Source organism: Rutilus rutilus (genome assembly GCF_951802725.1).
Source record: "Rutilus rutilus genome assembly, chromosome: 4".
In the NCBI taxonomy this organism is placed as follows: Eukaryota; Metazoa; Chordata; class Actinopteri; order Cypriniformes; family Leuciscidae; genus Rutilus; species Rutilus rutilus.
Window position 1 is genome coordinate 47,332,836 of NC_140212.1, and position 58,285 is coordinate 47,391,120.

The following is a 58,285-nucleotide window of genomic DNA, read 5'->3' on the forward strand; positions in this document are numbered from 1 at the left end:
GACATTGTTAATGTATGGAAGAGAGCAAAATAAGGGTGATTGTACTCAGAGGCTGCTTTTATTTGTTTTACATCAGATCTCAGAGAGTAAAACCCAGTGAAACCGCCGCCTGTTGTCCCGTGTCTGTCTTCACAACGCAGAAAAGTGATTTTATAACTGGTGTCGCGAGCCACCGGTTACATATAGTGTTATGTTAACAACGTGGCTAAACATTTGTATCATTTTATGAACTATGACACAAGGACTTGTCATTGTGATGGCACTGATATGTTCATTGACAAATACTTTTGAGATTACCTAAGGCTTTTGCAGTAATCCATTGTGTACTGCTGTTTGTATGAATTGTTTTGAGAAATGCAGTTTCTGGTAGGCATATACAGTCGTGGCCAAAAGTTTTGAGAATGACACAAATATTAGTTTTCACAAAGTTTGCTGCTAAACTACTTTTAGATATTTTTTTCAGTTGTTTCTGTGATGTACTGAAATATAATTACAAGCACTTTATACGTTTCAAAGGCTTTTATTGACAATTACATGACATTTATGCAAAGAGTCAGTATTTGCAGTGTTGGCCCTTCTTTTTCAGGACCTCTGCAATTCGACTGGGCATGCTCTCAATCAACTTCTGGGCCAAATCCTGACTGATAGCAACCCATTCTTTCATAATCACTTCTTGGAGTTTGTCAGAATTAGTGGGTTTTTGTTTGTCCACCCGCCTCTTGAGGATTGACCACAAGTTCTCAATGGGATTAAAATCTGGGGAGTTTCCAGGCCATGGACCCAAAATTTCAACGTTTTGGTCCTCAAGCCACTTAGTTATCACTTTTGCCTTATGGCACGGTGCTCCATCGTGCTGGAAAATGCATTGTTCTTCACCAAACTGTTGTTGGATTGTTGGAAGAAGTTGCTGTTGGAGGGTGTTTTGGTACCATTCTTTATTTCATGGCTGTGTTTTTGGGCAAAATTGTAAGTGAGCCCACTCCCTTAGATGAGAAGCAACCCCACACATGAATGGTCTCAGGATGCTTTACTGTTGGCATGACACAGGACTGATGGTAGCGCTCACCTTTTCTTCTCCGGACAAGCCTTTTTCCAGATGCCCCAAACAATCGGAAACAGGCTTCATCTGAGAATATGACTTTGCCCCAGTCCTCAGCAGTCCATTCACCATACTTTCTGCAGAAGATCAATCTGTCCCTGATGTTTTTTTTGGAGAGAAGTGGCTTCTTTGCTGCCCTTCTTGACACCAGGCCATCTTCCAAAAGTCTTCGCCTCACTGTGCGTGCAGATGCGCTCACACCTGCCTGCTGCCATTCCTGAGCAAGCTCTGCACTGGTGGCACTCCGATCCCGCAGCTGAATCCTCTTTAGGAGACGATCCTGGCGCTTGCTGGACTTTCTTGGACGCCCTGAAGCCTTCTTAACAAGAATTGAACCTCTTTCCTGGAAGTTCTTGATAATCCTATAAATTGTTGATTTAGGTGCAATCTTAGTAGCCACAATATCCTTGCCTGTGAAGCCATTTTTATGCAACGCAATGATGGCTGCACGCGTTTCTTTGCAGGTCACCATGGTTAACAATGGAAGAACAATGATTTCAAGCATCACCCTCCTTTTAACATGTCAAGTCTGCCATTCTAACCCAATCAGCCTGACATAATGATCTCCAGCCTTGTGCTCGTCAACATTCTCACCTGAGTTAACAAGACGATTACTGAAATGATCTCAGCAGGCAGCAATAAAATAATGACATAATGATGAATAATGACAGCAATAAAATGCAGTGGAATTTTCATGGCAAAGAAGGACTATGCAATTCATCTGATCACTGTTCATAACATTCTGGAGTATATGCAAATTGCTATTATAAAAACTTAAGCAGCAACTTTTCCAATTTCCAATATTTATGTAATTCTCAAAACTTTTGGCCACGACTGTACTAAGGATGATTTGTGAAATGTAACTGAGAAAAACGAAGTACAAGGTACATTCAGTAGTTCAACGTGTCATAAAAAACTTGTAATGCATTCGGTTAAATTTAAAAACATTAACTTTATATTTTAGAACAATTTCAGAACGTATTTAATTTAGTAATGCTCTCATGACAACAAAATAATTGTACATGATTCCCTGTTTATCCTGCAGGTACTAAAACACTATGGTTTCCCCTCATCTCCACAAATGACAACGGACTTTCGCAAAAAACACGCCTCTTTAAGTAGCCTACTGTTGCTATGTCCGACAAGCCACACACAATTCCTCATTTTTAAGGAATTCAAATAATAAATAGACACACCGTTTTGTGACTCTTTACTGTCCAAGCAGGACGTGAACTGATCGATTATCTCTTCTAGTTACAGCACATGAATGAATATCAGGATATGTTGTTTAAGTGTGATGTTAAAAACCATGGGAGAATTGAAAGAGAAACTCTGGCTCTGTTAATTCCCTTCCGGCATTTATGACTATTGTGCCAAAATATTTCTGTACCTGTTGATACAAATCTAAATGTTTTTATGCACAAGCAAAGACATTTAGGCTAAATAATAATAATAGCTTAATAATAATAAACTGTGCTCGCCTTTCTCTTTTGAGATGTAGGCCTAACTGTTTTTAAGTATAATTCTGTTAAAGTCCCTGTAAAGTCAAAATTAAAGGCAGGGTAGGTAGAAATGGTCTAAAAATTTTATTTTTCAAATTTGTTTAAACTTTATGTACATAACAATACATAATTAAAATGTAAGTACTCAAAATCGAGTGTCTGTAGACCTCTCACGACTGTTTTAAAGACATCTCATTATTTCCATTCACTCCACCCCCTCATTTCTGTGCTTCTTCCAAAGCCACGCCCCCAAAACACATGAACGCGCGACTCCGACCGCTGAGCTAGAGGACGCATTATTTACCTGAGACAAGCGGAGGGGAAGGGGCATTTTTTTGCCTGGTTTGCCTTCACTAACTGCATATGCCGGTACTGTAAATTTAGATTGCTCTTTCTCTGCCATTGTTTTGGTATTCCTAGGTTCAGTGCCTTCTTCTTCTTCTTCGATAGATTTTATTGGCAGCTTGCAAACATAGTGCATTACCGCCATCTACTGGACGGAGGTGTGATCAGGTTCCGTGCCTCTCGCACTCCTCAAATCAAACGGTCGCGCGCAAGTGGGCAGGTGCTGTGTGGCAAAAGGGTGGTTGCCATGGTTGCGAGAGAGTGACAGTCGCCTAAGCCAATCCTTTGATTCGTCCCGAATCGAAATAATGAGCTGTGTTTAATACAGATTAAACGGTCTAGAGTCACTTGATTTTTATACTCTTTTTTTCAGAGTTCTTACATTTTAATTATGTATTGATATATATAGAAAGTTTTAACAAATTTGGATCTTTAATTTTTAATAAATCCTACCTACCCTGCCTTTAAGTATGTGTTCTGAGTTTGTCACACCACAGAAACATGTGTTATTAGCCACCCAGCCAAATTTGAATGATAAAAAAAGCCGGCAAGTCCATAAAATAAGCTATCAAAATCTTGAAAAAATGAGCAGTAGTCTCTGCTCTCAAACGCTGGGGGCGTGTCCGCTGGCTGCACTGAAACCACGCCCACTCGCGGGAAAGCTGCAGTCGCCACACTCAACTGTCACCGCTACAGCCGGAATGGATGCTCCTAAGGTTTTACAAAGCCATACATGTTCGAGCCTGGACTAACGTTACCTACTATAATTATAACATAAGCACACAAGGCAACTTACACTCATTGGTGGGCTCGCATTGCCGACGATGGCACCAGTTGTCGGCGCGACGGGAGGATGAAGGCCGAGGCGGGAGATAATCGGTTCGGCCCCATTCACCAGTAACAGCGGATTATCTGTGAATCCCAGTTGTCTCCGACGAAAGTTTATAAAACTATCCCGTGTAAAATGATCATCACTACAGAGGCGGGTTTTGGCGGTGATCCTCAGCTGTCCATCAAGGTGGCTCTTCACAAAATTAATCCACCTCTTCTTGATGTGATCGTTTTTCGTAAATTTAAATAAGGACACCGATCTGTTTTGTACATGATCGCATCCAGGTAGTACTCATTTCCGTGACGAAGGCATAGCTAGCTAGCAAACTGTAGGCTGTAGTAACTAATAGTACTGACAGTAACTCGCGAACGGCAAACTGATGTGAATGAATGTGCTATATTGTTAGGGGAGGGGCAGCGTCAGGGGCTCCAGTGCGTCATCAAGTAGGGGCGTGTCCAGAAGCTCAGGGGCTTCAGTGCGTCATCGAGCCCCCGTTTTAGCCCCGCCCAAAAAATCCGGAACACAGCAATGGTGAAAAACTGTTTAACGGTCTAACTCCACAATTCAGTACTTCACAGTTCACAGTCTTTGTAATATGTTTTAGTAATACATTTCTAACATTTATAATGTGTTTAGAATTTTTTTTTAGAATTGCCTTTACAGGGACTTTAACTGTCAGATCGGCTGTCAATCAAACTTCGGTGAAACTCTAAAACGAAATATTACAACTCTAAAATTAAACATTACATATTACAAATTACAAATATTATTTATGTTAGTTAAATCAGCCCAAATGTTTACAACTATGTTCTTTTGTGTTGGTCAAGAGACTCCTAGTGGTGAATAGTACATGATTTCTTCAGGCTATCTGTGGATATGTTGACAAGAAACAATGGTAAACACAAATTTTAACATGATCATTTGTGTAAATTAATATTTACTATTTGGAATAAAAAGCTATACATAAGCAAGGTAAAATCACTTAATTGCTAATAAAATACAATTGACCATTCGCAAAACCCCGCCCTCAAACACTCCTCGTCCAATCCTAGCTCAGCAACTGTAACTAAGGAGAAGGACCTCCGTTAAACATTGTGATTTCAGCACATGGTGAAACGATGCGCCTATGGCACCTGCAAGTCTGACACCAGGTACTCCAAAAGTTTAGAGGGATTGGTCGTTTTTTTCGCCTTTCCAAAACCCAAGTCCGACCCAAGCGGAAAGATGCCGACAATGGATTAAGCAGTGTGGGAGACCTCACTCACAGCCTCAAAGATTAATAAGCATACATATGTCAGCGTATATAATATATAAGCATCAGTCACGCCCGTTACACATATACTCCGTAGTCCGTTTACAGTGCGTTTGCAGTGCTTTTTTTTTTTCGCACCCATGTTAACAGGTAAAGCTTTCACACTGCACGCGGATGCTGCAATCGTTTCCGCACCGAGTCTATTTTTGCTGTGCTGCACGCGCTGAATTAAAGTGACAGCGCATGGTTCTTGGTCAAAACGAACAAAGATTGACATGTAAATATAATAATCTCACCATGCATTTAATAAACTAAAATGTAGTAAACTCACCATAGCCTAAATTTATTTTTGGACTTGCAGACTTGGAGGAGTTCCGTTTGCACACAAGCACACACACACACACATGACTTGTTTAAATACATTTATATTGTTAATAAATAACAATAAATTGTTGTTGTACCAGCAATATCTTCAAGTTTTGTTTTTCACTGTATTAATCTCAAATGTCATGATTTGCCAATGCAAGAGAGTAACACCGGTGTTGTGCCGAATTTCGACCCCCTGCCAAATTATTACCCCCCTCGTTGAAGTCAGTACCTGATTGCCTAATCCTAACCCCACCCCTAATCCTACCCCCTCCCCCACAACTAATCCTAAACCTACCAATACTAGGGGGGTAATAATTTGGCGGGGGTCGAAATTCGGCACAACACCGGCACCTTTTTTTCCCCCACTTCAAGCACTGGCCTTGATTGTTGTAATATTCCCGTCTTTGCTTATTTTAACATTTTGAACATATCCCTCCACTGCATATTGCAGCCCTTTCTGTCGTGCCCTGGAGGATATGTCTGCTGCATTACTCCAAAACCAATCACTTATACCGGTATGGAGCTCAACCCAGCCATGTGTCTGTTTCTCAATTGTTTGACGGGCGTAGTAACAATAACTAGGGGGCGTGGCTTTTGCAAATGGTCAATTGAAGATCAGTGGGGAAAAATAATAAAGAACGAATAAGTGTGTGGAATGTGCTGGAAACCCCCTTGTAGCAGACGCAGACGAGACGTTCTGCAGACGAACAAGTGATGTGGCAGACGCAGACGAGACGTTCGGCAGACGCAGACGTCACGTTCGACAGACGAACGAGTGATGTGGCAAACGCAGACAAGTTCTGCAGACGCAGACGTCACATTCGGGAGACGCAGACGTCACGTTCATTGAGACGAGTTCGTGCTGCAAAGTCATATTAAAGAGCCTATCGGAACGCCATATGTGTGTGTGTGAGCGTGTGTGTGTGCGCGAGTGAGTGAGCAAGCGACAGTGTGTGTGTATGTATGGAAAGCCACGAGGGCTAAATACATGTGATTTTTCACGCGTATTTCATGCTTATTTCATGTGTTAAATACACGTCAAATGTTTGCGCGTGACAAATCAGCACGTTAAATACGCTTATTCAACGTGTATTTCGCGTGTGAAATACGCATGAAATACACGTAAAATACGCGTGAAATACGCTTTAAAGCTACACTGTGTCATTTTTTAGTTGATTCTTAGCAAAAAAAACTTAGTTCTTTCAAAATGATATGTGCTCATTAATGTATTTTTACTTCTTTCAAGTAATAAAGTATTCTCGTAAATTTATAATCTGCCATTGAAAGTACATACGGGTGAGGGGTTTGAATGCCGGTCGCCATCTTGCCCCTCCATCTTGAAACTACATTAGCCAAAGAGGGACATACAAGCTTCGCCTTTCGCGTTTTTACACGCAGTGGCACCGTGACGAATGCGAGGGGGAGATTACTCGCGACTGCCGGCAGATTTGAAATAATATGGCCACCGTAGGAGTTAAAACGCCTTCGGAATGGGAGGAGCTAGAAAGTAATATTCAGTTGGTAGTCATATACAATTTCACCGCTAGATGGGAGTAAATCCCACACAGTGTAGCTTTAAAAATCAGTTTGAACGGGTCAGTGTCATTGGCTGCTGAAGACTTGGGTCTAACCATTTCTGTGAGCTTAGGGGGGTGTACCGTTCATAGACTAGACTACCACCATTTAACATGCTATAGATCAGCTTATTCAGCCTATTTAAAAAAAAAAAAAAATTGGTATAACCTATAGAAATAATATATTTAAATTGCAGTTTTATGAAAATTTAGATAAAAATAAAATAGCCTTGTTTTTCTCCACTCATGCCTTTTTTAAATAAACACATTAGTGGACATTCTAGCTTTAACATCAAAGCATTAGCATTTGTGCGGGGAAATCAGTTACAGTGGAGGTTAGCAATCAATGCAGGTTTAAGATACAGACCATTGTAATCAATATCTGTCTTTGGAAAACAATGTGAGCTTTTGTTGTGCTTAGTACAGCTATCACAAGCAGGTGGCGCTTATTGAAACCTTTTTGTTCACAGATTGGGCACTCATCAGACAAACAGTAATTAAGTACACAGTTGATATTAACAATTTAAATGAATTTAAAGACTTTTAAATATGGTATTTAAGACTATATATAAAGTATTTAAGACTTTCAGGATTAGAATGAGAGCTTGTGCTCAGGTCAGGACAGGTATAAGAACTTGATTTGGCTTTCCTGACTGCAGAATATTCTACTGTACTAAAGTAGGCCACCCTGATTATTGGTATTAAAACAATTTATCTGTAAAAATTATGAGGCAATTTGTTAAAGCACTTTTATAACATTTAAGTAAACATATAAACATACAAACACTAAGTAGCTGATTATGTTTTTGTTTTGTTTTTTAGAACCACACATAGTTTATATCTGCAAGTAATCTGGATTGTTACTGAGAAGCCTATTGTACACTTCATAACAGCTAGAATTAATTTTACGGCTGCTTTTGTGACAGTTTATATGCTTGTTTAGCAATGTGACAGACTTGATTGGCTTACTGAAAGTATTAAAAGGCTATAGGAGAAGAAGACTAATTGTACTGCACACTGCTCAAGGACCTATACCATGAAGGTAGCTGAACAAACTCAGGGTTAAAAGATTAGTTTGAGCTGACATACATAACCAAACAAAAGCAATCAGGCTTTGTTGATGCCATGAAGCAGCTCATGAACTTTCTCTCTCAACTTTGATCTTGAAGCTGAACCAAACCCCTGCAACAACTCAGTGTTATTGGCAACAGATCAAGAGAAAATATAATACAAAGTTATAAGTATGTCACAGCCTTTTTTTATTCATTTTGGGGAAAGTCACCTGCATGTTCTATGTTACACTACTGTATACAGTGACCCTGCTAAGGCCATAGTTCACTGTCTAACTGCTATTTTTTTAGATATTCTTAAGAACATGTCCAGACAGAGCACAGCTGATACAAGATAGAACAAATCAAATTGTTTACTGTTTAACTTAAAGGTAGGGTAGGTAATCCTTTTTCTAAAAAAAAAAACATTCCAAATTTGTTTAAACTGTCTTTATATACCAATACATAATTAAAATGTAAGTACTCTGAAAAAGAAAATATAAAAATCGAGTGACTGTAGACCTTTTAATCTGCAATAAACACAGCTCATTATTTCCATTCACTCCCACCCCCTCCCTTCTGAGCTCCTTCCAAAGCCACGCCCCCAAAACACATGAACGCGCGACGCCAAACGCTCAGGCTCAGCTGGAAGACGCATTTATTACCTGAGACGAGTGGAGAGGAAGGAGTGCAGTACATACAGTGACATCATGTCAGAATCACATGTAATAAAATACCTAACTTTATCACTATGAATATAAACAAATAAGACTTCTTTTAGTACTCACTATCAAGCTAGCATATCGATAATGGTAAAGTTTCATTTGGTAACGAGCTGTATTTATAAGGCAAAACTAAAAACAGGTTGCATTGATACACGTTTTTCCATTACCATCAGTTACACTGTGATGAAGGTGAATTTCGTGTAAGATTCATAACATATACGGTGTTTTGCATGTAAGAGTTTCCATGATGAAAACATTGTTGACTCTAATGAAGACTAACGTACACTCCGAGTCCAGAGACAAGTACCGCATCGTCGGTTCGAGGACAGGTCCGGGGTTGAGGGCGAAGCAGAGGAGGTCGTTCAAGAGTGCGGGCAGGGTCCGAGGAAGTAGTTTTTGCCTTGTTTGCCTTCGCTGACTGCATATGCAGGTGCTTTGAGCTGAATATTTCCGGGAACGGTCGGTGACATGTGATGAGTGCACGCAGGGCAGCGCGCGCAGTGGGGCTCGGGCACGAGACATGAAAGCATCTGATTGGTTCTTTACACTCGGACCGAGTGGCAGTGATTGGTCAGAGTTTTTACTGTCCTGCAGCTGCTACAGAGGTCAGATTGTTTTCATTCCTTTTTCTGAACACATAATGTATTGACTACTATCAGGATGGAAGGACCATTTCACCCAGTATAAAAAAAAGTGTTTCTGAACAGGATTACCTACCCTACCTTTAATGTATATGACATAGCAAGTCAGTTGTGTATTTTGCTGAACATTCATCATGTGTATATCTGTAATATTTAATGTTTTTACTCTGCATTTTCTGTTTCTATAGAAAACCACACACTAAATACACCCACAACTAAGGACAACTATTCAATCCTTGTTAACTGAGTTGTTGTGGTGACAAATAAACAGGTTACTCTCAAATTTCCAACATCTTTTCACCAAGTCTCTTACCGGACACCCTGTGGCAGATTTCAAACCTAACCAGCAGTTTACTGAGATGAGACTGTGCTATTAAAGCTAACTCATTACTTTACCTTCTCAAGCACTTACAGAACACATACTCTGACTGAGCCAGGCCAGCTGACATCCAAGCTTGTGATCATACATTAATACAAATCATCTGCATAATAACATGTACAGTGGGTCAGTTTGTTAACATATACATTACTATTTTAAATCAGAATTGATGTCACTGAAAATGTATTACATTTTGAAAATAATAATAATAATAATTAAGCTGAACTCTCCAGGACCATGTTTGCCCAGGCCTGCATTAGGAGCATTCCAAGTGAAAACTGCTGATGTAAATTTTTTTTACAAAAACCTTGTAAAGGTTTAAATTCAGTCATTGCAGTGTCACCTGTCAATGTATCTTTCTTAGCTATTTTATTAAAGCCTTCTTTGATGGACAAAGTAGATAAATGTCCATGTAATGACACTGTGAATGTACCCCTGCAGTGTGAGGCCCACCTTGATATATGGCTGCATACATGACCGCACACAAGTACTGAAAAGAAATAAATAAACTAAATAAAATAAGTGTCCTTAACTACTATGTACTAACATTGAAATAATGAAATCATTTGATACAATGCACTTATTGTGTACATACATGTTTGTTCATTGTACTTATATTTAAAAAAAATCAAGTTGAAGTTCAAATTTTTATCAACTTCGTCTGCTGTCTAAAGTCAAACCTTTCCTTAATCATAAAACTCTAGCGATGGCTGTTCATGCTTTTATCACCTCACGGTTTAGACTACTGCAATTCACTTTACTGCTGGATTTCAAAGTCTCAAATTGCTCGTCTTCAATTAGTGCAAAATGCTGCTGCAAGATTTCTTCTTTATAGCCGTAAAAGCGCCGATATCATCCCAATTCTGAAGTCCCTTCATTGGCTGCCCATTCATTTCAGAATTGATTTTAAAATCCTTTTATTTGTTTATAAATATCTACGTAACCTATAGTCCAGGCGTTTTAAGAAAAAAGGGTGAACAAATTGCAACAGAAGCAAACTCAACTGATTTTGTATCCTCAATATGTCCTGAGTAAGAAAAAAAAAGCCCAGAAGAATCCCATTAGGGGGAAGTTCCAAAAAAGACCCAAATATAGCCTATTCATACGCCCATTCATTATTTTTCTCACATGAATAGGGTAAAAAATTTAACCTTTAGATATCACCATGAAAATTACTGAGTTGATTACTTATATCAAGACAAACAAAAAATGTATTACAAGTTTTTTTTTAATTGTTTGTTAACATGGACAAACGGTGCATAATCTAATTACAGATGTGCTAATTGGCATAAATACCACAACAGATCTAAACATTGGGTATAGCCAGGAGAAAATGTCTTGTTGAATCTTGTTGACACATAACAGTAAAAGACTTAATGTTAAGGTCTGAATGGACCCATTACGGCTACCCATGAGCAATAATACATAGAGGCAGGAAGAAGCACTTTAAACCAGCCTTTATTAATTATTATTGCAGAGATGGGGTTTAGGGCTGGGACCATGGGACTATTTCTGGGGATTCACTTTTTTTCACATTTTACCTACCTTTTTGTCTTCTGCATTCTACTCACCATTGTCTCCTGTTCTTGCCTCAGACTCGTCCCCCAGAAACAGTCCCACGGACCCATCCCTAAACCCATTAATAAAGGCTGGTTTAAAGTACTTCTTCCTGCCTCTATGTATTATTGCTCATGGGTAGCCTAAATGGGTTCCATTCAGACCTTAACATTAAGTCTTTTACTGTTATGTGTCAACAAGATTCAACAAGACATCTTCACCTGGCTAAACCCAATGTTTAGATCTGTTGTGGTATTTATGCAAATTAGCACATCTGTAATTAGATTATGCACCGTTTGTCCATGTTAACAAACAATTAAAAAAAAACTTGTAATAAATTTTTTGTTTGTCTTGATGTAAGTAATCAACTCAGTAATTTTCATGGTGATATCTTCATGTGAGAAAAATAATGAATGGGCGTATGAATAGGCTATATTTGGGTCTTTTTCGGAACTTTCCCCTAATGGGATTCTTCGGGGCTTTTTTCCTTACTCAGGACATATGGAGGATACAAAATCAGTTGAGTTTGCTTCTGTTGCAATTTGTTCACGGTTGACCCCCATTTTGGCTTAAAACGCCTGGACTACTAGCCCCCAGCTATCTATCTGAATTGCTGCAACCATATACTAAGTCCGAGATCAAGCGACCAGAACCTGTTATTAGTCCCACATTCCAGACTCAAACACAGAGGGGATCGATCATTTTCTGTGATCGGGCCACGGTTGTGTAACAATTTGACATTAGAAATTAGGATAGCCCCTTCCGTGATCCCTTTTAAGTCTCTTCTAAAAACACACTTGTTTTCCATGGCCTATAAATAAGGTTGGTTTTACTATTTTCCATTGAGTCTGATACTGTTTTGCCACTCCTGGTTCTTTCCATTATATATTTGAGTCTGATATTGCCTTGCCATCTCTGATTTACTATTTTTTTAGTTTGATACTGTTTTACCACTCCTATTTTTCCATTTTATATCTGATATGATTCTGATACTGCCATCTCTGTTTTACTATTTTATATTTGAGTCTGATACTGTTTTGCTACTCCTGTTTTAAGGTTGCTCTTAGCTTTGTTGCGCTTATTTGTGTTGTGTTGTTATGCAGGTATTATTTTCTCTTAATTTGGCTGTTCTGTAAAGAACTTTGGTCAGCCAGTGGCTGTTGTAAAATGTGCTATATAAATAAAATTAACTTGAAGATACTTGCATGTAATTTCTGTAATTACATTTATAATTAGGCTACACTGTTAACCCGTCCCCTACACCTCATCCCACCCTTAAACCGACCCATGCCACCAAACCTGTCCCTATTACCCGTATCCCACCTCAGTGTTTTGCAATACAATATGAACACAATAGGTACATTGTACTTTTTTTATGATAGTACATAGTTAAAGACACCTAATATAAAGTGAGACCATAAACTGCAACACAAGAGGTAAACTTATTTTAAGTAATGAATCACAAGGAAATCATACTGATGTGTTTTGGTGATTAAACCACATGCTCTCATTACCTGTTACAACAATCTTGTATTTTGAAACAATGAATTTAACAATGACCTGTAATAAGAGAATGAGATCAGATTTTGTTAGAATGTTGAACTGTGTTTTAAGTGTAATCAAATGTAGTTTTGTACATAACAGTACCTAAAGCAAATAATGAAAAAGCCCTCAACAGGTGGAAGCCTTTTATGGACTGCTAAATTGCTTGTTAAGCAACAGCCAATCACAGGGCTATTCCCTCCCCTACTAATTTGCAGCCACATAGATTTGCATCGCCATCGGCCATTTAGTTTGTTACAGGATGTCGTTGAATCAAGATTACGTTTCTGATATGAGTGAAAGATTTAATAGTATAATAGAAAGAATTTGAAACACACAGCAGCTTCCTGAACAGAGGTCTTCAGAGAATCTTGTAGAAAGGTATTTATTTTGAATATTCTGGGAAATATCTGCAAAGGACCCAATGCACAGTGTGGTTCATATGTGTAAAGTTTCTGTTCTTAACATGCTCGTCTCTGATTATTTAAACACCGATACTTGTTTCGAAACAGACCATGAGTGCAGGCTTCCATTTTTCGGATTGGGATGCAACAATATCAGATGCCATTTACTATGACTATAACGATACTTAACTACTGTTGGCATGTATTTCTTCCACTGACATTGAGTTGGCCTAATTGAAGTGATTAATGTTTAAGTAATGCTAATAAGAAAAAGTCCATGATATTGTCTCAGATATTGTCAGCACATAACTGCGTAAAGTGTGTTTGGAGATGACTTCTGGAATCTGCCCTAGGTATAAACGATGCCTTGCTTCAGCAAATGCAGCAAAAAAGTTTTAACGTTAATCCCGCCTTGGAATCGCTTGTGTAGGACCTCTCCCATCCCCCCATTCCAGCACCATTTGACAAAGTACATCTAGAACAGGGCTGGGCAAACAACGGCACAGTTTTTAAATGAATGTATTTAAATATTGTATTTGATTTTTTTTGGGCCAAAATCACTATTTTGATGCAATACAAGCAAAATCCTATAGTTTGCGCGAACTTACTTTTATCCTTTATTATGACCGCCGCTAGCATAGCTAGCGAAAGCGGTCATATAGGGATTGTCAAAGTTTTTTTTTTTTTTTTTTTTTTTTGTCAATCTACTGAATTTTCCGTCAACGATACCAGGGACACCGAAACACCGGGGAACATGAAATTTGGTGGGCATGTAGCCCCACTAGACTTTTACGGAAAAATTTCGTTTGGTCCCCGGGGGCCACTCCCCCCCCCGCGCTGGGGCCCCCCAAACCCAAAAAATGCAGTTTTTCCTAAATAACTACCTGAACCATGGCACCGAGGATGAAGAAATTTGCAAAGTATGTTGGTCTTAAGGGCCCACATCAACCTAGCCCATAATCGATTGTCAAAGTTTTTTAGTTTTTTTTCCCCGTCAATCTACTGAATTTTCCGTCAACGATACCAGGGACACCGAAACACCGGGGAACATGAAATTTGGTGGGCATGTAGCCCCACTAGACTTTTACGGAAAAATTTCGTTTGGTCCACGGGGGCCACTAACCCCCCCCCCCCCCCGCGCTGGGCCCCCCCAAACCCAAAAAATGCAGTTTTTCCTAAATAACTACCTGAACCGTGGCACCGGTTTTTTATGGTATGTTGGTCTTAAGGGCCCACATCAACCTAGCCCATAATCACTCATTTGTGATTTGCGCCCCTCCCATAAAAAATGAAAATGCAATATTATTCTGCTTTAATTGCCCCTATCTTCAGTTGAGATGTTCAGAACTGCACCATATTTCATGTGTATGATTAACTTGACATCCTCTGGGGGTATGCTAAGTTTCGTAGAATTTCATCCATGGGGGGGGTATAAAATAAATTCATTTATGTGCACATTTAGTGACTGTACACTCATCGGCCTGTAGATGGTGCTGTTGAGCGAAGGGTTGCTGGTTTAGGATGATACTGTCACACACACACATGCAGGAATACAAACAAACGCAAGCATGCACACACACTGACATCCACACGCACAGACACACACCCATACACACACATACAAATCCACATGCACAGACACACACACACAAACACACATGCGCACACACACACAGACAGACATGCACATACTACTACTTTTTTTAGGTATATACATAAACACGCAATACAGCCAAATTGCTCCACGTCATTTATTTTTGTGGAAAGCCAGTGCAGGCCTGAGCGGCGGTCATATTTTGTACCGCCATGCGGTACATCTAGTTTTCAATGTTTTCATTGGTGATTATGTAGCCTAGTAATTATCTAGCAATGCGCTTGAAGTGATTTTATAATTGTTAATGACTCACTATAGAAATGAGGATCGTTTCTTACTATTCCAAATATTTGTTTACAGAACAGTATTATAGATTATCAGTTTTCATATTTGTATTTATATCCAGTGATATGCACAGTGGTAGAGATAAAAAAAACCTACACTAGTAATTAAATTAAGTTTAACGCAAACAGTATGCATCCTTTTACTTGGATTCTAAAATGTGATGTGTCCTTCCTGCCAACAGATGCAGGAGATATTACAGCAGCTAGAGATGCCATTATGGAAGCTGCAGAAAGCCTGTCCTTGTTGGGGTCTCTGGGGCATATCACCACCATGGAGGAACAGGACCGGTTAGTTCAGACAGACATTACTTTCTATGTGGAAGGAAGGACTAAACAAGCCTTACAACAGTAAGTGTGCATATTTTATGTAGTTTTGTTTTTGTATCTTCAGTCATTTTAATTTGTGCACTTCCACAGTTTTTCTGTAATGGTTAATGCAAATTGTAACTTGCATTTTGTTTTCAAATCCTTCATTTTGTTCATGACAGTACCAAAGTGGTTGGAGCAGATTTCCCCCCTTTTTTTGTAAGGAAAATACTTGGGTGAGCTGTTCTTTGTTTTTCTTGCTGAAGAGCATACCTACCTACTGCTACATAGTTATTTAAAATGGTGCACTTGCTCCTGTTTGAGAAGATGTGGGGCCAGGGGTTGACTGACACTGTTGGGCCAGTATTGCTTCACTGTATAATGATGGCCAATTCAGAATGGCACTTCTGATTCACTTAACCTATGGCAGTTACTTGGTTCTCATCACTTGGGTGTGCTGGGGTAACATGATTTTCTGTGAACATGTTTTCTAAATGTACACATTCTTTGTGTAACAGCATAACGTTTATTTTTGGATTTTTCTTTTACAGACTTGCTGAAGGGTTAAGCACATTTGGCCTTCTGGACATGATGAAAATGCACCACAGCATCTTCAAGACAGCATTCTGTTCATCAGAGAGGCCTCTTAAAGTGTAAGTTGCAGGTTAACCACCACAGCCAATTAATGTGTAAATTAAAGTGCTCTATATGTATATATTTAATTATTTCTGTCCTAAAATGCGTTAAAATAACATTTATTGGGGTTTCTTCAAAGGTAGCGTGTTTTTCCAGTAACTGGGTGATGACGTCATAAGAGGAACTCGCAACCCATACTCTGCTAGATTCTTACTGTATTATGGCTATTTGGAGAACGGCTGAGGATGTGGTAAACCATCAAATTCTTTATGGACCACAGCCCTAGAATTTTTAACCGGTCAGACGTGAGAGAGGGGAGGAAATTGCCAGGACCCATGGCACTCAAAGAGTTATTAATGCTTGGTGTGAGGAGAATGAGTGGAGGGTTGGCCAGGTGTCGGCGAGTAAAGTTAGCTACGTTAGAGCTAGTCTAGGCTAGCCTGGTGCAAACTTAACCCGGATAATATAAGGGAACAAGCCAGTCTTTTTAAAATCTTGCCATCATGTAGAATAGCCAGGAGGGACAACGACTGAATACATTATTTACTTACATGGTGTCAGTCCAAATCAGAGCTGTAGAGATGCATACACTACACAGGCACCAATCGTTAGTCTCATCGACGCCTCAAACGTCATGTAATACCCTTCCTCAATCCACGCTATTTCTCACGATTTAATTAGCGATGTTTATTGTCAGAAAAGAAAAAGAGAGATCGATGTCCCCATCACTGTGTTTGTGTGGGCTATGCCACCCAGTTGAATCAGCAGTGGAGAGTGTGTGCTGCCGTGAGGTGAACGTGGAGTTTAGAGGAGTTTAGTGGAACAGCTCGCATACCTGCCAACCTTGAAGAAATTTTATGAGTACTACAACCCCCCCCCCCCCCCCCCCCGAGAACCTGACAGCCCACCGCCAATGTACGCTCCACCGTTGCACACACACCTGTGAGAAACCTATGAGATACCTAACACTATAATACATATTATGCACATAATATACTTTCACCAATTAAGATTTATTAGTTACTCCATAACCATATACAAGTAGACCAAAAATGTTATTCAATTACTGCAATCACTCCGAACATTTTGTACAGGAGGCATAGACCATGGAAACTTCTTCCACCTGAAAATCTTGTCAGAAATAAAAGTAAACTGAGGACATTCTTTGTAAATAAATAAATCAAAACATTAAATAAATGTGCAAAACTAGCAGTTATCAATATCAAAATCAGTTTGCTAAAAACAAACAACAACAAAAACTATAATTTTCCATGCATAGTTTAAACTTTTGCATCGTTTAACTTGTTAAAGGTTGCAGATTTGGCTTTTTTAAGTAGTGCGTCAGTGAAAGTCTCTTTGTAACAAATGCTGCCTTTGGAGGCAATCATGACTTTTCTTGTCAACAGAGAACTAAGCATCTCTGTGCTCAGGCTAGCACGACATTGTGTTTTGTTTTTAGTGACCAAGCTGAAAATCCTTTCACAGTCTGCATTGCTGTGAAAAATCACACACACCCCAAGCATAACTGTGGAGAGGTTTGCAAAAAGTTTCTTCCCTCCTGATTCCATCACACCTAATTCTCTCCAAGCTTCATCAGCCCGTTTGGTAAGAAAACCATCATTCAAGGTAGAGGACTGAAAGAGCCGAAACTCCTCCTCCACTTCATCCACTGTAACACCATTTCCCAAGAAGCATGGGAACCTGTCTATGAAGTATGTCAGTGAGGAGAATTTAGCTGTTTGTCGTCTGCTTATATCAGCTACGGCAGCATGACGCAGCAATTCGTCCCCATAGGGGAATTTAGAGAGCATGTACTCAACAGCTGCAGTAAAATATTTCCTTACATCCCTGAAGAAAGCTCCAAGAGGTAAGTTAGCTTGACTTTTGATGAATGTCTTTGTGTCATGTCCAATTGACAGCTCATCATCAGGTAGCTGGTGTTCACTGGATTTGTACAGAGTGGGTTGGCATCCTCTCTTTACTTCTTCCATCATTTCCACAACACAGTCAGGTTTACAGAATGCCAAAAGCATTTTTTGCAACTGTAGCTCCAATATCTGCAGCAATATGGGCACACATGGCTCTTCTTTCTGCAGGTTCTGATTTGCAGTTTCAAATAAAGGTATAGCTCTCTTTAAAAAAAGAGCATACAGCTTGGACTGTGGGTCAGTCAAGAAAGCATACAACCTCTGTGGTTTTGTGACCTCTGTTTTTTCTATCTCCTTTTCCTTTTCTTCTGTTTTCTTTTTGGACAGATCCCTCTGTTTTTTGCCCATTTCTTTTTGTTTAAAAACAAATTGGTTTAAGTCAAACCCCTTAGGTGGTTGAGCTGACTGCTGTGTAGTGCTTGGTCTTACCGGCAGCTGTTTGGTTGTAGGTCCTGTCTGTAGCCGTGGAGTGCTTGGTCCTGCCAGCAGCTGTTTGGTTGTAGGTCCTGTCTGCTGCCGTGGAGTGCTTGGTCCTGTCAGCAGCTGTTTGGTTGTAGGTCCTGTCTGCTGCCGTTTTGGTGTAGGCCCTGCCTGTTGCTGTGTGGAGCTTGGTCCGGTCTTGGACTTTCTCTGGTGGACTTTGGTCTTCAAAAAGCTGGAGGCCAAAGTCTTTGAGACAGCAAGCTTACCCGAGGTAGGTGTGAGAGTTGAGGGCTTAGGGGCAGCTGGGCTCTTCAGAGAGGGATGAGCTGAGGATGTGAGAGGTTTAGCTGCCTTCTTCCCTGCTGCCTCTTCAGCAAAAAACAGAGTCAGAGGTTCCCACTGCTGGAGGAGTCGAGTGACACATTTGCCAAGAGCCAGCCATCTGGTCGAGGATAATTTCAAAATCTTCCTCACATCAGTGTCGCACAGCATTTGTAGGTCACGCAGCAAAGCTTTCCTCTTGCTACTCTTGTCAAGGTAGTAGTAGATCAAGATGAGCATGTCTTCAATGTCAATACATAGACTTCTTGAAGCTTTTTCCGCAGCTAACTGCATTAGGTGGCATGCACAGCCGACCATGTAAATGTGGGGATTCTGTGACTTAATGAATGCTGCGACACCTTTTCTTATCCCCTGCATGACAGAGGCGTTGTCAGCAGAAAAGCTTACACAATTGCCCCATGGTATTTTCCTTTTGTTTAGTTCCTGGTCAATGAGATTGTATATCCCTTTGCCAGTAGACTCTCTACACTCAACAATTTTCAGGAGTACTACAACTATTTTTCCAACACTGGGATCATAGACACGGACAACCAAAGGATAAAGCTTGACATCATCCATGTCTGTGCTACCATCGGTTGCAATGCTGAATGGGGAACGGCACATAAGGTCACTGATGGCCTGTTCATCATTTGAGGAAAGTGTGTTCAATATAGCTGCTGTCTTGGTTCGGGCACAGCCGTACTGCTGGGCAATTTGACTATCTGGAAACATCTTCTTAAATAATAGTCCAGCATGGTCAGCTATAGACACTGGCACATTGTGCTCAGCAATAAAGTTTGAGAAAAGTTTTTCTGCCCTGATGGTCCGTAGATCTTGATCTCCAAAAAACTTTGTGGTGATCTTAGGCACTGAGGCAATGGCACTTTCCAATTTCTTGTGTTTTGTTCCTTCCACATGGCGTCTGCAATCTGAAAATAGACGGGGAATTATATTCCTGCATGTTGTTACAAATATTATGAATTACGTCACACACACACACACACACACACACACACACACACACATACACATATACACACACACACACACACACACATCAACATGCAAAATTCATTCAAAGGATACATGTAATTTACATTAAAATACATTGTTTGGCTCATCACTAATACTAGATTACTATAAATTATTATTACTGTGTAGAGGAATGGCGTGGATGAATGGCTGTACATGTATTGAAACTACACAAATGTTGTCTTATATCCTGTCCAATATTTTGTGCCCATATTTTTGTTAGTCTAACCAATAGGAGGCGGAGTGAGCTAATAAATAGGCCTAAGTAGTAATGTGTTAAAGATGAGAGTCAGACCAGGTTACACTTAGCCCTCTGAATTACACTGCGCAAACCAAAAGTAATACTACCCACTGGAGGAAGAAGGGTTGGTTCTCCACAAAACATAAAATATTCATTTTATTTTATTTTTCGTGTTCGCATTTATGAGGAAAAAACGATGTTAGGGGCGTGACAATTCTCCTTTACGGACATGACCGCTCAGAAAGCGGCACTAGTAACTGCTTTAAAACTTTCACAAAGACCTCAAACAGAAAGCACAAAGCCTTTCTTTAAAGTGAATTTCGTTTTGTATAAATTTTATCTTAATTTTAATCAATGTTTCATCGAGCAATTGTCTGGATTCAATAAATAAAGAAGTAAATACAAGAGATAATCACGACACAGAGGCGCCAGCGTTAACTAGAGCTCGCCTCATAAATTAACCGAAATTCAGCGCCTAACTTACTTGACTCACAGACCTGTCTACTTTTAAACAGAACAATTCAAAACGAAAGAAAACAGACTGCTCTCTGCTTATGTTATCTGTATGAAATGTGCATTTCTCTCTGGCGCGTTCACTACTGCGAAGATCGCGAGACAGCATCATCAACATCATCTTTGCAGTCGACACGACACTGATACAGGAAACACTTGTTTATTAATAAACAATTAAAATTTCTCCTTTCTATATTTGACATTATTTACAATCATTACTTTTGCCGGTTCTTTGCAACAGCTTTTACATGTTAGCCTAAGTTACATGAACGCGTGAACTGAACTGAGCTCGTCACAGCTGGACTGCCTGTTATGATGTCAAGGTCATTTTTAATGTTCATAAATTCAATTAGGCTAAAAATAGCCTGTTACCTTTATCTTACGTTAATCAGCACCTGGCCTGTCTAAAACCTTCTAGATTTCTAGCCATTCCACCACTTTTCTATTCTAACTGCCAAATAATTTCCCCAACTAATGAGAAGGATGGCGGGTTTGATAACGTAAGCTATCGTTAGTCTATTGACACTATGAACGTTTTTTACTCAAAGTCATCATCCTTTTATTTTTAATATAATTATGTTTCTGAGGATAGGGAGCATTTGTGTGTGAGACTGTGTTCGTTACCTGTTGCCCCTTGGTGACTGATGTCGACGTCCGTCTTGCAGACGGTGCAGAACGCATGATGAGGTAGCCTGGACATCTGGAGGCAAGGCCATCTCTCACGATAGCGGTCTAAAAATCTTTGTGTTTTCCGAACCTTTTTTTGTGGCGGTTCAGCCATGGCATGAAAGCCTAGGTATCTTATCCATATAGATGATCTTATCCGGCTAGTCTGGCTTGCTTGAGGCACTGAATTGAATTGAGCGCGAAGCATATGGATAGGAGGGGTAGGTGGTCGGCTGGTTAACATGCAGCGCTCTGATTGGCCGAAAGCTTTTCACTCCACTTAAACGCTGTGGCTCAGTGGCAGAATCAGCGTCATAGATTGCACAGAAACTGAAATCGGAGAAATGCGAGAAGCAACAAAATGCGTACCTAGAGAGCAGCGAATCGTACAAGCGTACTTATGGGTCAAAATGCGTGCCGAGTACGAAAAATGCGTACATGTTGGCAGCTCGACCTGTGACCGGCTGATCTGACGTGCCTGAACCCGTTTGTTTTGCGAATAGCGTATTCTCATTTCAGGCAGGATCACGGTCCCCTTGAAGTCAGCACACACGAGTATGTTTACAGTTGAGTTATTTTATCCATAATTTTTTATCAAATAAAACATACAACCAACTTTTCTGTAAGGCATCTATAGCTTTCAAAGAAATACAACATTGAAGAGTACCATACTTAATGCATGACAACACAGTGGTTTACTATTTTGACAGGTGAATAAGGCGAATATAGCTGCTAGCGTACTATTGACTATGCCGGTAACTCTACTAGTGAGTTCCTCTTATGACGTCACGCCCCATCTAGTGGAAGGGAGCGGGAGCGGTTAAAACCACTGTGCCAACTTTTCATATTATATCAGCATTTTGGTATAAAAAACAATGGTGGGCGGTTCTTATCTTTATATTTAATAAACACATTGCATTATCTTCGTGAAAAATTTAACCTGCAATTTACACTTTAAGGCTACAGACTTGATGTCTTTGTTCCAAGTGGAACTGTCCCCTCCTGGAAGCAATTGGTGGCAACTGGAAACAAAAGTGGAAGGATTCTGGAGAGACTTCCGTTTAGATATTGAAGGTAAATTAATGATTTGCTGAGTAACAGTATTTTGATTTAATTTGAGCTACTCTGAATTTTGCACAATCCTGCTTATAATTTTATTACCTTACTATTTTATAGATGGTGTGTTTGAGATAACACTTGATCAACTGCTGGTGTTCACCTCTGGAGCTGACATTTCAATCATGAGACAGGGCGGAAGTTCCCTGAGGCCAATACTTGCATTGTAAAACTTAAACTACCCATCCATAACACCTACGAGGAGTTCACCAAGTACATGTGTGAGGGCATTATTCAAGCTCCCACTTTTGGATTTAAATTACCATTTAATCCATACAGTAATGGATGTTTGAACGCTCTCACAAAACAAACATAGAACAGGTTCTGAACTATTTTTTCTTATTTTATTCGATGTCTTTATAATCTAAAGTCTATTGATGTCGAGTATAAAGGGGAAGTTATCAAATGAAGAAGTGTTATTCAAAGTTGTGCTGTATTTTTGTTTGATTAAATTCATTCAACATAATTCAACAAATTCAATAAATAAATAATAATGAATAAAGAAATAAAATATTAGAACTTACAAAATGTGAAAGCTTGGACTTTTTCATATCAAAAGCAGGTTTGCCACTTTGTGAGATTTACTTGGGCACAGTGAGAACGTGAGAGTTGGCAACCCTGATAACCCATATTGTTCCATATGGAACATCCCAGGTGAAGATAATGAAGAAATTACGTTGTATTTAATTGCTCCCTTTGTGCATTCCAAACGGCTACATAATGTACACCTTCTGACTCCAAATTCCCCACTTCAAGGGCTTTTCCCTTCGAATGGAGAAGGCCATAGGGATGCTCACTTCCATTTGGAATTTGCCCTCGAAGTACACTCGCTAAAATCGAGGGCTTGAGGGGCTGCCCAAATAAACATCCTGATGATGTCCTGCGACCGGTGCTTGTAAGGTAACTATAATACCCACACATACTATATAGAATGTCCTGTTTTAAGGGTAGATGAGTCTAATTCAGTATACATACTATCCAACAGATGCAGGGATAGACTATCTTCATTCAGATATTTGGATAATGGCTGACATGTATGGATATAAGTTAATTTCTTGTCATTAAATGTATTATTTTGACAACATTAGGTACCTTTGGGTATCAAGCCCCATTGGTCCAGGCCGGTGATTTTGGGCGATCCAGCTACCATATCACAGAAGAACAACTGAGATTCCTGCTCTCATGTGGATTTACAGCTTCCCAGATTGCTGAAGAACTGGATGTATCAGTCAGAACAGTTAAACGGAGACTTAGGTACTGTATGAACAACAGTTCCATACACGCGCAATAACGCGCAAATTTTTTGAAAAGTTTTTTTTTAATATATATATGTTTAGAGAAATAGGTAGACACTGCTCGTTTTAAGGTGCAGTGGGCATCTCTTGGTCTTCAAATTATTATCTTTGGCAAATCTGTTCTCCAAGGAGACCAGAAAGAGGACATGTCACTTGCTATGACATAGTCTGTCTGATAGATTTGTATCCATGTAATAGAACAAGTGTGCTTCCTTGTTTTACTGGCATCTGCCCAGTCATGTTTGTCTATGGATTTTATTAGATTGCCAGCAGTAAATTAACTTATTTTTAATAAAGCAGAAGCTAATTTAACTATCATGTTTTATGCAATATGTATTTGATCTGATTACTGTTAACAAATAAACTTTTTTTTTTTAAATCACTTAGGGTAAATGTGCAAGCCAGACATGCAATTTAGGTGACAAAGTTGGATCATTTTGAGCATGAAAACCAATGGCCATATTGTTTACATTCAAAACCAGTAGTGTGGCTTAGTTTACTACTGAGAAAACTAGATTAAAATGGTGTCTTGAGGATAACACATTTTACTATTAAGTAAAATGTGTTTTCACTGTGGTTTTTGAAATCACACCACAGCAGAAGTGTACAACTTTTTAAATGTATTTATGTCAAACTGTTTCTTTTCAAGGTTTAGTTATTACTGATGCTGCAATTGTTATTTTTGCTGTTGTTCAGTGACATGCAAATACATGGAATTGAATTTCTCTTTTAGGCTGTTCAACAACAAATATCATGAGGTATGCACACCTTTCGGACTCAGAACTTGATTAAGTGGTTCGGCAGTTGGTTGGAGAAAATGAACAGATCGGATCTAATGCTGTTCGGGCCAGACTAGCTGCTATGGGTGTTCGAGTGCAGAGGAGGAGAGTGAGAGAGAGTTTGATCCGAGTGAATCCAGCTGGAGCTGCACATAGAGCACTATCTCACCGACTGCACCGGAGAACCTACAGTGTTGCAGGTCCCAACTCTCTGTGGCACATAGATGGGAACCACAAGCTGATCAGGTAGATGTGGATGATAAATGGATTGCATAATTTCCAGGGCTCTACAGTGCAACTATATCACTCACATTTGTGCAAATGTGAAAAAAAATATATTTCACTAGTGTGAGTGACTAGTGGATCTGATTAACCATGATATGATCAGAATAACCAAGCACAGATCCTGCACAGGCACAACACAACACAATATAATATAATTTTATTTATTATTTTATTTATTATAATCTTTGCCTTTGAGCTGTAAATGGCTTTTATAAATTAAGGTGTCTAATATCCTCCTGTTATGGCACTTGTAATTGAGATGTTTCTGTTGGTTTAGAAGTATTAATAATATTGATTCAGTAACGTTACATTAAATGAACCGTATGTAAGAAATGTATTTCAATTAATCATAAAATGGCCCTGATATGTCACTAGACATTAAGAAATCATGTTCATTTCAAATACTTATATCACTGACAACAGAAGTCCGGCCAGGATATTGTCATTTAAAAAGTGAAGTTGCAACCCTCAACTGATGTTGATGTTGTCATGTTGTGTTTTGGCCTGAAGCGCCACCCTCCACCTATCTACCAATCACGAAGTCAGTAGTGTTTCGGCATCCGGGTTGCCAGCTCTGCTCTAGTTACTACAGATGCAGCTACAAACGTTCCTGCTGGATCCTGCAGCCTATCTGGCAACCTCGAGTCGGGGAGGGGATACACCGCTCTACAGTAATTTGAAAGTGATTGCAGTACCAGTTTTGGCCACAATCTTACATACGGCTCCTTTAAGTAGAAAATACTCTTTTACTGTGACCCTATATTTCTGCCATGTGTAATCATAGCAGTCTGAATTAATTTATTTAATCCTAACACAGAAGACAAATAACAGCTTTTTGTTTCATCTTTAGGTGGAGAATAGTGATCCATGGGGGAATCTGTGGCTTCAGCAGACTGGTTGTATTTTTGCAAGCTTCCGACAACAACAGGGCTGGGACAGTGTTTGACCAGTTTGTTCAAGCCACAGCTAGGTATGGTGTTCCATCTCGAGTTAGATGTGACCACGGTGGAGAAAACAATACTGTTTGTTTGTTTATGAACATTTATTGTGGTTCTGAAAGAGGAAGTGCCATTCGTGGTAGAAGTGTCTACAACCAGAGGATCGAGAGACTTTGGGGAGATCTTTGGCGGGGTATGACTAATGTGTACCACCAGCTTTTCTCCTTTCTTGAGAGTGATGGAGTCATTGACTGTAACAACGAGCCACACATGTGGGCACTGCATTATGTGTACCTTCCACGGATTAACCGAGACTTGGAGGTTTTTAGAGAACAGTGGAACAATCATGGCTTGCACACTGCTGGTCACCACACACCATATCAGATGTTTGTCAGAGGATGTCTTCAGAGGCAAACATCTTCACTCACTGCCATGGCAGAGATTTTTGTATAAATCTAGAGATATAGGCAGAGGTATAGATATGAGTATTGCACAGTTTAATTTATTGCATTTATATGATTGTACTATTAAAGCATTGTATGTTTAAAGATATAAAGGATATGAAGCTATAAGATTTAAGGATATTAAGCTGCTGACAAGTCGGGGGTAAGTACAAATTGCCCAGACTATTAGTTCAGAATATCTGACACTGAGGGAGGACTTGAAATGATGACCTAGAATGGTTTCTTGAGGCTGCAAGAATGTCAAGAATGGTTTTCCCTACAACTTTAGTCAGAGTAATATCTTGTCTCTTTAGTAACCACTGTGATTTCAATTTGGAACCCATTTAAAACACTGAACTTGTCAGATCATAACCCTTGAAGGGCTTAAAGGGATAGTTCACCCATTTACTCACCCTTATGTTTTTCCAAACTTCCATGAGTTTCTTTCTTGTGGTACTTCCATAGTATGGAAAAAATACTATGGAAGTCAATGGGGACAAGCAACTGTTTGGTTACCAATATTGTTCAAAATATTTTTTGTGTTCATCAGTAGAAAGAGGCTCATGCATGTTTGAAACTACATGAGGGTGAGTAAATGAAGACAGAATTTAAAAATTTTGGGTGAACTATCCCTTTAAGATAGGATGTTTCTGTAATTTGGGCCCTGTGAAGCATATTGATGGCACCCTGCTCGCCATAGCGATACATTTAATTAAATCAAAAAAGTTCATTACAATTGCATTGATCAAGACCCACATCTGTACACTTTTCCCCAACCAAATGTTAGCTTTTAATGTTAGAAAACTTGAGGTGTGGTGAATGGTGTTACAGCTAGAATGCTACTAATGTGCAAAAGGGGGAAATCTTATCTTGGTAAAAAAAAAAAAAAAAAAAAAGCATAAAATTGCATTATTTGGGCTACACAAGAAAACGATGAAAATGGAAAAAAAAAAGAAATAGGAAAATATTTAACTGTGGTAGCAGTAGAATACTCCTGCAGTCAGGAAAGCCAAATCAAGTTCTTATACCTGACCTGAGCACAGGCTCTCACATTCTAATCCTGAAAGTCTTAAATACTTTATATATAAAGTCTTAAATACCCTATTTAAATAATTTAAGTCTTTAAATTCATTTAAATTGTTAATATCACCTGTGTACTTAATTACTGTTTGTCTGATGAGTGCCCAATCTCTGAACAAAAAGGTTTCAGTAAGCGCAGCTGCTTGTGATAGCTGTACTAAGTTTTCCAAAGACAGATATTGATTACAATGGTCTGTATCTTAAACCTGTATTGATTGCTCACCTCCACTGTAACTGATTTCCCCACACAGATGTTAATGCTTTGATGTTAAAGCTAGAATGTCCACTAATGTGTTTTACAAAAAGGCATGAGTGGAGGAAAACAAGGCAATTTTATTTTTATCTAAATTTTCATAAAACTGCAATTTAAATATATTATTTCTATAGGTTATACAAAAAAAAATAAAAAAAAAATAGGCTGAATAAGCTGATCTATAGCATGTTAAATGGTGGTAGTCTAGTCTATGAACGGTACACCCCCCTAAGCTCATGGAAATGGTTAGACCCAAGTCTTCAGCAGCCAATGACACTGACGCGTTCAAACTGATTTTTAACGCGTATTTCACGCGTATTTTACGTGTATTTAACGCGCTGATTTGTCACGCACAAACAACACGTATTTCACGCGTATTTAACTGAGTTTTGACTGAGTTTTGCTTATGCAGCACAGGGAAGAGAAGCAGAGGAAAACAAAGCAGAAGAAAGAGAAAGTGAAGAGGAGCAAATGGTTGCTGAGAGTGGGCAAGAGAAAAACATAGCCAAGAAAAGAAAGATAGAAGGTATAGATGAAGAAAAGATACCTGAAGAAAAAGAAGAGGATGAAACAAATATTCAGTTCTGGGAAGGCTGTCAGTGCCAGGCACCAAAAGAAAGTACACTGTAACCCAAGATGAACTGAAGAGAAGAATAATGGCAGAAAACATGCCTAACAATCTGTTAAGAAGCCTGATTAGGGTTTGTATATGCTATATATAAACATTATAGCTATTTGCTATACCTTTAATTTTATCATTTAAACATTTATAAAACCGTAACATATTGGTTTTACCTAAAGGTTCGTAAAGAGGATCTCCTTGCGGAGCTCAGAGAACAACGACCAATCAAAGCAAAGACAAAGATAAGCATCTTCTCTGTTCTCAGTGAAGGGGAGGCCACAGATTTGGCCCAGGAGCTGGGAGCCATGTTTGGGCGACATGTAAACCTACACATGATTGCAACTGCTCCCAGTGCTGAGGCAGACGTTGCAAAGTAAGTTGCTTTCCACTTTCCATCTAGATTTTTTAAACTTGCATCTTGCTTACAAATCTGTCCATTGATATTTACAGGAATACACTCTGCACTCTCTAGCGCCTGCTAAGGGAAAAACTGTGCTTGCTAAGGCTGACCCATACGTTTGGATCACAAGTGGTAGATGATCATCCCAGCTACAGCTTAATAGTCTTTCCATGGTCAGACTGGAACCATTACAGGTTGTTATTACAGTTTTATTTTAAATTTTAATATTTTATTTTAAGATTAATGTTTCATTGTAAATAAATAAAAAACATTTATACCTTTTATACCTGTTATAAAACCATTAAAACATGACTCGCGAATGCCCTGTCCACGAAAAGCCTGTGTGGATCCCACTAGGTAAGTTATGGTTGGACAAGTGACACTTGTAACTTGTTTGACGTCAGTGTTGCCAGATGTACGATAATTATTGTATTTGTACGATAATTTTGACTTCTGTACGATGTACGATCAATAATGGAAAAAATCCTATAATGTATGATAATTTCAGAACTGTGTGACACTTCAAATGATGGTCGTTGTAATAGGACTTCTCATTGATCTAGCCGTGGATTCTACGTCTACCGGGGGAAGAACGTGTAGAGAGAGGGAGCGAGAGACCTTGGGTGCTTCTCAATTCTTATTTGTGCATCCTCGTTTCCTTTCCTCGCTTCCTTTCCTCACGTCTCAACTCCGCCCCCTGTAGGATGTAAGGAAAGGCTGCAAGGAAAAGACGCGAGGATGGAGGAATCGAATGAAAGCTTTTTTTATACATTGGAATACTTGATCCCTCAAGCGTCACTTCACCGCGTCATCAGCAGCGCTCAGAGGATCTGCCCTTATGTTGTTGAAGTTTGTTTATTTAAGAAATTCATAATAAATATTAATAAAGCAAGATACCCTGTTGAAATATGTGAGATGTGTGGTTTATATAAACTGCAAAGGTAAAGTATAAGAGGAGAATTTATACGTGCGGAGAGGAGAATTTATACGTGCGTCACGTTTTAGTCGATAAAACTCTTCCGCATAGGATACACCCGTGTATCCTCGCTCATGACTCCTCTGGAAGCCTCCTCACTCCTCGATCCTCGCCTCCTCGCAGTGCAATTAGAGAATTGAGATGTCCTTCAAGATGGCTGTGCTCGATCGGTTTCCGGGTCATAGGATGGAGGACGGAGGAGGGAGGAGACGAGAAGGATATTGAGAAGCACCCCTTGCGTGTGTGTGCTAGTGTGCCTCACGAAGCGCATGTAAGGACCCAACCAATCAATTGTAAGTGCGGGCGGGCTTTTATCTATACTCCCGAATCAGAACCGAACCCCTTACAGAGACAGCTTACAGAGACCCTGTCAAATAAGTTACAGGTGGGATGTTGTTTTCGACTTAGAAATTTTCAGCGTTTGAATTCCTTTAATGATTTGGGAATTTCACACAATGTGGTGAAGGTCAGTGAGTAACTTATTTGACAGGGCCCCTCTAGGCTGTCCGTGGACATTCCATTAAAAGGTCATATTTCATAACTACAGTGCTTTTATGTGGTGAAACCTACTGTACACCACACAGGGGACACAACACAACACACTGATATACATTACAGCCATTTATTATGAATAATTTGCATAAAATTGAACTGTCCATGGACAGCTTACAGGAACACTGTCAAATAAGTTACAGGTGGGATCTGTTTTATATTTTGATACCATGATTGATTAAAAATTTATAAAATGAATTAAATATCACTTTTACGTTTCTCTTTGGGCCCCCCTGAGCGATTTGCAGCCTTCAGAACCTCCAAATTCCACTGTCCACGAAAAGCCTAAATTTCTTAATGGGATAGGTTGTACGTGGGACGTCCAGTTCTCAGCCTCTGGACAGAATTTTGATCTGAAACCTACGCTCCTGCGCTCGTCTGGACGTGCCCCGACAGTGGTGTGAATTTCAGGGAGACGTCCCACCTATTCCTTGCTTGTGGTTACTTAGTGTAATATTAACACCTTTAATGATTGTCAAGTTAATAGCATTTGTCGTATTTTCTGCAACCCTGCCGATATATGATGATTACTCAGAGTTTTCTCAGAGACACGGAAAATTCACGATCCTCATTAGCGGTTAATTTCGGTAGTGCAGTCCAAACCCTAAGAATTGTATTGGATGTAGAATGACTTGTATATTATTATGTATGAATACTGTGTTATTCATTTGTTTATTCAGACTGCACATATACACACTAATACAAAGTAAATATGAGAAGATTCTGAATCCTGTGATGTGTTTTGATTGACACCCTGGGGCGAGCACAATCACCTAATCAGCACATTAGTCAAAACTCCTCTACAAAGAGTCATGTTTATACACAAGATAAAGCAGAATCATTCACGAAATCCAGTACATCCAAATCATAGAACTCAAAGATCAACCTCTACCATATATGGCATATTAAGAAATATAATGACAAGAAAGGTCAGATGTTCATATGGATGTGTGTGTCTTGAGTTCCTGTTTGCTTGCCAGTGTATAAGTGTCCAAGGCCTAGTTCTTGTTTTGTCTAGGTGTGTCCAAGATGTGCACATAACTTAACGGAAAGAAGTTACACACGGGCAGACTTACACAAGAATAGTCAGTGGAGCCTAAGAAATAAGAAAATTGTGGGTTTTTTTGCCAGTGCCAGTGTTTTTTTAAGATCATTTACACAACTTTTATGGCTCCAGACTATTTTGTTGTATGAATATCTGAACATATAATATACCAAAAGTAAAAACAGAGCCTCTGCTTAAAAAAAAAACAAAAAACATTTTATTCTAGCTTCAAGTATTTTTTTATATCAACACCTGAATGCTGCAAAAAAAAAAAAAAACATGAAAGGAAAAAACTATACAGAAATTCTCAGTGACTTTAATCAGGGGAACAGGAAGGGACTCGGCAGAGAGTGGTTGCACAGATAAGCAAGGAGATAAGTTTGGACAAGGTGGTGTCCTGTGCTCTTTCTCTCACGTTTTCCCTCCAGGGGTGTGTTGTTGTTTTATTGCAGGGGGTTTGATCTCAGCTTTGTCTTGGCAAGAAAAGCCAAGTCTTACGTTCAAGTTGACTTACAAACAAAGCAATTCAAGTTGTGTTTTTGTTTGTGATATATTTCACACATTTTTGTCATGTTTAAATAAGTTTCATAGGTAAGAAATATGTTAGGTAATGCATGGTCCAAAAATGAGACGTCAAGTTTTAAAGTTGAGAGCAAAGAAATTCTCTCTCTCTCTCTCACACACACACGTCAAGTCAAGTCATCTTCATTTATAAAGCGCTTTTAACAATGTAGATTGTTTCAAAGCAGCTTTACAGAGTTAAACGTATAATTCAATACAGGGGATTACCTTCTGGGGACTTTTGCTGGTTATCGTATCAAAGAAATAAAGAGAAATCCTGGGCCCTCTGGTCTACAGGAAAGCAGCGAAGGGAGAAGGGCAAGTGAAGCAAAATCAGCCATCTCTGTTCAGAGAGAAACCAGCACATGTAGAGACTGTCAGATGATATTTCCTACGCTGAGAAGCTTAGGCATGCATCAACATCATTGTCACCCTCTGGAAGTGAATGAGGAAAGAATCAGGCTGCTTAAGACCAAGCGTAAGGCCTGGGACGAGGATGAGGATCTCATGCTATATGAGATTGTGGATAGAGAATGGAAGGGGGGCATGATGAAAAAAGACTATCTAATCATGGTATCTGCATTCCTTCCCCACCGTTCAAAGGAGGCTCTGAGGAAGAGACTCCAAGGACTGAAGTGGGAGCCGCCTGGTACCATCCAGGAAGTGATGATTACAACGAGTACGTCAGCTTCGTTGGAAATGGGTGCAGCAGGAGATCAGAATATGGCCCATCCACCTATGGCTTCTAATTTCCCAGTGCCCAAACAAGGAAAGGTTTGGTCATGGGAGGAGGACCATGAACTGCTTGAACAGGCAGGGAGAATATGGAGGGAGGGAATGTTAAAGAAAGACCTGGTGACTTCCCTTCATTCATTGTTCATTGGAAGCCATAAGAAAGAGGGTACAAAAGCTGGGATGGCCAACGAAAGAAACTTCTGTGGAAGTAGAAAGGAGGGACGGTGCAACATCTATTAACCGCGACGAAGTTCCGAGAGGAAGCTACAGCACCCAGCCATTGTCGCTACCACCAGGGGATCAGCAACTATCCATGGTACAATGGAGAAGGGAGATCCTGGCGGGAATTCGAGACCAACTACGAGAGCCCAGAGTGGGTGCCAAGGACTTGGGTCCGATGGTGGAGGATCTTCCATTCTCTTTAAACGCGAACCTGTGATAAACGCTGATGGCGTTCACATGCGCATTAAGAATTGGTTCTATAGTTACGTGCGTTTGAATGTTTAGGCTTGGTTTGTAGGGAATTACAAACCTCCGCACAGATAGAGTACTGGTCTTTCCTTATAAATTTTTATACAGAATTTTATTTTTCGGGGTAGGTACGCGAAACGAATTTTCCCGACAATGCTTTATCTGTAGAGTGGTAAAGGGATCCTCCATAGGGAGAGACTAGTTGTGACACTGCGTTGTCATCGGGTCCAGGCGAAGGTCCTTCGTCAGATCTGGATATGGCCTGGATCCGGCAGGCTGCGGGAAAACCTCGAGATAAACAAAGACACAAAAATTGCCGTAGATGCCATTCTTCTCATGATGTAACGAGTACATCAGGATTTATGGGAAGTGTTCTCGGTTCCGGCTGACCTAATCTATGCAGCCTAACATTGAATTATTGAAGTATAGAAGTCTATAATGTGTTATGTGTATGCTAGGTCAAAGAGATGTGTTTTTAGTCTAGCTTTGAACTGTCATGGGAACATTCCCAGGTGAAGGTGATGAGGAAATTAGGTGATATTTCATTGCTCCCTAATGGCAGCTACATAATGGCACGCCAATGCTCTGCTCCTTTCAAAGTCCCAACTTCAAGGCTCTGCTCTTGAGTAGGGGATAGGGATGCTCACTTCCATATATTCTATATACCCTACAAGTGGACTACACAAAAATGCTCATACTCAGAATTAAGATCATATGTTTTCTTTATAAATCAATATTTTCAAACAATGTAAGTTTATGAGAGGATGTAAAACTATGTGAAAAAAACTAAATTAAAAAAGGCTACTAGTGAGTCTCCATGGTGATGAGTCTGCGTGGGATTTCAAGATCGCCCAAAATGTCCGGGATTCGGCTTTTGCGTTCTACAGTCGCCATTCATCATGTTTACTGTGGCGAGCAGGACGAGGCTAGGGCCGCGGGAGAACGACGCGAGCCCGGTGGCGTGATTACCGATGAGCAGGACACGCTGCAGTCAAAGACGCACCATCTGTAAGACGCACCGGTCTCGTATCTCTCACGGAGGAGCAGGAATTTTCTGAGCAATGTTAAAACGCCAATGATCAACCGATCACTTGTTTAGCGTTCATGTAAACACTACATTCAGATTCACCAATCGGAATGAATTTAGTTAGATTGAAACAAAAGGTGTGCATGTAAACAATGAATGGCGACTGCAGAAAGCAAAAACCAAATCCCAAACATTTTGGACGATCTCGACTGCCGGACATGTCCGGGAAAAAGAGGATGTATGGTAACCCCTACTACTCAGCTTTCTCCACAGAACAAGAGCCAGTTAGCTTAGCTTCCAAAGAAAGATGGCTGACACTATGTGCAGATTCTGTGAGTGAGATCCCACCCTCTATGGGCGGGTTGAAAACATGCGGGACAGCCCCTACTACCGGCTGTAGTCTTTCGCCTCTGGCCAAAAAATCCTCAGATGACGTCATCGGAGGATTTTTTCCAGACAAAAAATGCATAAATCTCTCATCTCAGGGGGATATGAGGGAGGAAAGCACGGTAATTCGAAAATACTACAGATTTTCTACTAATCCATCCATCCATCTTCTACCGCTTATCCGGGGCCGGGTCGCGGGGGCAGCAGTCCAAGAAGGGATGCCCAGACTTCCCTCTCCCTAGACACTTCCTCCAGCTCTTCCGGGGGGACACAGAGGCGTTCCCAGGCCAGCAGGGAGACATAGTCTCTCCAGCGTGTCCTAGGTCTTCCCCGGGGTCTCCTCCCGGTGGGACATGCCCGGAACACCTTCCCGGGAAGGCGTCCAGGAGGCATCCGGAAAAGATGCCCGAGCCACCTCAGCTGACCCCTCTCGATGTGGAGGAGCAGCGGCTCTACTCTGAGCTCCTCCCGAGTGACTGAGCTTCTCACCCTATCTTTAAGGGATCGCCCAGCCACCCTGTGGAGAAAGGTCATTTCGGCCGCTTGTATCCGGGATCTTGTCCTTTCGGTCATGACCCACAGCTCATGACCATAGGTGAGAGTAGGAACGTAGATTGACTGGTAAATCACCACGACAGACCGGTACAGGGACCGCATTACTGCAGAAGCTGCACCGATCCGCCTGTCAATCTCCCGTTCCATCCTTCCCTCACTCGTGAACAAGACCCCAAGATACTTGAACTCCTCCACTTGAGGCAGGAGCTCTCCACCAACCTGAAGCGGGCAAACCACCCTTTTCCGACTGAGAATTTTCTACTAATAAAAAGCTTAATGCTAAATCTTGAAGTATCCATTTAAGTGTAATTGCTTTTTTTTTTCATTAAGTACATTTCTGAGTAGAACATTAAAACTAGACTGAAAGTATACTTTATTTTTTACTTTATTATATACTTTATATACTAATACACATTTTTTTTGTGAGGGGACTCTTTAACAAGGAAAAGAAACAGGGTCTCACATTTACATGACTTTTCAGAATGTATTTGTAAGTGTGATGTTTTTATTACACAATTTAATTGACTTTCTCCAGAGTGAATGTGCAGATGATTGCTGAAATTGCTCCTTTTTAGAAATTTCGTCACACTGAGGAAAACGGCTTTTTCTTTTCAGAATGAGTTTGCAAATGCCGTTTCAGCTCTGTGTGATATGTGAAACTCTTCTCACACTGAAGACACTTGTAAGGCTTCTCTCCAGTGTGAGCTCTCATGTGAACCTTAAGGTTTCCTTTAACCGTGAAGCTCTTTCCACACTGTGGACAAGTGAAAGGCTTTTCTCCAGTGTGAACTCTCATGTGATTCTCAAGGTGTGCTTTGTTTGTTAAACTCTTTCCACACTGATGGCATAAGTAAGGCTTCACTACGGTGTGAATGTTTACATGATTCTTAAGGTGATTCCTGTCTGTGAAACTCCTTTCGCACTGATGACATGTAAAACTTTTCTCTCCTGAGTGAATCCTCATATGATGATTAAGGGTTTCTTTACGTCTGAAACTCTTTCCACACTGATCACAAACAAACGGCTTCTCTCCTGTGTGAATTGTCATGTGAGTCTTAAGATTTCCTTTTACTGTAAAGCTTTTCCCACACAGTTTGCAGGTGTAAGGCTTCTCTCCTGTGTGATGTGTTATGTGGGCATTAAGGTCTCTTTTCTGTTTAAAACTGTTTCCACACTGATGGCATATGAAAGGCTTCTCTCCAGTGTGAACTCTCATGTGAGTTTTAAGAGTTCCTTGTAGCGAGAAGCTCTTTCCACACTGTTGGCAGGTGTGAGGCTTCTCTCCCGTGTGAACTCTCAAGTGAGCATCAAGGGTTTTTTTCTGTGTAAACCTCTTTCCACACTGAGGGCATATGAACGGCTTCTCTCTAGCATGGATTTTCAAATGGATTTTAAGGCTGTTTTTTCGACTAAAACTCTTTCCACACTGAGGGCATACGAACGGCTTCTCTCCAGCATGGATTTTCAAGTGGATTTTAAGGCTGTTTTTTCGACTGAAACTCTTTTCACACTGAGAGCATATGAAAGGCTTCTCTCCGGTGTGAATTCTCATGTGAGTCTTAAGATTTCCTTGTAGTGAGAATCTCTTTCCACACTGAGGGCAGGTGTGAGGCCTCTCTCCCGTGTGAACTCTCAAGTGACCATCAAGGATTTTTTTCTGTGTAAACCTCTTTCCACACTGAGGGCATATGAACAGCTTCTCTCCAGCATGGATTTTCAAATGGATTTTAAGGTTGTTTTTTCGACTAAAACTCTTTCCACACTGATGGCATATGAAAGGCTTCTCTCCAGTGTGAACTCTCATGTGAGTTGTAAGATTTCCTTGTAGCGAGAAGCTCTTTCCACACTGTTGGCAGGTGTGAGGGTTCTCTCCAGTGTGAACTCTCAAGTGAGCATCAAGGGTTTTTTTCTGTGCAAATCTCTTTCCACACTGAGGGCATATGAACGGCTTCTCACCAGCGTGGATTTTCAAGTGGATTTTAAGGCTGTTTTTTCGACTGAAACTCTTTCCACACTGAGGGCAGGTCAAAGGGGTCTCTCTAGTGTGAACTCTCATCTGGACTTTAAGGTTTCTAGTTTCTGTTTTATGAGTCTGTGAGTAACTAAAAGATTTTTCTCCATTCATGAAATCATGACATTTCTCATACTGATTTTTCTCTTCTATTTTAATTAGTTCTTGACTCTCCTCTTTCAGCTCCATCAGGTCTAGGGTGAAAAGAAACAAAAACAAGTTAACACAAGTTTATTGGCACAAAGCAACAGACATTAAAACATTTAGACATGTAAAACATCAAATCCAACAAGAATGCTAAATACTACACCCACTAAACCAATGTAAAATGTGTATGTCTTGTCAAAATGTTATTTCTCTGAAAGAAGCAGTCAAGCAAGAGGAGGCGACAGTAACTTTAAGTGTTTTTGTATCTTTTTCTAATTTGATTTAATTTGATCTAATCCCAGTTGTACTAGGAAACGGTGTTTGTTTACTGTGCTCACAAGCTAAAATCGCATTGGTGAAGTCTCGTTTGTTCGCGTTTTTTCAGTTTTTCAGTGCTCCAGTGAAGTTAACTTTATTTATTAGAATTTAGTTTCAATATTACTTCAGCTCTACGCTTTATCTGACTAAATCAGTGATAGACAGAAATCAAAAGGTCTTCAGATGACGTGCCTACTGCTCCGTTCATATGCGCCTTTAGTTTGACCTATCCTGGACACAGAGCTGCGGGAGCACCAGCCTCCTCATAATCTACTAAAATAATGATTTCAGAAAACTTCAGAATAAATCAAGGTGTAACATTTATTTGTCAGATAAAAATGTATCATGCCAATTACACAAATAAATGATTAAAAGCCAATTCAGAAATAATAAATACATGACATGAATTACTCAAAGATGACTATAAGAGTAAGCAATGCATTCCTGAGAGAGACACACAGAGGTGTGTGAGTGTGTTCAGAGTGTAAGACTTGAGAAAACACTGACACAGCATTGTATGGGGTTTTTCCTGGTTACAGATTCCCAAAGACTGCTCTGTTACTTGCCCTTAAATATCCAGACCAGAAAATCAAAAGAGCTGTTTTGGGTCAATTCATGTACCCCAGGGGGTAGCACCTGGTTTCGGGGGAGGGGAGATATCTTGAAGAGTCATCACCCAAAGAGGAGAACAGGATTCTCCTAAGTTCTCAATCTTTCTCATTAAACCAATGACTGCAATGAAATTAAGACCATTTTACCAATCGCACTGAGACACTTAAAATGATACCAAACATGAAAAGGAAAAACAATAGATTCACAAGATACATCATATGTGATATATAGACATTTTAGTGAACTTTTGGTGACTTGACTCAGGGGGGGGGAAGGAAGGGTGGAGGGAGAGGGGGATGCAGAGATAAGGAAGGAGTACAGTTTGGACAGGACAATGTCATGTGCTCTGTCTTTGACATCTTTTTCCAGGGTGTGTTTTATTGCTTTATTCTAGGGTGAGTATTATCTCAGCTTTTTGTCTAAGCAGGAAAATCAATTCTTACAGAGGCGTGGCCTAAGCCAGCTCGCGCTATTTATACAGTGTGTATTGTAGCACTTATTAGAAAGAAGCAGTCAAGCAACAGGAGGCGACAGTACCTGTTAGTGTTTTTGTATCTTTTTCTCATTTGATTTAAGTGCAGTTGTAGTTAATTGAAAACAGTGTTTGTTTACTGTGTTCACAAGCTGATATCTTGTTGGTGAAGTCTCGTTTGTTCGTGATTTTTTCACGTGGTACACAGTTTCGGTAGTGAGGCGTTTCCAGCTGAGTTGAGTATAAAAGCAAGTAGTAGTACAGCAGACGTGACAGCCCTCGTGTGAAGACCAAAGAGTGTGAAGACCAGCGACTCTACCTGTGCGACCGAGCAAGGACACCGACAGGGTACTAGAGTATTATTTTCTTATTTCTTTTCTCTTCTACATAACCTTTTTCTCATCTTTCTGTTTGTGACCTCTCTTTCACTATGTGCTTTCAAATCCCTACTATTACTAACACACGTAAATCAAATGTCACACGTCGGAGGGAGTCCAATCCTTACAACCTGCGTACCTTTCCGGTGTCTTCTAGTACTTTATTCTCTTTTCCTATCGGTCTCTGGAATTGCCAGTCCGCTGTAAACAAAGCTGATTTCATTACATCTATTTCTAGTCATTCAAGTCTCAGCCCTGACTGAGACCTGGATCAGACCAGAGGACACTGCCACACCTGCTGCCCTCTCCACTAACTTCACTTTCACACACACCCCTCTCCTGACCAGAAGGGGTGGAGGTACTACTCTGCTCATCTCAAACGATTGGAAATTTTATCATTTACTCCTGTCTGCGTCTGTATGCTCCATATAGCTTCCTGCTTTTAATCTCTATTTACTATCATTCCTTGTTGTTTATATTGCTAATATAACTTACTCATCAACATATATTAGATATTGTCTAATATTGCCTATCACATTAATCTGGCATCGCTAGCTTTTATCTAAATCGTTATCGCTAGCACAGCACGCTAGTATCTCGCTAGCCTGTTAACCTGGCATCCGTGCTTGCCGTCTCGTGTGCGCTCGCGCCTTTTACGAGTCCATCAAACAACTGTGGTAAGTAGGATCAGTCAATAAACACAGTGAGTAATGTCTTCTCCTGTTATTGTCACTTGCACTTCGTGTCACATGTATAGTATATCCTTCTCTGTCAGCGGTGAGGACTACACATGTGATAAATGCAGGAAGATTTCAGAACTAGAGACACGCATCCAAGCTTTAATCAAGGTTAATTGTAAGAGTGCAAGGGCTTTAGATACTGCTTTGGATGCGACTAGCTTAGTGAACTCTGTACACTGTTCTGTTCCGGCTGAAGTAGAGCCCGTGCAGCAGGGCAACTGGGCAACCGTGAGGACAAAACACCGCTCTTCTGTTCCAGTTACAACATTACACAAATTCTCCCCACTCAGTGAAACACCCACTGAGAATCCTGCTGAATGTGCCCTAGTTATTGGCCATTCTATTACACGGAATGTGAAAAAAGAGACACCAGCCACCATTGTCACATGTTTGCAGCACTTCAGATTACTGTTATAAAAACGAGCCACGTCTGAAAGGAAAAGGCTGTAAAGCACTAAATGTTGCTGTAACCTATAGTAATATTTTCAGAATTAATTAAGGTCTAGTTTCAAATATAATTCTTTTGAAGTAATCACTATCTAGTGTAATGGCGGTTGACATTTGTGCTAGCTACTGTATACAGGCCACCAGGGCACCATTCAGACTTTATCAAAGAATTTGCTGATTTTCTATCAGAGTTAGTAGAAGGCTGCAGATAAAGTCCTAATTGTTGGTGATTTTAATAAACATGTAAATAACGAAAAAGATGCATTGGGATTGGCATTTAGAGACATTCTGAACTCTATTGGAGTTAGACAACAGGTGTCAGGACCCACTCATTGTCATAATCATACTTTAGATCTAATATTGTCACATGGAATCAATGTTAAAGGAACACGCCGACTTTTTGGGACTTTAGCTTATTCACCGTATCCCCCAGTGAAAAGGCGTAAGAGGATGCTTAGGTAGCTAGCTTGAAGCCAATGGGGCTGTCAGTAAGAACAGGTCCAGTCTAGTCACTCTGATGTTAAGGTCTTTATTTTCCTTCCAGATCAGGTATTGGATATGTGTGTGTATGTAGGGGTGTATGTGTGTAAGCGTGTGGTTTCTACAAAGAACAGAAATACAATGTTTTAGTTTACAATAAACATAACATTGAATTCACAGGAAATAAAGTAATTTATACAATCCATGAGGCCATCTACTCATACTATAATCTCAAATTCATATCTAAATAACTAAAGAACATGCCTAGGCAGGAAATACAGCAAAATAAACACATTTAGGACAAACTTAAGAAATACAGAATAATAGTTAAGTGTAAATGGTCAAATACGCACACGCAGGAAAAAACAAAGGAGAAATAACTCAGTCCTCTGCACAGTGCATCCGTGTGCACCAGAATAAAGGTGCTGTGGGCACAGGTACAATTTATAAAGCCTGATAGTGTCCTAATTGGCTTGAGATCAGGTGGGTGGAGCTAGAAGTTATTAGGAAAATTAACAAGCTAAGAGGGGTGTGGCACATGCTTGGCACCTTGAAGCTTAGGGACACACAACTTCTCAACACCCCGTGTTAGATAAGTCCATACATACCTTTTTCATCTCCGTGCGTGCCGTAACTCTGTCTGACGCACCCACCGCTAGCCTAGCTTAGCACAAAGACTGGAGGTAAATGGCTCCAGCTAGCATACTGCTCCTAATAAGTGACAAAATAACGCCAACATTTTCCTATTTACATGTTGTGATTTTTATAGTCACAGCGTTTACAGATAACAAGGTCACATGAAACACAGCCATCTTCTAACCGTGTACATACTGGGAACTATATTCTCAGAAGGCGAAGCACTGCTACTTGGGCGGAGTGATTAGCGCAACTCTCCGCTTCTCACCAGGGGGCTTCTCAGGCGCTGCGAGTAAACCACTCCGCAGAAGTCGCCTTCTGAGAATATAGTTCCCAGTATGTATACGTTTAGAAGATGGCTGTGTCTCATGTGACACTGTTATTTGTACACACTATGACTATACAAATCACAACATGTAAATAAATTTGGATGACTAGTAATTTCCTTTTACTTAATTCTGAAAAAACAGTGTTTCTAATGATTGGACCAAAAACCTCCAAACATACTATAACCTAGAATACTGTCTAACACTTGATGGCTGCTCTGTCAAGTCCTCATCGTCAGTTAGGAACCTGGGTGTGCTCTTTGATACCAATATTTTATTTGAAAGCCACGTTTCTAGCATCTGTAAAACCCTTCATGCATTCATGACATCATGCATTCATGACATAAATTTAAAAGTATTGCTGATTACTTACAAAGCACTAAATGGTTTAGCTCCGCAGTACTTGAGCGACCTCTTAACGCATTATAGTCCTTCAAGTCTATTGCGATCTCAAAATTCCGGCCAGTTAATAATACCTAGAATATCAAAATCAACTGCTGGCGGTAGATCCTTTTCCTATTTATCACCAAAACTCTGGAACAGTCTTCCTAACATTGTCCGGGAAGCAGACACACTCTGTCAGTTTAAATCTAGACTAAAAACACATCTCTTTAACCTGGCATACACAAAGAAAATTATACATTCCTATTATTCAAATCAGTTAAATGATTATTAGGCTGCATAAATTAGGTTAACCCAGAACCGGGAACACTTTCTATAACACCCAATGTACTCGTTACATCATAAGAATGGCATCTACGCTAATGTTAATCTTTCTGCTTATTCCAAGGTTGACTGTAATCAGCTGGATCCGGGCCGTATCCAGATCAGATGGAGGACCGGCACCTAGACACGACCACAACGTATCCCTGAAGTGTCAGGAGAGATTGTGTCAACTAGACTCTCCCCTATGAAGGCCTCATCGACATGGCAGCCATCGGCATTGATCCTCAACAAACCCGTCTCCATACTGGCGTGACTCTGATCTTCAACCAGAGGGAACTGGATAGTAATCTGATTGTTCCAAACCAATCTGACTTCTGGGGCCAGTTGCATAAATCTATTTAAGACTAGTCTTGCAAGTTAGTCGTCTAATTTTTTCTTTAAGACTGGTATTTTCTTTTTAAGTCAGTTGCATAACATTTTAGACTGGTCTAATTTAAAGTGTGTATGTCAGGTTAAAATTTTTTTTTAGATGAACACAAAATAGTTAGGGGAAATACACGTTTGACAAGTTGATGTATTGTTTTTTATGTTTTTCGATACCTAAAGGCAGAATATAAGATGAAAAAGTTCGTTATTTTCAGTACTCGCTTAAAACTGCTCCTCCCCCCAAACGAATCGCTTGACGTCATAAGAGGGAGACGTCTCCCCAGTTCAGAGTTGAAGTTTGTGAGCTGTGTTGATAATTGTACGAGTGATAGAGCGAGAGAATTAGTGATTAGGACATTTATTTAGTTAGTTAGTTATTTAGGTAACAGTTATACGCAGGCGTATTTTCACGATGAATTACTGCGTTTGTGCTGGGTGCAAAAACACCGTTAAAACCAGTCACAGATCCACTTTTTCACAAAAAGCAGATAATTAATAATAATGAAATTAAGTAATTGTGCAAGCAGAATGTTTTGTTTTATTGCGAGTGTGTACACAAATATAAGTAAACACTTTGCAGTTTGAATGATGTCCTGAACAAAACGGAGAATGTTTTTGTTTCCACTGTTCGATCGCGCCCGCGATCTCTCTCTCTCTCTCTCTCTCTCTCTCTCTCTCTCTCTCTCTCTCTCTCTCTCTCTCTCTCTCTCTCACACACACACACACACACACACACACACACACACAAACAAACCAACATTTTCCAGCATAGCAATCTTGACATAGCAGCCTGTTCGTTATAGCCACGGAGCTTCAGCGTAAGGTAACTCTTATGCCTGGTTCGACCCGTCTCACACTCATTCATTCGCACATATACACAAGCTCACTCACATAGCCTTCACGCACTAACACACACACACACTCTCTCTCTCACTCACCCACTTGCGCGCCGTCGTCGTGGAGGATCGTTAAAAAATTAAACATGCTAGTCTTTTTGTCGTGATGTTGTGAAGCATCGAGGGCTGCGCCGCAGGGAAAGGAGCGTGCTACGGAAAACCTGAAGGAATATTTGGCGAATGCAAAATGTATATTGTACTACGCTATACTGAAGAGGGGGAGAATTAAAAAAAAAAAATCGATTTTTTGAAAATATTAATCGATTTGACCTACCCGATTTTTATATCAAATTCTAAATCAAAATCAATCAATATTCTCTTCACACCAGATATTTATGTTTCTTCGATAGGAATTATTTAAATTTCTGTTTGGCTCCTCATCTGTCTCACGCCTGGGAGGCTCAAAATTGCATGGCTGTGGGCCATCGTAGGTTTGAGGGGGATTTTGGATCTCCTCAGACTCAAAACTCTCCATACTTCAATAGAACTTTTTTGGAACGTCTCCCTCTTCTGACGTCACAGCTCAGCTGTGTTTTAAAAATATGATCTTGACAGAAATGGCTATAAAGCTTATTGTAGGGCAATTACAGTAATCATTTTAATGATAATTACATTTTCACTCAGACATCTAAACATTATTTAATATATCTAAAAAAAAAAATTAACCTGACATACACACTTTAAGACAAAAAAGTAAGACTGGTTCCCCCTTGGCTAACTTTCCTTTACAATCTATGTTGCCATGGAAACGAATAAACTGCCAAGTGCTAGATTCACAAAAGTGGCCTGTTACGACCCCGCACTTCATTTGTTCGCCTGCTGGGGGCAATGTCTTTCAGGAAGGGCGTGGGAGATTACACACCCCTGCTACCTGGTTGCCTCTTAATGATGGAGGGGATAAAACCTTGGCTTTTCCCTCTCCACCTTACTTCTTCATCCAGGGGACTGACCGCCTCTGAAGGAGTCATTTTGTTTTGCTGCCTTTGTTTATTCACAACCCATATCCACCTTTTTCCTATTCCCCATTTGGAATATGATTTTCCCCTTTTTGTTGAACCCTAGACTTTGTTCTGTTAAGTTTTTGTAATAATAAAAATCTTGCAAGTCGATCCATTTGTACTTGTTTCGTTTATGTTCGGCCGAAACGAGCTGGCCGTAACATAAATTGGGTGTCTCGTCCGCGATCCTATCGGGGTGGGAAACGTTGGTAAGTATGGGTTGTATGTGTGTATGTTTTTGTGAATGATTACCTTTTATAAATGAGAACTCTGGTTAGTTAGAGTGTTTCCAGCTGGATTGTGAATACAATCCCTCCGACGGAGCACGTTTGTTGTTTTGTTTTGTTATTTTGCCTTTCTTGTTTTTGGAGGTTATCCTGGGTGGAGATTCACTCTCTGTTGAGGGTACGCTTCCGGACTTTCAGTCTGACTGATTGTCGCGGAGCTCAGCGTTTAATGTCGCCCCGAGCCCGGTACATCTCTGAAGACTAGGTAGGATTTAGTTAGTGTTTTTCTGAGTTAGGAGCTGGAGTTTTCTCATATTGTAAACGGTAAATCCATTCAACAAAAATAAGTGAAGGTAAGCAGTTCGTGTGTATAGTGCGGTTTATTCTCGCGCTTACACTGTGTTTTGACTTGTGGGAAGTCTTCGGAATTTTTGTGAATGAGCATAGGTTGCGTAATATGGTGACGTAGTTCCTTTTTGAAGTAGTGGCTTATGGGAGTTGTATTTCGGGTAAACAGCGTCTCACGTGTAGTAGTTTCGTTTGTTATTTTGCGTATAGTTATACGAACAAAATGTCTTCGGTGGTCGAAGATTTCTTTGCTTGTCCGTCAGAAGTTTTGCTTGAGAGTTGTACAAAGGAGCAGTTAGTGCAAATCGCCGAACGCTTCAGTGTCGATCTTACTTCTCAAGAAAAGAGGCTGAAGGAAACTATCGTGACTACTTTGAAGCGATCACTTGTTGATAGAGGGGTTATTGAGGTAAGCACTGAGTTAATCACTCCGAGTGAATCGTTTGTGTCTACTCCTGCTGATGTTTATAGTGAAAGTGAGACAAAATTTCCAGAATTGTCTTTTCAAGAGAAGCAATTGTGTTTAGATGCCGCGAAAGTTCGTGCTGAACGTGACGATCGCGCTATGAAAGAGCGAGCGGTAGAAAGAGAATTTGAAGGGAGAAAATTAGATCATCAGTTAGCTATGCGAAGAATGGAGCTTGAGATAGAGAGGGAACGAGAAGAGAGAGCGTTTCAGATAAAAAAGTTGGAGTTAGAATTAGCAGCAAAGACAGCTGAAGTTTCACAAGCAAATGTGCCTCCTGTTCTACAACAGCATGCGAATGCAGGTGAACCTGTGTTTGATGTTCACAGAAATATGAGATTAGTGCCGCCATTTTCTGAAAAAGAAGTGGACAAATATTTCTATCACTTTGAACGTGTTGCTTTATCCATGAAATGGCCGAAAAGCTTTTGGACTTTATTGTTACAGTGTGTGTTCACAGGTAAAGCACAGGAAGTTTATTCTGCACTCTCACTGGAACAGAGTGGTGAGTATGATACGGTGAAATCTGCTGTGTTACATGCATATGAACTTGTGCCTGAGGCATATCGTCAAAAATTTAGGAGTTTGAGTAAAACTGACGAATGTACTCATGTAGAATTCGCAAGAGAAAAAGAGAATTTATTTGATCGTTGGTGCACTTCAATGAAAGTTACAACTAAAGAGCAGTTAAGAGGATTAGTGCTCTTAGAGGAGTTTAAACATTGTGTTCCTCATGTTGTAGCTACGTATCTCACTGAACACAAGGTTGATACACTTTCGGAAGCTGCTATTATGGCTGATGAGTTTGTGTTAACCCATCGTGGGTCATTCAGTTCAGTCAGTCTTAAAACCAGCGACATGAGTAAATCTAAGTTTTTCTTTCAACCGAAGACAAAGTCTCCTGTGATGAGTAGGAATATTAAGGCGACAGTTGCTGAACATGTTAGTAAACCTGCACTCTCACGAGACATGGTTTGCTTTTATTGTAAAAAGCCTGGTCATAAAATATCTGACTGTCTAATTCTCAAGAAGAAAGAGAGATTGTCGAAACCTGTTGCTTTAGTTTCTACTTCACCTTTCACTGTTGATACTCGTGATGAGAAAGATCGTTATTTATCTGGTGTTAGTGATAAACTTGTTGATCAGTGTATAACTTCCTCCGTTGATTATACACCTTTTATCACTGAGGGAAATGTGTCAATGCCTGGTTCAACCGAAAAGGTGCCAGTGCGTCTTCTTCGAGATACGGGAGCCGCGCAGTCGTTTCTTTTAGAAGGAATTTTGCCTTTGACTTCTGAAACCGCTACTGGAACTCATGTATTGGTGCGAGGTTTTGAGATGGGGTTTGTTGAAGTGCCTTTGCATCAAATCCATCTTTCCTCTGCCATTGTATCTGGGGATGTAGTAGTTGGTGTTCGTTCTGCACTTCCAGTCCCTGGGATTACATTTATTCTGGGAAATGATTTAGCTGGTGGGAATGTTTGGGGACGGAGTGATGTGGCAGCTCCGCCCATAATAGCATCTACACCTAGGAAATCTGATGTTGATAATTGTAGAGAATTTCCTGATTTGTTTCCAGCTTGTGCAGTTACTCGATCAATGGCTAAACCCCTGTCTGAAAACCAAGTTGAAGTTCCACTGCATGACACTTTCTTTTACACTGTTAATACAGGTAAGCCAGAATCTGATGTGTCTAAATGTCTTGAGCAAAGAGACCTGAAGTCCTGTCCTTCGTTGTCTTCTGATCAGAAAGATTCAACAGTACTGCAAAGTGAATCTGCTGATACGTCTGAGGTTCTGTCCACTCCTGAGAAAACCAATGTTGATCTCTCTGATGTTGATGACTGTTCTCTAACTTCTTTGTTACAGATTTCTCGGGAGGATTTAATTAGAGCTCAACAGAGCGATGACGCTCTTAAACCTTTATTTTCTGCAGTAGAGTCTAAGAAGTGTTCTGATCCTCTGTCCTCTTCGTACTTTCTTGAAGATGGTCTGCTTTGTCGGACAGTGGTCCTGCATAAAGATGTTTCTCTGGAACCTAAAACTCAGATTGTGCTTCCTTTCACAGTGAGAGACTCTGTGTTGCATTTGGCTCATCAAGGACTTGCTGGTCATACCGGAGTTCGTAAAACGTACGATCGTGTCTTGCGACAGTTCTATTGGCCTAAGGTAAAACGAGATGTGGCAAAACATGTTCGATCTTGTCATACATGCCAGATCACCGGTAAGCCAAATCAAAAAGTGCCTGTTGCTCCGTTGCAGCCTATTTCTGTCGTCTCCACTCCTTTCGAGCATTTGATAGTTGACTGTGTTGGTCCTTTGCCCCGGTCTAAGACTGGTCACCAATATCTTTTAACTGTTATGTGCCAGACTACTCGTTATCCTTCTGCTTATCCGTCAAGGTCCATCACTACCAAATCTGTCTTGAAGGCCCTCACTAATTTTATGTCGACCTTCGGAATTCCCAAAGTTATTCAATCCGATCAGGGTTCGAACTTCATGTCAAAACAGTTCTCAAAAGCCCTGCGTCAGCTTCGAGTAAACCACAATATTTCTAGTGCCTATCATCCGCAGAGTCAAGGAGTTCTTGAGAGGTTTCATCAAACCCTGAAGTCCCTTTTGAGGTCATATTGTGTGGAACTCGATGCGGATTGGGAAGAAGGTCTGCCATGGATGTTATTAGCGATACGTGAGGTAATCCAAGAAAGTCTTGGGTTTAGCCCAAATGAATTAGTGTTCGGACATGTAGTGCGAGGACCTACGGCTGTATTAGCTGATGAGTGGCGAATGTCTAAACCTTCTGAAAACATTTCAGATTATGTGAGTGGATTCCGGCGTAGGTTGTATGAGGCACGAGCTCTCGCTAAAAAGAAGTTGCGTAAGTCTCAAACAAAAATGCAACAATATTTCGACAGGAAAGCTAAGCTGAGAGAGTTTCAGGTCGGTGATAAAGTACTGGCTTTGTTGCCTCTACCTGCCAACCCATTTCAGGCTAAGTTCACAGGACCCTACAGTGTAGCTCAACGTCTTTCAGATAATAATTATCTGTTGAACACTCCCGACCGGAGAAAAAAAGTACAAGTTTGTCACAGCAACTTATTGAAATTGTATATAGCTCCTGTTTGTTCTGTTACTGTGAATGTGGTTAACTCTCGTGACTCTTTTTCAGAATCGTCTCCCCTCTTTTACAACACGGGTGAGGACTCTTTAGAGAATGCTGATGAGGATGGAAGTTTTCTTTCTCAAGAGAAAGTCGACGGGCGACTTAAAAATTCTGAGATTCTTCTTAAGCTGTCCTCTCATCTTTCCTATCTGACAGAGAAAGAGAGGAGTGATGTCACTGAGTTGGTGATGTCATTTCCCTCTCTTTTTCTTGATGTTCCTGGTCGTACTTCTGTCATAGAACATGACATTGACGTAGGAACTTCATGTCCAGTTAAACAGAACGCCTATCGAGTCAATCCTTTCAAAAGAGATTTGCTAAGACAAGAGGTGAACTATTTGCTTACAATCTGGCTGAATCTAGTTTCAGTTCATGGAGTTCTCCTTGCGTCTTAGTAAATAAACCTGACGGCTCATATCGATTCTGCACAGATTATCGAAAACTTAATTCTGTGACAAAGTCGGACTGTTACCCTTTACCTCGAGTTGATGACTGTATCGATCATGTTGGTTCTGCCCGTTTCGTCAGTAAATTCGACCTCTTAAAGGGATATTGGCAGGTGCCTTTGACTAGTCGTGCAAAGGAATTATCTGCCTTCGTTACACCTGATGCCTTCCTGCAGTATACGGTGATGCCTTTCGGAGTTCGAAACGCACCCGCGACTTTTCAGCGACTCGTGAACCGTATACTTTATGGAATGTCAGGATGTGAGGCATATCTTGATGACGTCGTTCTGTTTAGTTCCTCTTGGTATGAGCATCTCACTCAAATTAAAGAATTGTTCTCTCGTTTGGAAAAGGCTAATCTTACCATCAACCTCGCTAAGTCGGAGTTTGCGAAGGCAACCGTTACCTATTTGGGCAAGGTAGTGGGAAATGGTTGCGTAAAACCCATTGAAAGTAAGGTAGAAGCCATTTGTACCTTTCCAGTCCCCACCACTCGTCGTGAATTGCGACGATTTCTCGGCATGGTGGGATATTATCGGAGTTTTTGCGAAAATTTCGCCAGCGTAGTGTCTCCTCTCACCGATTTGTTGAGTCCGAAGTTGCATTTTAAATGGTCTGAGCCATGTCAGCAGGCTTTCGAAAATTGTAAGGCTTTGTTAGCATATGCTCCTGTTTTGACGGCTCCAAATTTCGAAAAGTCCTTTAGTCTTGCTATCGATGCCAGTGCTTGCGGTGCGGGCGCTGTCCTCTTGCAAGAGGATTTGAATCAGGTTCAACATCCCGTAAGTTACTTTTCGAAGAAATTTAATCGACACCAACAGGTATATTCTACCATCGAGAAGGAAGCTCTTGCCCTAGTGTTGGCCGTACAACATTTTGAGGTATATCTAGGGTCAATTGCTGCTCCTATTATCATCTATACGGACCATAATCCCTTAGTCTTCTTAAATCGGATGAGGAATCACAATCAGCGACTTATGCGGTGGAGTCTTATCTTACAACCTTTCCACCTCGAAATTAAGCACATCAGAGGAAAAGATAATGTTATAGCTGATGCCCTTTCTAGAATATAACATCGTTTCTGCGTTGCCTGTTCTCGCTTTCTTTTTCTTATCCGCCTCTAGGGCCCAGAGGTGATGAAGAATGAAGAGGGGCAGAAGACGTTTCTTCTAGAAAATCTAAAATATTCTTTGTATCTGTTGTTGGGCAGTGTGTAACTGTTTTTCCTTCTTTTTAGATTTGTGCCAAATCTTTTTTGAGGAGGGAGGTGTTACGACCCCGCACTTCATTTGTTCGCCTGCTGGGGGCAATGTCTTTCAGGAAGGGCGTGGGAGATTACACACCCCTGCTACCTGGTTGCCTCTTAATGATGGAGGGGATAAAACCTTGGCTTTTCCCTCTCCACCTTACTTCATCCAGGGGACTGACCGCCTCTGAAGGAGTCATTTTGTTTTGCTGCCTTTGTTTATTCACAACCCATATCCACCTTTTTCCTATTCCCCATTTGGAATATGATTTTCCCCTTTTTGTTGAACCCTAGACTTTGTTCTGTTAAGTTTTTGTAATAATAAAAATCTTGCAAGTCGATCCATTTGTACTTGTTTCGTTTATGTTCGGCCGAAACGAGCTGGCCGTAACAGGCCTGACTTTGTCTTACGGTATGGCACACTTTAATATTTGTTTTTATGAAAGGGCAATAAGAAGAGAGAGTTTTCAAAGACCGTTCAAACCCATTAGAAGTCCTTTCTGAAAAGGAACTGCTGGAGAAGCTAAGGTTTCCTAGACATACAAGAACTAGCAATTGACTTGGAGGAGCATTTGAGGCCTGAAACTTAAAGAAATTGTAGCATCCCTCCACCGCTACAAGTATGTCTAGCTCTATGCTTCTTTGCCACAGGATGTTTTATAAACACAGCTGCAGACTTAATTGGGGTACACTACTCTACAGCATCAAGAATTATTCATCGGGCTGCCTGTGCACTGTCAGGAAGACTTCCACTTTATCCGACTGACGTCTCTACCTTGAACAAGGTGAAGGCAGATTTTTTCAACATTGCAGGATTTCCAAATGTAGTTGGAGCCATTGATGGAACACACATTAGGATTCAAGCACCTTCAACTCATGAACCATTGTTTGTTAATAGGAAAGGCTACCACAGTATTAAAGTGCAGGCCATTTGTGATGCCAAACAAACTAAGAGTGCTCAACTGTGTTGCTCGTTGGCCAGGATCAACCCATGACTCTAGAATTTTAGTGAATTCCCAAATTCATGATGCATTTGAGAGAGGAGAATTGCAGGGTGTGCAAAACAAGAAATGTTATTGAAAGGTGTTTTGGAGTCCTGAAACGAAGATTTCATTGTCTGCATGCAGAGCTCAAAATGAAACCAGAAAGAGTCTGCAACATAATCTGTGCATGTGTTGTTTTTCACAACATGGCAATGTAATAAATATGTTTTTAACTGTAATTAAAACTCCTAGCTACATATTCCCCAGTAATTTTAAATTAAATGAGTAAAATATCACTTTCCATTTAATAGAGATCTTGCACTCCCAGACTGGGAGGATGACCAAATTTGTGAAGAACCCACTTTGGAGATTACAGAGGCAGGAGATGAAGATGGATCTGGGCGTTACATTCGACAAATGCTTGTAGAAAACGTTTTCTCAGTATGACTGAGAAAAATTAAAGAATTTATACTTTCAAATGAATTGGTCATATTATAATTTATTCATTGAGACAATACTTACAAAATATATGATGCACAGTATCAGTAAAATCAGCTGAAATATGATATAATCTTCAAATCACAAATACATTAACTTACACAAAAATTCTTCAAATCTCTTAAATATATCTAAAGATTCTGTATGTTAACATTACATATGTAAATTCAAAATTAAATAGCAGGAATTATTAAATACAATTGTTTGATTAGTTTTTGGACAATGGTCAATGAGATCTATAGTTCATGTCCAAGTTTTTGTAGCTCCAACTTTAGCTTAGTTTTCTCTAATTCTAGTTTTTGTATTTCTAGTTTTAGTTTAGTCTCTTCCAGTGTTAATATTTTATATTGTTTTTCAAGTATATTGCTCATAGTTATCTTGCTTGGAGTGTCTTTCTGTGTCTCGGTGTCTGAGCCACTTCCCACAGTCCCAAATCATCATCTTTAAAAAAAAAAGTACAAGAACAACATTAGCAAAATTTGAAAGTGACAGGTATGGTATTTTTTGTTTTCTGCTAAAATGCTCTACATGCTACTTCACCCTCTTGTAGTTTCATTCATTTTAGACAAAAACACACACAAAACAATTACTTATGTAAACGGGGACACTGCATAGACGTCTAGTTTTTTTATATACAGATAGTTGAACATTTTATATTAACTAAATAACCCACTCCCTAAACCTTTATTTTTATACCAGTTTTAAAAATGAGGACATCACCAAACGTTTGTTTTTGTAGATTTTGTTCACTTCTGGGTATATATTTGTGTGTGTGTGTGTGTGTGTGTGTGTGTGTGTATATGTGTCGCAGGCTATGTGAACACAAAAACATTTAGTGAAACATGATTTGAACAGGCTAAATGGTCTTTATCAAGTAGTCTTTGATTATTTATAATCTGAAAACACTGTCCTGCAGCAACTAGTGATTGGACAGTACTACATAGTGATTTCCCCTTACCTGTGTCCACTTATTGCATTTTATAATATTTGTATTTTGTCGTAACCGTTTTATAAAAGCAATAAAGTACTCGATGCTAGTGCTGTATCTTGAATAAGTTCGCTTCGCGTCGTGCCTTCAGCCGTGACTCACAATACAGCACAGCCGCTTGTACATTATTGCTTACTTATGGCGCTTTTCCACTACACAGTACCAGCTCGCCTCGGCTCGGCTCGGCTCGACTCGGCTCTGTTTGGTTTTCCACTGTGTAAAAGTTGTACCTGTACCTGCTTCCAGGTACTTTTTTTCGTACCACCTCCGGCGAGGTTCTAAGCGGGCTGAGGCGAGCTGAGGCGATACTAAAATGTGACGTGAAATCACGGCAGACTGCTGATTGGTCAGAGAGAATCGTCACTATTCACTGCGTCATCATTGCACGCGCCAGACGCAGTATCCTGAATAAAAAAACAACAAAAACAAAAACAAAAACATCCAAAAACAGCATACACTCGATTTCCTCCATTGTCCTGTGTGTGTGTGTGTGGGTAGCGGGTGTGTCTCGCGCGTCTCGCGTAAAAGATTAAGTCACGGCAGTTTCCTGCGGCGTCGCTATGACGACCAGGTACTATTGTGGAGGTACTATCTGCAATGGAAACCGGAGCGAAAAGCGAGCCGAGCCGAGCTGAGTCGAGGCGAGGCGAGTCGAGTCGAGTCGAGCTGGTACTGGTAATGGAAAAGCGCCATTAAACACTGTTAATCAGTTTTAAACTTAAAAAATTGTTGTAAGAAATAGTAGAGGGCTGACTAAGCTGAAAGATTGAAAGCATAGCTTTACCTTACTTTGTGTTGTTTGGTCATCCTGGCTTGTAACAGGCGCTTCGTCATTTTGAGAGACCAATGTTAGTGTCACCTCGCAGTCAACTAGAAGATAATAAGTGTTAGGCTTACTCAATCTAAAACAGCAGTAGCCTACAGTGTTTAAAATGAAGCAGAAACAATCACCATCAAAACATTATTACTCACGAGACTGTCCAAGCGGAGATGATGTGACAGCGGTATGAGACTGTGTATCTTCCCCCGCTTTGGGTAACGTCCGCCCGGATACTCCGCTCTCCCTCCCCCCGGGGATTCCCCAAAACATCTATATTTCAATGATCATTTCCGTTGTCCTTTTCAATTTAGGAGATGGTCCTCCCCCCGTTGCTGGGTTTTTTCGCTTAAAAATGTCCTTTTTGCCTCTTGAACCATGTTTTTAAACCGTTTTTGAACATCTTTGACGGATCGTGAGACAGATGGGTTGACACTGTTAACTCTTTCCGTTATTGTGGTCCAAGCTTTGTGTTTTTTGCTGTTGCCGTTGTAATCGTTCAATTTGTTCATTAAAGTCGATTTAGCAGCATTGTATTCTTCTAATATACAAATATTTTCCGCAAAGGAAAACTGTGACGAGCGCGTACTGTCGGCAATTTTGTTTAAGTTGTTCAGCGTCTTATTTTTCCCACAAATCAATGCGATTTAGACTGTCTTGATAAAGATAGATGTGAGCTTATTTTATGCAATGGTCTTTCTTCAGTGACTTTAGTTAGTCAGACTATTCTTAGACACAGTCTTAAGATAATGACTATGTTTATGCAACTGGCCCCTGACCTGTAATGCTGTCTGAATCATAATCATACACTGTTCGTTCACTGGCCAGAGGAGATCTGAGCGACTGAGCCTGGGTTCTCCAAAGATTTTTCTTCCATTCTGTCACTGATGGAGTTTTGGTTCCTTGCCACTGTCACCATTTTCCACCTTTGTTGCCATTGGCTTGGCTTGCTTAGTTGGGGACATTAAATTTAACATTTAATTTAATATTGAACAAAAATATTGATCTGCCTGCACTGACACTATTATACAAGAACTGAACTAAGCTGGACAATGACATCACGGTTTACTCCAGAGCGGCTATATATATATAAATAAATTAACTAAATTAATAACTTTTTTAAAACAAAAATGAAACATCACTGAACTTACTTAAGCTGGACTGTGACGCTATTTTCTTCTGGAAACAAACTGTTTTGCATTATTTTCCTGTTATCTCTGTAAAGCTGCTTTGACTTGACTTGACCAAGGGTCCTTCTCTGTGATATAATTTCCTGTCACATGGTCACACTTCTTACACATTATTAACAAAAAGACTCCTTGAAAGACTCCTACTTCTGCGTTCAAAAGGCTGAGGCAAATACTAGCAGCCCTCAATAGACATTCATATTAAAAGACCAAATTATGTACACACCTTATTAATAAACCACACTATACAAAAAAGCAGATTAACCCAGAATATGAATGCAATGCATTTAATTACACTATATTTATTTAAAAGCCTAAACTAATTTATTTAAAGCAAAACACCAGCGCTGGGCTTTATCTGTAGCCTGGGCTAAGTGTTGAATTTGTTTCAGCCGCCCTTTTCAAGCTGGCACTGCGCTAGGTAGAAAATGCTTGATTTGATTTGTTAAACATGAAGAGGACTTATCCGTCTGGCATGGCCGCTCGTTAACCTATAAATGTTCGCTATTATTAAGGCGCATATCCAAGTGTTTGTGAGGAGTGTGCATGACATGGAGGCGCAAGCGTGGTCACTTGCATTTTCCTATCAACAGTGGAAACAACTTAAAATACTCAATTTCTGTTCATACAGACAAGAATAATACATCACACTCTTTTTGTAAAAGAAAACAAACAGGACGCGCTTTCATGGTCTCCGTGAACTGGAGAGTGTCTCAAAAATGAACTGAAACAGCATATAGACAAGCCTCACAGACATGAGATATATACCTATATAAAGCTTGAAATGTCCACCAACAGAAAAAATCTAATCGAAAGCAAATACCATCTGATTATGTAATCCTGCCCGTATGAAAGGTGCATTTGTCTCTAAATGCGCATCTACTTTACAGTGGAGATGTATGGTAGTAGACTACACTGATTTAGAAAACAATAGTTTATTAATAAACAATTAAAATGCTTCGTTATTTTTTCAGACACATTTATTATCATAAGCCTACTTTTGCCGGTGCTTTACGGCAAGATTTATGCATGCGCTTAAGTGCGGAATAGGCTATATTCCTCCATGCACCCAGGATTTAATTCATATAAACGTGTGAATAGTTGATTAATTGCTTGAATGAATGACTACTAGTCGACTAGAAAAATCTTTAGTCTAATCTTATATGTTAATATATTAGGTATATAAAAAAGGCCTTTATAATATATTTTTTAAAAGGGCCTCACTGATTCATTTAGCTTGGAGTCCCAGTGTAGGTTCGCCTCTGATTGGGGGCTGCTACTATTTGCTTCAGCTTTTTGAACATAATAGTATAAGGCATGATAGGCTATATACATTTTATGTGGATAAAGGCATATTTTGTACATGACTACACATGTCCTAAGGCCTAGAAAATATGTCGTTTTAAAGACATAACATCTCGTTATTACAGAAAAATATGTCGTTTTAATGACATATCTCGTTATTACGAGAAAAGATGTTGTCAAAACGACATAACATCTCGTTATTGACCCAGGAGAACTGTTTAATTACAAACAGATCTTAAATCTGTCATTCATCAACATATTAGAGAAATAGTGTCCTCTCTACTGTGTTCAGTTTTGCAGAAATGTATTTGTGAAGAATACTTCCATGTGCATCACACAAAAATATAACAAACACAAAAACAGCATTTATTACATTACTTTCTCAAAGAAAGAAAGTGTTTTTCAGTCTTATTTCCCTTGTTTTGGCAATTTATTATTTTTCCTAACTTAATGTGTGACGTCATTCATTTTGTCACGGGTTGCATGTGTATATATATATATATCATGCGTCTCTTTATCTATATATATATATATATATATATATAGATAAAGAGACGCATGACACAGAATAACTAAAGAAAGACTTTGAGAATGAAACCAACCTGTTTGCTCCTCAGTTTCTTCATGTTTGACTCTGAATGTTTCTTCAATCTTCACGTCTTCACTCTCCTCTTTAATAAACTCCATCTTTATAACAGTGTGTCACGTGGATCTCAGTCGCTTCACCAGGAGTTTTTCTGTGTGTTTGGACACTCTGTTCTGTTTAAGAGGAGAATAGTTAACAGAAAGAAAAACACTCAAAACTAAATCTCTGAGTGTGTGTCAATAAGATCTAGTTCAGTAGTTCAGTTCACTGGTAAGAGAGTCAGTCAGAGAGAGAGAGTTAATGGACTTAAATGATCTGATTAGACTTAAAACACTCTAAACTAAATCTCTGAGTGTGTGTCAATCAGATCTAGTTCAGTAGTGCAGTTCACTGGTAAGAGAGTCAGTCAGAGAGAGTTAATGGACTTAAATGATCTGATTAGACTAAAAACACTCTAAACTAAATCTCTGAGTGTGTGTCAATCAGATCTAGTTCAGTAGTTCAGTTCACTGGTAAGAGAGTCTGTCCGAGAGAGTTAATGGACTTAAATGAAAACACTCAAAACTACCACTACAAATTAACAAAGGAACACAGACAGTTAATATTTAGGCATTTGTAAATTATATGAAATCGATTAGACTGTGATGAAAACATTGTCAGCTGATTTGTAGAAGTTGTCACTCTACATGTGTGTGTTGTTGTTGCTGCTGCATTTACACTGGTGAACTGCAGGAGTCGTCAGCGTGATTCGGTGATTCGAGCACTTACAAACTCTGAATCATTTGATTCATTTGAATCTGAACCGGTTTCGAAAAGCTCCGTTTCTCTATCATTACTTGCCAGAGAACAAACAGCGTGTTTATGATGAACTGATTCACAATATAGGGAGCGAAATGAGACGCACTTTTTGTGTTATACATGTTTACTCACAAAAAAATGTTAATTACACTCTACTCATAAAAAAACTATGCTCATTACTGCTATTAGATTGACTACAATGTTGTTTTAATAATAAACTTATTTCACAGTTCTCAATATAATTGTTTGAACGGGTTGTATTGATTTAAACACTTTAAATGATTAAAAAACACAAACCTTTCTTCAGCAGAATCACAGATGCAGGAGTGCGGCGCAGCCTTATGACGTCATGTCACCACACCAAAATAAAAGTCCTGTTCACACGAAATTCACAAACAGAAAACACATTCAAATGATAAGATAAAGAATTGATTCAAAGGATAAATCGCAGATTCCCAAAGCTACCAATACCACTGAGATTTTTTTTTAAAGCTTCTGGCTTATGTCAAAATTATAAAATAATCTTGCATCACAATAAATGTATTGTGATTGTCAAAACATTTTAGTAACTAAACAGAATTGTATTAGGTTTTGTGACAACATGTTACAATGTTTATATGATACAATTTCTGGTAAGCTACATTTTTTATTATTGCTTGAAACAAATTTCAGGATTTCAATTCAGTTCAATTCTTGTGATTTGATTTAATATTGACTCATTTGGATAAATATTAGGTACACAAGATATAATAGGCATTAATTTTTCTCAAAAAAAAAAAAAAAAACTCACCTAATGCTGTAAACATACAGAGAGCCCTATCAGCTGGTAGTATTATTTAAGGTTAAAAATAACTCAAATGAAATATAATTCGTTTTTTATT

General features: G+C 39.8%; 1 protein-coding gene across 4 annotated transcripts; it reads right to left on the reverse strand.

Annotated features, from left to right (window-relative positions):
- Positions 1-35,312: 35,312 nt before the first annotated feature.
- Positions 35,313-57,763, reverse strand: LOC311289556 (uncharacterized protein). Of its 4 annotated transcripts, none has more exons than XM_084407660.1 (3): positions 57,702-57,763; positions 56,623-56,779; positions 35,313-36,999 (listed from the first exon to the last, which is right to left on the reverse strand). In XM_084407660.1, exons 2-3 carry the CDS (start codon positions 56,705-56,707, stop codon positions 35,378-35,380), a joined length of 1,707 nt encoding a protein of 568 aa, XP_084263786.1. In that variant the 5' UTR covers positions 56,708-56,779; positions 57,702-57,763; the 3' UTR covers positions 35,313-35,377. The 4 variants fall into 4 exon arrangements, 1 of the variants encoding a protein (XP_084263786.1); XR_014627140.1 differs by lacking the exon at positions 35,313-36,999 and adding an exon at positions 51,739-52,164; XR_014627139.1 differs by lacking the exons at positions 35,313-36,999; positions 56,623-56,779; positions 57,702-57,763 and adding exons at positions 51,733-52,164; positions 53,496-55,749.
- Positions 57,764-58,285: the final 522 nt, after the last annotated feature.

Excerpts from the sequence above, each read along its gene's own strand:
- LOC311289556 (XM_084407660.1), bottom strand. The coding sequence starts at position 56,707 with ATGGAGTTTATTAAAGAGGAGAGTGAAGACGTGAAGATTGAAGAAACA. Across the intron at positions 37,000-56,622 it reads AGAAACTGAGGAGCAAACAG|ACCTGATGGAGCTGAAAGAG; the intron begins GTTGGTTTCATT and ends TTTTCACCCTAG.